Source organism: Arachis hypogaea, chromosome 4, assembly GCF_003086295.3.
Source record: "Arachis hypogaea cultivar Tifrunner chromosome 4, arahy.Tifrunner.gnm2.J5K5, whole genome shotgun sequence".
Classification (NCBI taxonomy): Eukaryota; Viridiplantae; Streptophyta; class Magnoliopsida; order Fabales; family Fabaceae; genus Arachis; species Arachis hypogaea.
In genome coordinates this window covers 122,978,666-123,050,754 of record NC_092039.1, presented here as the reverse complement: position 1 = coordinate 123,050,754, position 72,089 = coordinate 122,978,666, and the positions used below count along the sequence as shown (strand labels likewise).

Below are 72,089 nucleotides of genomic sequence, written 5' to 3'. Positions count from 1 at the left end.
GCCAGACTGAACGGTATCTCCTTGAAACTTGGTTTCGAAGTGAATCCTTTTTTGGAGGATCTCCAAACTGAGTTATGGAAAGAACTGGAAGCAATTTTTATTCAAGAGGAGATACTTTGGAAACAATGTTCAAGATGTAAGTGGATAAACTATGGGGATTGCAATACCTCCTACTTCCACAATTTGGCAATTGCTACAAGACGGAGAAACAGAGTGACAATGCTTAAGAACCAACATGGTGAGTAGGTAGATGACACATTTCAGCTTCAGCAATTGGGCATGAACCACTTTCTTTCACTTTATGCTGATGATCAGCCATATGAGAAGTTAGTAGCTTCCGGTCTGTTCCCTACTTTGACGTCCGAAGAGGTTGGGCGCCTGGATCGTATGGTTCCAGTGGAAGAAGTCTCTGCGGCTATCTTTTCTATGGGAGCTTGGAAAGCCCCGAGACCAGACGGTCTTCCCCCTATGTTTTACCAGAGCAACTGGAGCCTTGTGAAGACCTCAGTTGAAGATTGGGTGAAAAAGGTGTTTGTGGATCTTGCAGAAATAAAGAAGGTTAATAATACCTATATTTCTCTGATTTTGAAAAGGGAGGTTCCTGAGAATTTTAGCCACTTTCGACCTATTGGATTGTGTAACGTCTCTTATAAGATAGTTACTAAAATTATATCCAGCAGGTTGAAAGAAGTCATGTCCAAACTCATAAGCCCTGCTCAGTGCAGTTTTGTCCCCGGGAGGCAAAGTGCTGATAATATTTTGGTGGCATAGGAGGCTATACACTCTATGAGATATAAGAAAGGGACTTCTGGTTATATGACAATCAAGATAGATCTTGAAAAAGCTTATGACAGGTTGAATTGGAGATTTATCCAGGATACTCTCCAGGAGGCAGGTTTGTCGCGGAATTTGACCGATTTGATAGTGAGTTGCTATTCGTCTGCAAACATGAATCTATTGTGGAATGGGACTCCTTGGGATCCTTTCGTTCCTTCTAGGGGTATCCGACAAGGTGACCCCATGTCACCCTACTTATTTGTGTTGTGTATCGAACGACTATCACAAATTATCACAATGGCAGTTAAGCATAATATCTGGGAGCCAATCACTCTGAATAGGGGAGGTCCGAAGCTGTCACATTTATGTTTTGCTGATGATATCATTCTATTTGGGAAAGCATCAATGGAGCAGGTGGAGTTAACTCGCGGTATTCTTGAGCTGTTTTGTCAGTGTTCTAGTCAAAAAGTTAGTTATGATAAGTCTTGCGTCTACTTCTCTATGTGAATTTCAATCGTAAGAGGGCACTGAGCGAAGCCTTAGGTATGCGACTAACTTCAAACTTGGGCAAATACTTGGGTGTTCCTCTCCTCCATGGCCGTACTAAAACTGAGGACTTTCAGTTTATTATTGATAGGATGATGAGTCGGTTGAGTACGTGGAAGGCTCGTAATCTCTCTCTGGCAGGCAGAGTTACCTTGACCCAATCGGCTCTAGCTTCAATTCCAACCTATATTATGCAAACCATGAGAATTCCCTTGAGGGTTTGTGATAAGATTGACAGTATATGCAGGAGCTTCGTTTGGGGAGGTAATAACTCTGGTAAGAAAATCCATTTACTTAGCTGGAAAAAGCTATGCTCTCCGAAGAAATCTAGAGGCCTGGGGTTTAGATCCGCCAGAGTGATGAACGATGCAAATCTGATGAAACTGGCCTGGAAGTTAATTCATAATAGGGATTCTCTCTGGGTACAGGTCCTCCGCAGTAAATATAGGTGTGGTGATAATACCATCCCTTTGATGAAGCCTCTTTAACGTATGTCTAACGCTTGGAAATATATCTCTCACATTTGGAAACAATTTGAGAGGAACCTTATCTGGAGGATTGGTTCAGGTCAGACCGTGGATTTTTGGAAGCATCATTGGATCCCAAGTGTTCATTGCTTGATGGACTTTGCCCAAACAGAGGTAACATCGAACATGAGAGATGAAAAAGTCTGTGACTATGTGGTGAATAATAATTGGAATTATGACCGTATCGGTTACAATTTGGGGATGATTGGCTCTCCGTCTTTGCCTCTATTAAGCCACCAGAAGCGGAGTTAGGTGAGGATTCGATTGCTTGGATGCTAACACCGAATGGTGTGTTCTCCATAAAGTCAGCTTGTTCTGCCCTTGCCTCCCCTGCTAGTTTTGAGAATGCGAGCCTTTTTACTCGGATATGGAAGTTGGAAGCCCCTCAAAGGCTTCGCAGTTTCTACAGGTTGGTAGCCAATAATGCACTTCTTACGAATGAGGAGCGTGTTCGGAGAAATATAGCTCAGTCTGCTTTGTGCGGTATTTGTGGCAGCAACTCAGAATCCTTGCTCCATGTCTTGCCGGACTGTCCAGTCGCATATAGAACATGAAAGAGCATTGATGACAGGTTGGATGCAGAGAATTTCTTCACCAAACCTCTTATCCTTTGGTTGATGGAGAACTTATCTTTCCAATCTCCTTTCAAAGGGGTTCCGTGGCCCCTCCTCTTTACTAGTACTCTAAACTTCCTGTGGTTTCGAAGGAACACTTTTGTCTTTGACAATGATAGAGTCCCAGATGAAAGCAAGATTCATGAAATAGCCTGGTATATGGCACAGGACTATCACAGGGCACATTCTGAGTCTATGCGATCTAGGAGAAAAGTGGGGACTTTTTCAGAGAAGCTCATTAAGTGGCAGACACCTCCTCCTCCTTTTATCAAGCTGAATTTGGATGGCTCAGTTAGTAAGGATGGCAGAGCAGCTTGTGGTGGTATCCTTAGAGACAGCAATGGTCAATCCTTAGCTTGCTATAGTGCGAATTTAGGTGCATGCACTGTGACTGCAGCTGAGCTTTGGGACATACTCTTCGGCCTTGAACTAATCATTAACTTGGGACATTCCCATGTTGAAATTGAGGTTGATTCAGCGGTAGCAATGCAGCTATGTTCTCAGGATTTGGGTAACCTACATTTGGTAGGAACTCTTGTATCAGCAATAAAGATCAGGTGCAACAGACTCAACAGCTGGACTCTTCACCATGAATTCAGGAAAGCAAACTCTTGTGCCGATAAATTGGCATCTTTTGGTCATAGTTTAAGCTATGGTTGTCATTTCTTTTTTTCATTGCCATCTTGTATTTCCTTGCATTTCTTTACTGATGCTGTAGGAACGGTTCACTCCAGAATAGTTTTTGGTTAGTTTTTTTCTTTTTAGGCGTTTAACCCCGTTGTTAATAAAAAAAATTAATAATCAAACTCTAAATATTATTTAAGTCATAAAAATTTGAATATCATATATCTTAAATTTATTTATTTCAAAAATAAAAATCGACAAAAAAAGACGCTAACATAAATAACGATATCTCCATATTATCTTTCATGAATCCATTGGAGTTTGGCGAGACTTTCGTGCACGAGCATGGACCACAGTGTTGGCATTAAAAGACTTAGCAATTATCCAATTCCGATTATGTCTTCTTTCAAGACCTTCTAACTTTATTCTCATAATTAAGATGAGACTATTCCGATTATGAAGACTATGCTTCTACTTGTTATTAATAATAAGACCTTTAAATAAGCCAGGGGCAAACTTATATTGTTAAAAAGTCAACAAATTTATGACTTTAAATTTCAAAATAAAAACTGAACATTCTACAAACAGTTAAACACTATCAAATCAATGCATGCTATAGTTTAATTTAATAATATATATCATTGCGTCGTTATAGTGTGTTATTAGACATCACACATGTTACAATAGTTATGGTAAAATTAAAGTTAACCATTAGATAGATAATACAATATTAATTCCACTTATACAGGATTATTAAAGGCATAACAATAACAAAAATGTCAACAACAACAACAACAAGCCAACGACAATAATACACAAAAAGTATTTTTTATAAGCAAGTCAGTTTGAACAAAATAGTCTTTCTATCTACTTATTAAATATGTGATCACCAATAATAATGGGTTCATCTAACAATGCAACTTTACTATGATGAAGAAGTACTCGGGAAGGATAATACTAAATAACTAATAATTTTTTTGAATAACATGAACAATTATTAATTAAATTAAAATATATTATATTTTTAAATTATTTATCTAAATCTTAATATTAGATCTAGTAAAATGAACATTCAATATATCCATTGTTTATATTGTTAATATTTTTATTATCTATCTATATTTTTCCACTCGAAAATAATAAGTACATCTTCGGTAGTTAAATTAAGAACTATTAGATTTTAACTAACTAGCTATATATTCTTTATATGATGAAGAAGTAGTGGGAAATAATAAGTACATCTTGAGTAGTCAAATTAAGAACTACTAGATTTTAACTAACTATCTTTTATTGTAATTTCAATAGAGTGGTTTTGAAGTCTTAAATTCAAGATATTTATAGAAAGTGAATTGTTTTTAAATTTTATTTTACATTAGAAATAATTGATGAAATAAAGTCAGTCTTCAAATAAAGAGGCAGTTTTATTTTAATGAAAAAACAATTGAATTTTGTCACTGTCTATAAAATTTAAATTAAATTTAAACCAAATATTAAAGTGATAAATCTGACATTTAATCTTAAAATGCTGATGTAACATTTTGTGAAACCAAAATTAGAATTATACGGAAACTAAATATTGGGAATGTTTTTCTTAGGACACGTTTAGTATGTATAGAATAAGAGCCGATATATAGTATATACAGATTATTTTTTCACGGTATTTATTAATTTGGTCATTGGCCTATAAATTCTTATACACATAATGTGAGATTTAAATTCGCAGAATATTTGTTTAAATAAGAGAGTAAAGGGTAATGGATATAATTTAATTTATAAAAATGTTATTTATACATTAAAATTAATCAATAAATTAGCTACTAATATATTTATATATAAATATATGTGTGATTTAATTTATTTTCAATATATATTTATATTTCAATATGTATTTTATATTGATGACTAATTTTAGTGTACACTTAACATTACTCTCTAATCTAATAGTAGAACTATATAATAGATACTAAAAACCAATAGTATAAATAGAGTATTGATGTAATAAGTATAATTGGGTTGGGCCTAATTATTAGAGAATTGGATAATAGATTTACTAAACGTAGTTTAAATATTAAATATATATATTGTAATACTAAGGGAGTGAATATGTGAATTGTGAAATTTTTAGAATATCTCTCATTCTTCTTAAATTTAATTATCTTTTATCTGAAATTTCTTTGTTTCTCTTCTTTTCAATATTATTATATGAGTTGATCATTAATTGATTGTATTAAGTGTTAATAGGATAATTAAGTATGATAGTATAGGATTTAATAAACTTTTAATAATATACATTGGTTTGATATAGCACTGTATAAGATATCAAACTATAAATTCTCTAATATTATATTTTATTTACCATTAATTTAAAATATAAATAAATATTAAACAAAAATAAAAAATGCAATAAAAGTATTCATTATATAAATGTAATTAAACTTATGCAACAGTGTGCCAAAAGAGGCCTTAAAATGGATCTAAGTGTTTATTATTTTTTTTTTTACAAATTGAAAATTCTATTTAACACACATGATATATATAGAATAGAATTAATTGGTTTGATATATAATTGCGTATAACGTGGAACTTGGGGAGGCTTTTTTTCTAAAAAAAAATAGAGAATGGTTGAGGGAGAAACAATAGGAACTAGGAAACTTTCCCCATTTGGCTCATCAGCTTCTGTCTATGGTCAAATTGGTCATAAAAAAACGCCAAGACATTCCATATATGTATATGGAATTTAACGTATAAAAAATAATATACACCATAATATGATCAATGAGAAATATGGGATAAGCCAAAGCATAACTCAACCTATTTAAGTGTCGGTTTTTTTTTTTAATACACCTTAACACACACCATTCTCTTCCCATGAATTTCATATAACTACTTTTTAGTCATAGCTAGAATTTAAATCCTGATACACTCTCTAGTAACGTATACACAAATGTCACTTGACTAATCCTTACAGTACATTTAAGTGTCGGTTGATATGTTCTATTATATTGCCAAATATATGGATCATTTTCATATAGCCCAAGCACACAAAAAAAAAAAAACAATAATATGTGTTATCTATCTATTATATATAAAGCCCGTCCCAAGAAAAAAAAATTATAATTTGGTAAAAATTCAGATACAATCATTTTTATATAAAGTTAATAATTAAGAATTGTTAAATAAAAATTTAATCAAATTATTTAAATTATTTAACGACTTTCAATTATAAATTTCACGTAAAATAATTGACTTCACTTGAATTTTTACCGTATAATTTACTACCTACAATGTGATATACATGTTTGATGTAGTTACGTATTTGAGTTTGCAAGCTGTCAAATATGGCAACATATATATGTATTCACATGCCGCACTAAATGCAGAATGAGTTGGACTCAGAAGCTTATGCTTCGCCACCACATGATTCTGTCTTTCGGGGAGGTAGTTCTAGACTTCTAGTTGTCAACTATATATATATATATATATATATATATATATATATATATATATACAAGTTCTTAATAAGTTTTCTTACACGTAATGATTTCTTGTGTGCTTTTGCATTGTTAGCTCTTTTTTTTCTTTTTATTACTTTAATAATAATAATGCTTAACTCTCAAGGTACAAAACTTACAATGTAGTTATTATGATTTAACGTGGAGAAACAATAACGTCTTTGGACCAAATCCGATACTTGGCAGTGGATCTAGAATTTTCTTCCTTTTTTTTTATTATTGAAAGTGAACTTAAATCTACATGTTAAGCATATTAGTATAAGCAATGTTTGGGAGTTAATTTTTTCTATAAACACTAACTAATTATTTAAACATTATTTTATTTATCTTAAATTTTAGATAAAAATCATAAATTTTCAATTTAAAATTTAAATTATAAATTATAAATCTTTTGAGAGATAAACTTTTAGAACTAAAAAGAAAAATTGTCTAGGGTTAACTTTTCTATTAATATATATAGCACAAAATCATCACGACTTGATGAGAATATATGCAGGTGAGTGATTATCAAAAGTTTGTGTACTGAGTACTAACGAATCACTCCCTAAAAATAGGGGTATATGGACTTTTTTTTTCTTTCGTCCGTTTTTTTTCCTCTTACTCATTCTTTCTTCTTTTATATTTTTTTTCATTTTTCTCTCTTTCTTTTTTTTTATTATCGTAGTCATCATTATTATCATTAGCATCGATTTCTTCTTCTTGTACATTTTTTTATTTTTATTTATTTGTTTGTTTGTTTGTTTATTTATTATTTGTGTGTTGTTAAAAAATTTTATAAACGAGAAGAATAAAAAAATACAATAAAAATGATGAAAAAGAGAAAAAAAAGAATGACATCATAATTTTTTATATAAAATATAAAAATAAAATATAAATGATACTAAAATTTGTTATATAAAATACAGATATTTTACAACGATAAATATATAATTTAAATCGATCTCTATATCACATTGTAAAACAAATTGTTATTTACGACTTATAAATATATAATTCAACTTCAAAACAAATTTGTTTAAATAAAATTTTTAATTTTTGAAGTAAAACATAAAAAATACAAAAAAAAATTGTATCAGCAATAACAAATTAAAATATGAAAAAGAATATGTTGGGAGAAAGAAAAAGTAGAATATGAAGAAAAAAATAAAAGAATATATGATTGGAAAAAGTTTAGTGTCAGGGTTGATAAATTTTAAAGATAAAGTATTAAATTGATCTCTTATGTTTGGGTGTAATCCTGTTTTAGTCTTTAGGATTTAAAGTGTCATATTTGAATCTAAAAAAATTTTATTTAACTTCAATATAGTCCAACCATGAAGTCAAAGTTAAATAATTAATAGAATATCCTACATAACAGCAGTACAAAAACAAGGTCGATAATCTAGAGAACAAGTACAAGCTCTAGGAACAAAATCAATCGCAGATGCATCAATACATTTCTTTATTATTTTTCTTATAATTTAAATAAAATATTTTCTATAGAATTAAGAATAATGATAAATAAATGTATTAATGCATCTATAGCTGATTTTGTGCTTTTGGAGTTTGTACTTATTCTCTAAATTATCAACCTTGTTCTTGTACTTCTGTATGTCACATAGGGTATTTCGTTAATTATTTAACTTTGACCATACAGTTGAACTACATTAAAACTAAATGAAACTTTTTTGGATTCAAATAGGACACTTTAAACCTTAAAGACAAAAATAGGATTACACCCAAACATATGGACCAATTTAATACTTTACCCTAAATTTTAGTGTTATTTTTAAGAAATTTTGACATATTTTTATTTTTGATAATTTCTAATTCGTTAAGAAATTTTTTTGTCATTGTTAAAAAATTTCGGTGTTAAAATTCAGAATTTTTTGTGTCAAGTTAAAAAAGTTTTGATAATATTTTTTTGATAAATTTTGCACAATTCAAAACTTTTCTATTCCTTTTCATCATCGTCATCATCTTTTTTTTCTTTTTCTACTTCATCTTTTCTTTTTTGTTTTACTTTCTCATAATTTTTCTTGTTTTCATTCTATTAAAAAGAATAGAAACAAAAAAAAATTCAAACAAAAAAAACTACAAATTTACAATAATACTAAAAAGAGGAGGAGGAGAAAAAAATAAAAAAAAACTCATCAACAACAATAGTAATAGAAGAACAACGAGAAAGAAGAAACATACGAAGAAAAAGGAATACAAAAAAGAAGTGTGATTCATTACGTACCTTATTATGTGAGTGATAGATTTTTGTTGGGTTTAAATCAAATTGATTAGACTTAGTTGATAAAAATACTTAGATATGTAATAAATTTCATTAAAATAATATGAAAAATATTAAAACAAATTTTTTATTAATATTTTAAATTATTACTTTAATTTTATATTATTAAAATTTAAAATTTAAAATTTATTAAATATTAATAAAAATAATAAATTTTATTTATCATATAACATTGCTCAAATAATATACACAAATCTAGGATTGCACACAATAAATAAATACCAATATTGATTTTGATAAGTACTTAGAAAAAAATAAAAATATTGAGATATAAGCAAAACAAAAAATTATTTTTCATTTCTATTTATATTATTTTCAAAACAAACTTTTTTAATAATTACTAGACAATAATGCTATAAAAAGGTTTAAAATATTAATAAAAATACTTTATACATACTAAAAATCAGATATTAATTTAAGTATTATATATTTATATACTTTTTAACTAAATAAATAATTACTAGAATAATTAAATTTATCATATTAAAATAATTAAATTTATAATAGTCAAATAATAAAATTTATTTATAATAATATAACTTAACTTTTTAAGTGTATATATATATACTTAGCATGATGATTGTAATATTAATCCATCATCATGCGATCTTCATAAAATAATATTGCTAAACATGCAAACAATCACGCCAATGCAACCTCAAAGACAGAAATACCAGACTAATGAGAATGCGGAGATACCAAAACCTACCAATATTTTCCTGTCTTTCTATTTCTTCATTTGCTGAGGCGGGGTATATATAGTCTAATATATTTTATTATGGAAAAAAAACACCTAATTTATCATCTCCCCAAATAGCCATATCTCCAATGTTGAAAAGTTGAACAAAATTATTGAAAAATGGTAAAGGGATTTTATTTAGTGGGCCCTAATTATAGGTACATGAAATACAATCATAATATTATATATATATAATCACGGATTTTTTTCAAAAATAAAAAAAGAATTCATATTTCTTCAAATATTATTTTTGAACTTAAATTCTTCAAATATAATTTTTTTTTAGAGCAAGTTCTGGCAAACTCTATAAAAATTATAGAATTTGCCTTTTTAATTTTTCTGAATCCCACATTTTTAAGCATTTTTAATCCATTTTTATTGTGTACTTTTATATACTGTTTGTAGATCTATATACTATTTGGAGATGACGATAATGAATTAAAATAGATTAAAAACGCGGAATTCAAAAAATTAAAGAAAATTTGCCGGAAGTAAAGCGAACTCTATAATTTTATAGAGTTCGTCGTGCGACAAAATTGCTCTAAACAAAAAAAACTATATTTAGAGAATTAAAGTTTAAAAATAGTGTTTGAAAAAATATAAAATTATTTTTTTATTTCTGAAAAAAATCCCATAAAATCACTGGTCAAATCAATTATTCAAATAAAATATATATTAAAATATAAAATATATATTAAAATAAATTAATAATACATATATATTTATATACAAATACTTAATCACTTATTTAATAGCTAATTTTTAATATGTACGCAACACTTTTTTATAACACTTCTTGATATTGTATTTTATAGGAATGTATAATATAGAAACATCATCCTTGTCTCTTAGTAGTTATTGTTAGTAGCATGATGAGATGCATTTAGTGTTTCTTTTTTTTCTCATTACTCTGCACAACATTATAACTAGATGCATATATGCCACAAAAGTTGACTTATTTCACATTGCAAACCTATAATGTCTCCAAAATGACGTTTGTCAATTAGAAAAAAAAAAAAGAAATTGTCATATATATTGTCTAGAAGTGAGGGATGTTTGAAATTAAATAAAATGATTGCTAGATTTAATGCTGAAAGCAATAATGGTCCCCCATATAAAGTAAGAAATTGGAGACTCAAACTCATGAGAAGCTTATTAATCTTCCAATCTCTTTACAGTATATGCTACTTGCATTGCCAGAACAGATGTACAAAACTAACTGAAAAAATAAACAAGAAATTAAAATAAATAATAAAAAAGAAGCTGAAATAGAAAATTCATAGCCTCACACGCATGAGCATTTATGGGACAAATTGATAAGTTCTTACAACTGCAAATGTAATATAACATGGTGGAACAGAGAAATTGGAGGTTAGAAATGCAAGTAGCAAAAGCACTCTATATCTATATTTTCCAAGTGTATCTTGTGATGATGCTGTATTTTCTTTTATTTCTTTAATTTGTTTCTATCCTCTCTCTCTCTCTCTCTCTCTCTCTCTCTCTCTCTCTCTCTCTCTCTCTCTCTCTCTCTCTCTCTCTCTCTCTCTCTCTCTCTCTCTCTCTCTCTCTCAAAGAAGTCACTCAAATAAAGACTTTTAAAATATCTTTTTTTAAAAATATTTTATACTAATTAAAATTTAGTATATATAATCGATTAAATCGTATTATTTTTGTCAAAATTGGGCCAAATAAATTAATTTGATAAAAAAATAGTGAATCAAATCTTAAATCAGTCTAAATTTATTTTTTATAGAAAATGACTATAATACTCTTATTATAGAAAATACCTAAAATATTTCTATTATATATATATATATATTTTGAAAACTCTAAATCCTAGGATTCTCAAAATTAATATATATATAACAGAAGTATTTTAGTTTTTTTATAATAAGAGTATTATAATTATTTTTTTATAAAAAATAGTATTAATTTAGACCAGTTCAAGATTTGATTCACCATTTTTTGGTCAAATTAATTTATTTGACCTAATTTTAACAAAAATAATATAATTTAATCAATTATATGTGTTAAATTTAATTACTAAAAAATTATCTTTAAAAAAATATTTTAGACATCTTTATCTAAGTAACTCCCCCATATATAATGTCAATGATATTTATATATGTAACCATTGAAAATACTAATATATAGTATAATAATAATTTCAATTATATTACGTATATATCAAAATTAATCATCAAAATGAGTTATTAATATAAAATATATATTAAAAATAAGTTAAATAATATATAATTTATACATAAATATAGTATGATTTATTTTTGTAGTAATATACATTGGTTGTACTGTGTATATGGTCAGATTTTGTAACTGGCTAGATTAATGTGAGAGAACAATGTGTTGATGGTATATATGATTGGACCAAAAAAATCAACGACGATTTAGCTGACTTTACATTTTTATTTATTTATTTTTGGATTATGCTTTCCTATTTTTGGTGTTATTTTTAGATAGAATGGAAGCAACGGAAACTGCGTGGACAAGTGTTGGTTCGGTGACCATTAATCTTTTTCTGAAAAAATGATGATGGACGGTGAAGAATAAATTCATGGCACAGGCGAAATAAATTGCAAGAATAAAGTGAGTGGCTGGAGTGTGAAGGAGAAAAGAAGCACATATAAAACTTATTAAACAATGAACTATTCTCAACTAAATTCTCCTCTTAATTTTTAAATGAAGAATATATTAAATGCTTGTTTATTTTTTATTTTTGAATTGTGGAAATATTATATTTATTTGATTTTCTTTTAAAACAGAGAACTTTGAACATGTATATATGGAGATTACAATTGCATTCAATTTTTAAATTAATCTATATAATTTAAATATTTACATTAAACTTTTTATAGGATATAAAAGGTTTAATTAAATATTTATAATTTAAACATTTTTAATCAAGTTCATATGTTGTATTATTAGGCTCCTGTAGTTTCAAAATTTTGTTATCGTGTCATTACATTATGGTTGAAGAATTTTCCAACTCAAAGGTATTGATCGAAAATTTTGCATATTATATATAAAGATTTAACTATAACTGTTTTGTCCATAAGGAATGAGATGTTCACGAATTAGATTGGATCAGGTTTAAAGATAAATTAAAACAGAATTAATTAAATTGTCATCACATTAATTTGGATCAAATAAGGTATTTTTTGAGAATAGATCTGAATCAATTTAAATCGATTAATTTTAAATTAGATTGGTTTAATGGTAGGTAACCGAATTAAATCTTAAATTTAAAAAAAAATTGAGAAAAAAGGAAAAAAAAATTTCAACAGCAAAATTTAAAAACAGATTTGATCAATTTTAGCAATATTAAAACAAATTATATTTATACTCAAATTATTTTTTTAGATTCACAGGATATCAACCCTAAACCAATAGAAATATAAAAATTAATCGACAGATTCACAGACAGATACACAAAAATTTACTAATAATAAAAGAAAATATTAACTCTAAACTAACAGATTGTTAAAATTTAACAATTAGATTTACAAAAAATAAAAGACAATAAATTAAAAATGAAAAAAATTGCTGAAGTACTCAAGTATCGAAGCAGAAGAAGAGCCAGTAATAAAGACGACGCTGATAAAGATGACGATGCTGCTAGAGAATACGATACTGACGGAGACGACGATGCTGCTGACAGATACAACACTGACGGAGAGAAAGCTATCGCCAATTTGTTAGAGTAAATAATGATGAAAAAACTTTGCTAGAGTTCTTTTTTTAGGAGAAAAATACGATAGATGTGGGTGAAAACTTAGGCGGCTGCAATAGATTTTAGGGTTAGGCTAATAATCAGTAAAACTTATATATTTTTTTAAAAAAATTTATATATATTTTAATTTAATTAATAAAGAATTAATTTGGTCTACAGATTGGTTCGATTTCACAATTTCAGAATTATTATCCGAACTAATTAATAGAGAGTGTCGTCAGTTTGATTTGGGTTCAAATGAGTAATTGGATATCTATCCGTGAACATTCTTATACAAAGACCTATTTTTTTTAAATAAAAAAGATTAATTATAAACTTTAAACTAATAATCAAATTTAAAAATAATTGAAACTATAAAGATTTGATCCAGAATAACTAAATCAAATCTAAGTATGAGTCTGATATGAAAATGAAACAAAAAAAAAAGAAAGATAGTTTATTTGGAGCTATAATGTATGGACACTGAGACACAAAGACGAGACAAGATATGACACGAGATATGCGGATACGTGAATTTAAAATTCTTATAAAACACAAGAACACGACATATACATAAAATATAATTTTTTTTGAATAAATCGTAACGATATTTTGATATTTTATTAATATTAAAATATAAATTAAATTTTTTATTATTTTTAATATATATTTTTTAATTATATAAAATATTTAAAATAATTTTTGTTTTAAAAATTAAGATATATACTAATTCTAAACTCATTTTAAGAATACATGTTAAGAATAAAATTAGACACGTTAATACATAATGTTATTTATATGTGTATAAATGTGTCTAAAATTTTTTTTATTTTTGATTATAGTACATCAATTTAAACACAAAAAATACATATATTAAACAAATATCAATAAATATCACATTTAAAATATATTCGATATACAGAGACGCACGATAAATAAAAAAAAGTATCCCTTCTCGATAGGTTTGGAGGAAAAGAGAAAGTCATATTAGACTTTACTATAGTTTGGATAATATAATATATAATCTTAATCTTGGTTCATATTCAAACCAGTGTTTTTAAGTATTGGTTATGATGTGCTGGTTCAAAACTCTTTATTGTAGAGTTCTCTTTATCTACTTGTAGGTATTATCTACTTATAATGGCAAATTTTCATTATATTCTCACCCATCAAAATACGTTAAAAAAATATCTATATATTTTATAAGGCATATTTCGTCTTCTTCTTATATGATGTGAGACTTCATATTTACACTTTGCTGTTAAATATAATTCATGTTTATGGGTTCATCAAGCATTACTCAGTGAATTATATAATGATAATAATTAATAGGTTTCATGTTAAAAAGTCTAAACTTTCAACTAGCAATATTATTATAGTTACATTAAAAATTAAATGTTCAGGTTTTTCTGTTTTTGGTAGTATGTTTTTTGGTCAGTTTAACAATAAATATTTTATGAAAAAATCATTTTATGATATAGTATATCATATTTTTTATAATAAAAAATCTAAAGTTGAATTATTGTCATTTTCTAAATGATAAATAAAATAACATAAGATAAAATAAAAGGAGAAAAAAGATCTATTTAAATATTTACTCAAGAGTATTTTTTTAGATTTAGATAAATTTTTGCATAGTTTTTATACTATTTTTTTTCTTTTAAAAAATAATAAAAATTAAATTCTAAACTTTTTTTTATCATAGAAACTCTCATATTTTATCATAAAATCACTTTTTTCAAATATTTAAGCTAATAAAAAGAGACATATACATTATTATATTTTTAATATTTCTCTTCACGCAATGATCCTTTTTTATTTGCATGAATTTTTATATAAATTTTGTTTCTCTTTTCCTTTTATTTTTTATGCTGAAATTCTTTTTTATTTGTGAGTCTACAATGATTAAATTATAAATATTTAGGTCATAAAAATTTTGATACTGAGTTATAATATTATTTTTCATAGAATTTAAATTTATTAATTTTTAAAAGAAATAATTTCATAATAATTGTTAATACAACTTTTTAAATTTTTATTTTAATAAATACATTAAAAACTTAAATTTATATATTTTTATAAAAAAAATTCAATTAATAATAACCCTAACATACGTGGCTAAACCGACAATTATATTTTCGTCTAGAGATATCAATAATGAGCATTTTCACGAGGCTTTAATTTTCTTACTCTTAATATATACTAAGGGTAATAATGGAGGAAAAAAAAGAAAGAACACTGCTCAATTCTCAACACAGTACACAAGAATCCCTCCTTTTACTAGCTAGTAATCAATTGGTCACATAAACAATCAATCTGCAATGTTATTGAATTTCTTTCCCCCCTCTTAAATGATGAGTTAAATAAGCCTCTGTACACAGTAATAATGCATTCAGAAGTCAACTCCAAATTCTTTGCATTCACTAAACATTTATATATTTTATTTTATTTACTAATATGGCCGTTTGTAACAGTGTTAATGTTTAAGATTTTAAAGAAATAAAGTGTTCAATTTTTATGTAGTACTTAAATTGAAAACCTTTCTAATTTTTTAATCAATTTTTCCCAATTTTAGAACCTAAAATACATTATCATATATAGGCTCATTATCAGCAATGCTAGCTCTAAATAATAAAGAGTGAGTTTGTTTAATAATACCTTCCAAATTAATTAGGATTTGATTATTTTTGTTATGGCGTACTTTGTATAGTTAAAAGTGTAAGAGAGGGTTCGAATGACAATCATCATTTTATAAAAGATGGTTAGTATAAAAATGAGGATTTAAAAGTTAAAATGGAGGGTCGAAGTATGTTTTAATTAACGAGGGAATCATCATTAAGCAAAAGAGTTAATAGGATGAGGCTTTTTTTTTTTTAATAATTAGATCTATTAACTATTAGGTCATTTCTTAATTTTTGAATTATTATCTTAAATGGTTGACGATTTAGACAAATGCTTTTCATCATTATTGTGTAAGTAGACCTATAAAAAAAAATTATTGTTTAATTAGATTTGTTACATGTCATTGAAAAGGGACTAAACGTAATTAAAGTAGTTGACGATTTAGAGAAATTCTTTTAATGATTTATTAAAAAAATTTAATTAGAGATTATTTAACTTTAATTTTTTAATCAATGATAGGAGTTATGGCATGGTTAGAATTAAGCACGTTTAGAATGAGTATTGTGCCTTATGTGCTTGCTGATTGATTCTGTTAGAAGGCATGCGTTTGCTGTCAATTCTGTTAGGCAATTAGTGCTGTTAGTCCTCACTTTTCCTTTTTTAGTTAGTTAGTTAGCTATAGATGCTAGAAGATGTTGGAAGCTTCCTTGCTCAACTCACTCCTAGTTTCATTGCTTATAAATAATCCTCCTCCTCACTTTACAAGGTAGCTTTTGTAATTTCACTCATTCATTCAATGAAATTTCTTCTCCCTCTTGCCTTTTCTGTTCTTTCTTTCTTTCTTTCAACTTCTGTTTTGACTCTTCTTCAAGATCACCCTCTATGATCTGATACCTTTCATGATATCAGAGCTCATAATGCCATAGCTTCCGCAAGGTCCAAATCACAAGAACAAGGAAATTAGAGTCACACACAATGGCTCAGGGATTCACAGCAACGCCAATTTTAATGAAGTTGGATGAGAAAAATTTCTTACAGTAGAAAGATCAAGCATTCTCAACAATTGAAGGAAATGATATGTTGAGTCACATCACAAGAAAGGAAATTCCTCAACAGTATATAGTTACAGATGATGAAGATGCAATGTTGAATCCACAATATCAACAGTGAAAAAGGCAGGATGCATTACTCAAATCCTGGCTCTTAGCCTCAATGAGCAAGTCATTTACTACAAGAATGGTTGGTTGCACCTATACACATTAGGTATGGAAGAGGTTGGAGGATCATTTCGCTTCTCAAATCAAGGCAAAAGTAATGCAACTGAAGCATAAACTCAGCACACTTCAGATCGGAGCATCAGTGACAGACTATGTGCTTTCGATTAAAGGTACAATTGATGCACTAGTTTCTGTTGGAGAGTCAATCAATGATAGTGATCATGTAAATGCAATCCTACATGGCCTAACTGAGGAATATTCCTCAGTATACACCTCTGTGCTAGCAAGAGCTCAAAGCATAACAGTGGCTGAGCTAGAGGCATTATTACTTACACATGAGAGCATGCTTTCTAGATTCAGAAAGCCAGAGGTATTTGTCCAAGCCAATGTTGCTCAATTTGGAAGAGGAAACTTCAGAGGCAGCTTTCGAGGAAGAGGAGGAAGGATGTCTAGAGGAGGCAGAGGTGCCTTCAATGGAGGAAGATCTTCTCAAAAATTCTGGACACAGGAACAATCAAATAATGAACAGTTTCAAGTTGGTAGAGGCCAGTTCAATAGAGGAGGAAGAATGCAAAACACAAAAGACAGACCTCAGTGCCAAATTTGCAACAAATTAGGCCATACAACAAGAACTTGCTGGCATAGGTACAGTGAAGATCCTTATGAAGGAGATTATGAAAATGAAGGATACAACAATCAAGTCTCTCAACAAATTTCTCAACCTAATGCCAACTTTTGCAATTTCTTGGCAACACCTGCCACAGTTAAAGATCCAAGCTGGTATCCTGATTCAGGCGCTACTCATCACATGACTCATAATGAGCAGAATCTACTAGAGAAGGAGGAGTATTGTGGAAATGAACAAGTCATTGTTGGTAATGTAACAGGTTTGCAAATCTCCTTTGTTGGAAATTCATGCATTAAATCTGATTTGAGCTCTGGGATACTATACCTTAAGAAATTGCTGTGTGTGCCTGAGATTACAAAGAACTTATTAAGTGTATATCAATTATGCTGTGACAACTAAGTCTTTTTTGAATTCCATGATGATATGTGTTGCATAAAAATAAAAGATACTCAACAGATAATACTTCAAGGCATTGTTCACCAAGGTCTTTATAAATTTCCAGCTCCTCAAAGCTCACCAGAAGCCTTCACTGCATCAATAAGAAACAAAGATGATCTGCTGACTTGGCATGCTAGTCTAGGACATCCCAACTATAATGTTGTTTCAAAAGTACTAAAATCTTGTCAAATTTCCCTTCCTGTAACCAAAATAGATTGTTCAGCCTATTGTATTGGCAAATCTCATCATCTACCTTTCTCTTTGTCACAAACTGTATACAAACATCCTCTAAAACTTGTACATTCTGATATTTGGGGACCAGCCCCTATTGCAGATAATAATGGACATTGGTATTTTGTCAACTTCATTGATGCCTTCTCTAAATTCACATGGCTTTACCTAATTAAATCTAGAGCTCAACTAAAATCAGTATTTAATCATTTCCAACAAACTGCTGAATTACAATTAAACAAGAAATTGAAGATGTTGCAATGTGACAATGCTGCTGAGTATGTGAGTTTATCTAAGCTGTTGTAGGCCACAGGAGTTATTTGCAGGTTTTCATGCCCCCATATACATCAGCAAAATGGAGCTGCTGAAAGAAACCTCGTCATGTGGTTGAGATGGGGATTACCTTACTTGCAGGCGCATCCATGCCTACAAAATTTTGGGGTGAGGCTTTTACTACTGCTGCAAAGCTGACAAATATGCTACCAACACCAGTCCTAAATGGATTATCTCCTATGAAAAAATTGTTTGGCAAGAAACCTTCCTATGAGCAGTTTAGAGTTTTTGGCTGCTTGTGTTTTTCTCATCATAGAGCTTACAACAAGCATAAGTTGGACTTCAGGTCTTTCCCCTGCACCTTCATTGGGTATGGAACCTCCTATAAAGGGTATAAATGCCTCACTCAATATGGAAGAGTCATTATCACTCCTCATGTGGTATTCTTTGAAGATCAGTTCCCCTTTCAGCAAGCAACAAATCACACTCATATTAATAATGCCTCATCTACTGTAACAGTCATTCCAACCATTCCAAGACTGAATACTTCAAGACCTGAATCAGCCCTATTGGAAGATGTCTTAAATCAGCACTCTGCTAGTCATACCTCCTCTACCTCCTCTCAGATTAACTCCACAGTACCTCAGCAGCCAATAGACATCCCTGCTACCAATCCTCTAGTTAGGACTGAGTTACCAATAGCAAGCTCCTCCAATCTAACTCCAATTCCTATTAATGACATTGAGATTGTATTACCAATGTCTATGAATCCAGATCCTATCCACCCTTCTACAGCAGCTAATTCTCACCCAATGATCATCAGGGGCCAAGCTGGCATAATCAAGCCAAAGGTTTTTCTTGCAAATGTTGAGCCAAGAACTGTAACACAAGCCCTCAAATTTTCAGAGTGGAAGGCAGCTATAAATGCAGAATATGCTGCATTGATCAAGAATAAAACATGGAAATTAATGAGGCTTCCACCAAACAGAAAAGCAATTGGCAGCAGGTGGATTTTCAGAATAAAATACAATGCAGATGGCTCTTTGGAAAAGCATAAAGCAAGGCTGGTTGCTCAAGGGTATGCCCAAAGGCCTGGTTCTGATTTTACTGAAACTTATAGTCCTGTGGTGAAACCTGTTTCCATCAGACTCATACTCTCTATTGCTATATCAAAGTCCTGAACAATCAGACAGCTAGATGTAAACAATGCTTTTCTTCATGGTGATTTAACAGAAGAAGTATACATGAAACAGCCTCCTGGTTATGAGCAGGGAGATCCCTCATTGGTGTGTAAGCTCACCAAAGCTCTCTATGGGTTAAAGCAAGCCCCAAGAGAGTGGTATTACAAGTTGGCTGGTGGTTTAAGGGAGATTGGTTTTGAAGCCACAAAATCTGATATCTCAGTCTTCATTCAGAATCATAGAGGGCTCAAGACCTATGTGCTTGTGTATGTTGATGATATCATAGTAACTGGGGAGTCAACAGAGCTTGTGAAGGAGGTTATAGCAAAACTGAATGATAAATTTGCCCTGAAGGACATGGGAGACCTGCACTATTTTCTTGGAATCCAGGTAAACAAAACCTGTGATAAAGGGCTAATACTCACTCAACAGAAGTACATTCATGAGCTCCTAAAGAAAGCTGGCATGGTGGGCTGTGCACCTTGTCACACTCCCTTGCCTTCCACAGTAAAGATCACAGCACTTGGAGGTTCCAGCTTCTGTGATCCACAGCTATACAGATCAATCATTGGTAGCTTGCAATACTTAACAATAACCAGGCCTGAAATATGCTATAGTGTCAACAAATTGTCACAGTTTGTCCAAGCTCCTTTAGAGTCGCATTGGAAGCTGGTCAAACGAGTTCTAAGGTATCTTAGTGGCACATCCAGCTATGGTTTACATCTAAAGCGAGAGACTTCCTTGGGAATAACTACTTATAGTGATTCGGACTGGGCTGGAGACCCGGATGATAGAAAATCTACTAGTGGCTATTGCATTTTTCTTGGGACAAACCTAATCTCCTGGACTTCAAAGAAGCAGACAGTGGTAGCTAGATCCAGCACTGAAGCTGAGTACAGGAGTATGGCAGAGGCAGTGGCAGAACTGACTTGGATAAAGACTATGATGAGGGAGCTATTGCATCCTCTACCAGAAGCACCAATGCTATACTGTGATAACTTGAGTGCTGTCCTACTTGCTGCTAATCCCATTTTGCACTCTAAGTCCAAACATTTTGAAATAGATTTACATTTTGTCCGTGACTTTGTTAATAGCAAGGCAATACAGGTCAGTCACATTCCAGGCTCAGTTCAAGTAGCGGACATCCTTACAAAGGCAATACCCTCTGAGAACTTACTTCACTTTCGAGGTAGGCTGAGTGTTCACAATCAACAGCAGATGACAGCAACTGAAGATAGTGGTGATGCTTGAAGTTATAGTGTCAAGCAGTCAACAAAGTGTTTACAATCAACAAAGGTGGACAACTAGAGATGATGATATAGGAGTTATGGCATGGTTAGAATTAAGCACGTTTAGAATGAGTATTGTGCCTTATGTGCTTGCTGATTGATTCTGTTAGAAGGCATGTGTTTGCTGTCAATTCTGTTAGGCAATTAGTGCTGTTAGTCCTCACTCTTCCCTTTTTAGTTAGTTAGTTAGCTATAGATGCTAGAAGATGCTTGAAGCTTCCTTACTCAACTCACCGCTAGTTTCATTGCTTATAAATAATCCTTGCCTTCTCTGCTCTTTCTTTCTTTCAACTTTTGTTTTGACTCTTCTTCAAGATCACCCTTTATGATCTGATACCTTTCAATCAACATCAATCAATTTTTTAAAAAAAATTATTCTAAATTTCAACTTCAAAATTTTAAATTTAAAACTCCTAAATCTTAATTCTAAACTCTAAATCTTTCAAAAATTTAGTTTAAAAATAATTTTACAATAGAAAATTATTTCATATTATTAAGTAATTAAAAATTAACTCTTTCATACTTAGTTTATTAAATAATCAGCTAAATGATAAAAAAATAATAATAATCAGCTAATACTTTTTCTTCATTAAAATGATCGTGAAAGTAAATTAAGCCAACAATATAATATATATTGACTACTAACTACTATTTCCATAACAAGGTGGTAAAAAATATATCTGGGTGCCTTTGGAGACGGCAGCATCCATCGTTTAAATGATGAAGTATTGTCACATATCATACCATTTTTAGCTTAGCAACCCATGTAAAATTCAAATCAAACCATCAAAATTTGCTTATCTAAACGGTTACTTCCTGAGGAAAATAACTGATCTATAAAAGTGTATTTAATTTTTAAAATTTTGTGAAAAAACAAAGTTTTATTTTTTTTCATAAAATATAAAAAATAAAAAAATTGAAAATAAAAACGCACCCTAAAGTTCTCGTTTTTATATGGTAAAATTTTGATTTAAGAGTTTGGTTAATAAATGATCAAGAATATCCCAAGAGAGAGTTTCAATGATTCTTTTTTGTATTGTTAATGTTATTAATAGATGTATAAAAATCATCAAAATAAAGTTAATCTTTTTGGTGTCCTTAGTTAATCCCCAATTTTAAATATGTATTTTTAATTTATTAGCTTGATTAATTACTAAGAATTTTAGTTAAATTGAACACTTGTAATTAACACAGAAACTAAATCCCAGATGGAGTAATAAAATTGAAGACATGTGAAATTAAACTTGAATTTCCAGGAAGAACAGAATAATGAAACAATGAAAGAATAAAAAAGAAACTAAGATCTCATCACATCAACTTTACACATATATAGAAGAAACAAACTTTCCCAGTGATATGATGCACCTAACATTAATAATATATATAACATATAGTATATGATAAATACTATAATGTTACTAGTGAGATAGATATACACTTGTAGCTAGCATCAAACTTTTGATGATTTGATGAAATTACATCTTCTCCTAGCTTTAATTTCACTAGAACTGATGATGATATATATAATTAATTAATAATTATATGTCACAAAAAGTTGAACCATACATTCTTCTATATCTTCTTGATTGTTCTAGAAGAACTTGGCATCGGTAGTAATAACTTTCTGATCTTGGCAAGCAACCTCTTCAAGAAGCCACTTCTCAAGCAAAGAGAATGGCATGACATCTTCAATAATCTCAGGCTTGCTTTCATTTTCTTGAAAAACATTGTTCTCATCATTAGGAGACAAAGATTGATGAGAAAACTGGTCATGATCATGATCTGAAGTAGTGGTGGTAGTTGTAGTGGTTGTAGTAGTAGCGTTTGATGAGTAATCCAAAGACTCCAAACCAAACAAGGATTCAAAGGTTTCAGACAACTCAACACTGTTATCATTGCTACTGCTTCCTCCTCCTGATCCCTTTGAAGCTGTGTCACCACCATTAACAACAAAGAAATTGTTGTTTTGAGTAGTCAAAGATGAAGAGTTTGTTCTTGAACACTTGTTATTTGTTGCTGGATTCTTCATCCAACCCTTCAACAAACGTGCTATGTTCTCAGCACTTGAAGCATAGCACAAAGATGATGATTGTGCAATCGCTTTTGTTGAAGTTGAAGAAGAAAAATTATTATTATTGTTATTATTATTATTCTCCGGTGAAAGGGCTTCACTGAGGGCTCTTTTCGCCATGTGGATATCGGTTTGGAGCCTTCGCTCCCACTGGCCTCGAACCGGAATCGAACCGGAATAATTCGCTCCGGGTCCAATTTCGGTTCCAGTTCCGGTTTCGCCGAAGTTGCAAACTCCAGAACTCGGAGCTTGCAACTTCTTGAGCTTCTTCTTCAGATGCGTGTTCCAATAATTCTTTATATCATTATCCGTCCTTTGTGGTAGGTATGAAGCAATTGCAGCCCATCTGCATCCATAAATTCAATTAATTAATTAGCCATGTGAAAATATATCCAAAAAATAATAATAAATATTAATAACTAATTAATTAATTACCTGTTTCCTAAGAGATCTTGAAGATGGATAATCATCTTTTCTTCTTGTTCAGTGAAGTTACCCCTTTTGATTCCAGGCCTCAAGTAATTAGTCCATCTAAGTCTACAACTCTTGCTACATCTTGATAACCCTGGAAAAATTTAATTAAAGTGGAAACTAATTAATTAAAGCCCACTAATAAGAGCCAACAAAAATGAAGCTTTTTGAGATCATAGTGCTAGATATGTATATATGAACATAATTAATATTAAAAAAATAATAAATACCTGTGTTGGTAGGAACAGCCCTCCAATTGCCAGGACCATGTTCTTGGATATAAGAGACCAAAATGATATCTTCTTCAGGAGTCCACGGACCTTTCTTCACACCTTCTTTATCACAACATGGTGGTCTTCCCATGTCTCCTTGTTTTCTTTTCCCTTCTTTCTTCTTCAATTCTTAGCTTATGTGAGTGCACCCCCTCCTCAATATAACAACAACCAATTATTCTAATTATAATTATGTATGTAGATATCTCGGTCGTTTTCCTCTCCCTATCACTTGCTACTTTGTGATGATCTATCTATCTATCTATGTGCTACTTCTCTATGGTATATAATATATAATATATAACCTCTTTTTCTTGGTGTAAGCTAAGGCAAGTGTCCAAGGCTAAGGAGTGCTTGGTGTACATATATAGCAAAAACACAAAGGGGGTTAAAATGTTGGGGGTATGACTTTGGAGGTGGTGTAACCGATATCCCTTACATTATTTTATTATATATTTAATTTATTTTTAAAAAAAAATTAATATACTTTTAATATAAAGTAACTTTAAATGTATAAACAAATACGTAAAATTAATTATTTTTTGTACTAATTATATGAATAATTATTTAAAAAACGGATGTGATTTAACGATTATAAATATTTTAAAATAGAAAATGTTAATAAAAATTAGAATGCTTCTAGAAGAAGAATTAATATTAATATATGATAAAAAATTGAGTGTTGAGGTGTGTGAGGATGTTGACTTAAAGAAGTAAAGAAGAGAGGAAGGTGCTCCAAGGTCAAAAGTTGACAGCAAGGGCATTAAGTGAAGGGCAGCAAATTATTCAGCTGTGTGTGTGTGATAGTAATAGTAATAAGTAAATAATAAGAATAATAATAGTGGTAAGAGTAATAGTAATGAAAAGCGCGTTGCATTGAATGTGGGTTGCACTGGGAAAGCCATATGTATCTCAGCCTTTAAATGTCTCTAATCCCCGGCATGCCATTAATTGCTTCAATGAGGATAAAGCTGACTTTTGCAAAGCCTAATCACCTCTTCCATTATAGGGAATAGATCATCACGTAGGATCTGCTTATAACCAACCTTATTACCCATTAACTTTTAGGGTTTTGCAAATTACAACATGTTTTTGGCTAGATTTAATGGGTATGTATTTGTAGGAGCATTTATTTATTTATATAAGAATTTGTTTAGCCACTTGTTATGAGTTGTTAAGAATATTAAGGAGTTTATGTTTAATTTGATTTCTAAAATTTGAAGTTAGATTTAAATTTATGTCTAAAATTTCAATTCACTCAAATTGAAGTTTTAATTTTATAATAATAGTTTGTGTTAGTTTTTAAATTTGTTTTCGTTAATGATCTATTGATATGGCACATTAATTTATTATGTTGGATAAAATATAATGGTATTATTTTATATTAGCATTTAATCTTTAACAAAAATAACATCTTTTATATTTTTTTTACTAGTAATGGTCATAAAATGAGAATATATTGTTAAAGATTGAACACTAATATAAAATAATATCATTTTATTTTATTCAACGTGATAATATAAATTAATATGTCAAATTATAATTAAAATGCTTCACATGTTATTTTTTTATTACAATTGAAATCAAATTTTTTCCTCCAACATTAATGAATCTTTCCTTATTCTTACTAATTTTACAACCAAAATATATCACATGTCACTCTCTTATTATAATTGAAATCGAATATTTCCCTCCAAATTAAAGAATCATTCCCTCCTCCTTACTAATTTTACAACTAAAATGTGCCACATGTCACTCCCTCGTTGTAATTGAAATCAAATCATTCTCTCCAAAATTAAAAAGTTCTCCCCTCCTCACTCTTCTTTCTTTATCTCTCTCATTCCTTCAATCACTTTATCTCTTTTATATATCATTATTAATGACTAATTACAAATTTGACAATCAAAATGTACAACATGATATTCTTTAATTGCATTAAAATTGAAACATTGAAATTAAAATTGAAATATACCTATATTATATATCATATACTACTATCTAATTTAATAACCAAATATGTCACATGACACTCTCTTATTAAAATTGAGAGAAAATATTTTCCTCTAAAATTAATAAACTCCCTTCCTAAATTCTCTCATCTACCTCTCTCTATTTTTCTATTTCTCTCTATCATTTTCACTCTATATTAATTTATATTTTATATTAATAATTTGACAAATCAAAATATGTCATTTGATATTTTTTATTCCAATTAAAATAAATTTTTTCTTCTAAAATTAACAAATTCTCATTATCATTCTTCATCTTTATCTTTCTCTCTCTTTTCTCTCATTCTCTATTTTTTCTATATTTCTGTTCTACAAAAAATAAAATTAATAAAATAATATAATTAAAATAAAAAATATTATTATTATTACATATTTTTTTAGTTTTTCATTTAGTTTTAAATTTTTACCATTTATCTTTTTATCTATATTTTTATTTCTCTTCTTTCAAATGTTTATTACATATAATTTAGAGAGAATACTAATGTTATAATTAAAAGTTAGAATCAATATTTAATAGTTTAAAAAAATTAATTTTGAGTTAATTTTATAACTATCAATATCATTTTTTATGCTAATATCTAATTATATTTTTATATATATAGAGAAATAAATATCATTTTTAAATAGTAAATATAAAAATTAATTATTTTTATTTGTGCAATAGACTTAACACCTAATTAAATATAAAAGTATACACGTTAAATTATTTTAAATTTTAGATAAAGAATTTTAAATTAATTATTGACAAAAATTTAGACTTTTTCATATAAAAATAATAACTAAGAATCTTATTATTTAATTTTTTATCTATAGAGATATTAGTCTTCTTAGTCGAAAATTTTTGTCAACCTACAATTTTTTTTATAAAAATAGTTTGATTCTATAAATTTTTTGTATCTGACGTAATCTATATTATTAGGACAAAGTAGACCATAATTCTAAAAAATTTATATTTTTATAATGCTATTACAGATAAAAATACTAATTTAAAAGTCAAATTTAAGTCATTTAAAATTTTAAGAATCAATTTAAATCTAGCTCTAAATTTCAAGAGATTAAATTGAATATTCTTTTAACATTAAGAATAGACATGTTTTTATGTTTTATCCTAGGAAAAGTATATGGAACCAATTAATAATCAGTCAAGAATAGAACAACATAATTAATTATAATTAGTTTTATTAATTTATAATTTAATTTGTTTTTTAAGTTATTGTTGACCACGTTCAAAACATGAGGGAAGATACGCTAGTGATAGGAGAGAATCACGGAACAGATGTTTTAATCATTCATTAGTTGGTTCCATATAATTAATTATGTTTTATTAATGCGTAACACATGAAACATAGAAATCATATCCAAAACCATCCAATTTATAAGAAAAAAAACATCCGTGTGCCTATCAGTAGCAACATTCAGTTAAAGTCACCGGTGTCTCTGGTTTACCAGTTGACTGATTCTTGGCTTATATAGAATTGTTCCTAACATTGCTGTTTATCCTAATGACACATGTATACATTGGTTAAAATTAAAGTATAAATGGAAAATAATTTGTTATTTTTGATGTATTTAATATATAAAACTAAAAAAATTACGTAAATTTGTTAATTATAATATTTTTTTAAAAATTTCTTTAAAACATTTATTAACAAAACTCTTAAATATATACAAATTTTATTCTTTTTAACAAAAAATTTTTGGGTTTGCTTCCAAATCAAACAACATATATATATATATATATATATATATATATATATATATATATATATATATATATATATATATATATTAGAAAAACACCCACAAAATATTAAAAAAATCTCCGGTTTTTCTAAATTCCAGTTCAGACCTTATGAAACTATGTAAATTCTCATTGGCTAAATTTATTTTTCTATATATAGAGCACTTGTTAATTAAGCTATAACAAGAAAGAATTGAACTTTTAAATTTTCTACTATATTAAAATGTTTAAAGTATTTTGTAGAACTAAATAAGCGTCATAAGCAAATCCAAATTTGTATGATTGATAAAATTTTGGTATGAACATCATATTACAGTGTTTTTTTCTTATTAATTAATAGAAAAGTTTATAAATGATGTCACACGTAAATGTCCACCTCCCCTGTTCATTGTTTGCTCATCGGTGATCTCAATAAACCACCACCTTTTTTCTTTTAACTTATCACTAAATTCATTAAGCATTCGTACACTTAGTATCAATGCTTATTAATATTTAGGACAGCGACCATAAAGACTTTTTTGCTTCTCTTTGATAAGCATATATATAATGAAAGTGAGAAACTATAATCTTAAAATTAAAGCTACCTAAATAATTCTTTATTTTTCTTTTTACTGAATGCAAGCATCATACACTACTAATCAAGGCATAACCACCCAATATTTAGGGACTGCAGTGAGATTCTATGACCCAAAATTCCTTCGTAGAGATCAAATTTTTGTAGATATTTGTAGATATTATTAATTGAAAAAAGATAATTTTTTTTTAAAAATAAAATAATAAACATAACATAATACAATTCAACATATAATTTAATTTAAAAGATAAATATGCATAATTTATTTATTAAAAAAACTAAAATATAACATAAAAATTTATTTATATTAATTTAAGGTTAAACCATTTTAAAAATCTAAGATTATTCATTTATCATCTGTTACATTTCTATCATAATATTGTCTAAATCTCATATTATCAAAAATAATTATTTTTGTCTCTAAAATATATTTATGTCTCCCAAATTTTATAATGGATAAACAATTCTGCTAATAAATTTGTTCCAGAGACATAGATAGATTATTCTGTTTCTATATTTTTATTTTTATATCTCCATATTTTCATCCCAGGATAAAAATATAAACAGAATCTTTAATTTTTAACAAACAAAATAGAAAGTTTTTTTATCGCTGTCTCTAATTTTCTGTCTCCATCTATATATATTTTGCCCTGAACAAAATCCAAATGTAGTCTAATAGTTAGAATGGACTCTCATTATTATTAAAAAAATTATAAAAAAAATATAAAAAGTTTTCATTTTTAACATATTTTTTAATATTTATTAAAAAAATTTAAAAACTTTTATTTATGATAAGTTTAATATGTACATTTAAAATACTTATTAATTAAATCTTTTCAGCCGAACAAAACAAAAGACTGCATACAAATTGGATAAAGGTTAACAATATATAATAAATTAAATTAAATAATGAGATAATAATTCTATCGAAAAATAGTACATAAGACAAAAGGGGCTGCTATATCAAAGTATATATAGTCAACATAATAAGTCATGGTGGACGCAAATTCTTATAAATAGTTGACAATAAATAAGTCTCACATATATGAGTTAGCTTTACTAATTTAATTTATTAGTTCGTTTAAATAATTATCAAAAAATTAAATTTTATTTTTATATATAATAATTTATTAATCATTTAACCCGTGACAATTTTTTAAATTGAATTTTAATGTGCGACAGATTTATTTTTAATCTACGAGACTAAAAAAGATCTACCATGAATGAAAATTGTCTAAAAAGGAAAATTATCTAAAAAGGAAAATTGTCTAGTCGCACATCAAACAAAAAAGTAATGATAAGCTTAGCTTATATTAGTGTGGTACAACTTAAGGTACAAAATTATTTTATCCAATAAGCTAAGCTAGTTTTTTTAACGGAATGTAATACACTCTTCATATACTTGACTCCCGTGAAAGGTATATTCTTTTAATTTATATTGTGAAAATCTTTCGTGCTTGGTTTTCAAATTGCAAAGCCTACTAAAAATACATTTATTATCATTGATATTATTGATAGACGGTACTCTCCTTTTTCAATTGAGACAACATCTTGATTACTAAATTTTTTAGTTATTACTTATTAGCCTTAAAATCGTTGTTGTAACTAATAATAAATGATTGAAAACGAACTAGAGTATACCGACACCAAAAACATTTAAAATTTGAAATTATACATAAAAAAAGGACTTAAGAATAATTATATTTCATTTTAATTTCTAAAATTTTAAAATTATATATTAACTCATTCCGTGCATTATATACGTAGTTAGTACGTGGTATTAATCAATGACATGACGTGTCATATAGCCATAATTGATAAGTGGTGACTTAGGATGTCACACTGATTAATTGTTAATCGGCTAGAAATTAAAAATTATTTTTGAAATATTTTAAAGATTAAACTAATACTTATAGATTATAAAAAAAATTAATTTTGATAAAACTGTTAATATAAAATAATTTTATACATATATTTAATTATGTAACGATTTATTAATAAAAATAATTATTTTTTTATTAACGACGTAAATAATTATTTAAGATATAATAAATATGATTGAATAAATATATAAAATATTTTATACTAATTATTAATATATCAAAATTAAATTCATAAAAAAATATTTTGTAATAATTTTTTTTTAGTTATTGTTTATTGATGGTTTGAATTGTCTTACAATTTTAGCCGTCACTACAAATTTTGCGACAGTTACCAAACTGTAGCCAATTTGAGTATTACTAGTACATTCAGCAGCACTTTTAAAAATTAAAATGAAGACAATAATGTGCTAATATTTTTCTTTTGTAAATTTTTTTGTCTTTGTAATAATATGTGAAATATTAGAAGATAATACTTTTATCAATATTAGCCAATACTTTAATTTAATATATTATTTTTATATTATTAAAATTTAAAATTTAATGTTTATAATTTAAATTTTAGTTTTTAATATTTAGTGTTGATTAAAAATATTAAATTTCATCTATAGGCATCATTACAAGAGAAACGAAACTTTGCGGCAGTTTTTATGTCGATTTGTGGTGATTTTAAACTGGCGCATCTATTATTTTGTTGATTTATGATTGATTAAGTTAATATGATTCTTTAATAAAACTATTTAAATACTGAATTGAATTACCTTTCAATTTAGCTTCTTATTCATTTTTACAAAAGATAACATCATTTTTTGTCCCAAAAAAAATATTTTGACTTTTAATATATTATTATTTTGAGACAATACGAAATATTCGTTAAAAAAATCGTTAAATAATGACAAAAATTAACTTGAGTCACTATTCTACCAAATTCATCAACTTTAAAAAAGATAAAAGAATAAGAAAAAAAGCATAGGTATAACGGGATACTATTCCTCATGATCATATAAATTTTATGCCATTTAAAACATAAAAAGAGTCAAGATCATGTTGGTGCATGGCAATTCAAGAAACTGAATGCATATGCCACTTAAAACTGATGAATTCATATATATATGAATTTAATAATGCATGGATGTGTATGTGGACTCTAAACAATTAAGTATAGATCAGGCAATTCGGTGATGGAAACCAAAGCTACCGCAAACTAATTAACACTGCTCCTTTAAATTTTTTGGAAAAGAAAAACAAAAAATCATCGTAATAAACTTCATCATAAATGACATTTGAAGTGGCATGCACCCAAACAAAGGCCCACACATACCCTTTGAATTGGTCACACACTTACAAGCTAGAGCCTCTATTCATTTAATTTTATTTATACAAATCTAAGGGTACACTCAAAGTCAAGGTACGTCTATATATGTGTCTAACTCTATGAAATTTTTTTTTTTTGGTGACTGTGTCTAACTCTAGAATAATCCTCTATTTTAATTGATCAAATATAAAATATTTTGAATAAAATTGAGTTGTTACTAATCTGTTTAATAATGTGTCAGAGATTCGACTTTTGTATTATACATGTAGTAATTTATTGACTAATGACAAATTTTTAAATGGATCGACGACAGATTAATCCTTAACTTGAAATTAATTCTTGACCTGCCAAACAAAAAAATACTGTGAAAAAAAATTAAAACATTTTGCAATAATGCTTAAATATTATTTTGTCACTGGTGTTTTATGAAAATTCAAAAGGAGATAGAACATCATGCTACTAGTATCATCTTAATTAGGGTTTACCATATTTGTCTGTTTGTTCAATTTGTTGAGTTTTAGTGAATACATATAAAAACGATGAAGAACCTAATTAATTAAGTAGCAGTCACTGAATTTGTTCCTTTCTTGATCTCTATCACAAATTTTGATTGATATGGTGCTTCATTGTTTCCTTCATTGATTCTAGTTGCATTGTCAGCTAGACAGCTATACATATTTGAAATTTTTTATATTATAAGATATATAAAACCATTAATGTGTTTTTATTTATTATTTTAAATTTTTAAGATAAATAATTTTAACTTTTATTCTTTTAAGACATTATCAGAACCTGTAGTATCAAAAGATAAAAAAATTTAATATTTATTATCCTAAAAAAAATTTAACACAAGATAAAATAAAAAATTAATAAAAAATTATACTTCTTAATTACCTGAGAAGACATGTTAAATAATAAATAGATACAGCTCATTATTTGTGCTTGTAAGAATGTCTGATATATAAAAAGATTTTGAATTTACGTAAATTTTGTATTTTTTATTTTTATGCTGAAATTCTTTTTTTTAAGAGGTCAACAATGATTGAACACTTGAATTGGACATTTTTTCCTTGAGAAATAGAAACAGTTGAAGAAAATAAATTATGCAAAAAGGTTAATATTACAAATTTATTCTTAAAAGGACAAATAATAAATCCATATAATAAAAACATAAAACCTTAACCACCTTTTTTCTCACTTAGCTCATGTAATGAGAATATTATAGTAGTATATGTACACATACAAGAGCATGTGTGTATCTAAAAACATATATTAGATATCACATACTATTATTAAAAGAAAATATTTTAAATAAAATATCATTTAAAAGATAACATAGTTAATATATTCCATTAAAAATTTATGTGATTATTTAATTTTATACCAATATATATAAGGAAACATATATAATAAAGAAATTTCATTTTTTAATTTTTTAAAAATACCATCTTATGTAAAATCATTTCTTTTACTCATGATCATAATTGTAATCTCACAACTACTTTTAGTTATAAAAAGAAAAAAAAAAGATGCTTATATATCTGTTATATCTAAATAACTTAACTACTTTTAGTTCTAATAAAATATATAGTACGTATTTCTGTAAACATATTCAAATAAGAAATATTTTTCTACTTCTAGTATTCTACTTTCAAAAAATCATTTTTCTCAATCACACACAAACAAACAAGCTCTTAAACTTTGGAAAAAAATTGTTTTATGATAGAAAAATAATACATTAGAGGATCGATTCATTTATTAGCAAAACCTTAATTTAATTTTAGTTTTTTATATATATTTATATTAAAGATGTAATAATTTATGTATTTTCTTTTATCAATTTTAACTTTTAAGAGAAATGATTCTAAGATATAATACCAGAATTTCTATGATCGAAAAATTTAGAATTTAATTGTTGTTGTCTCTAACAAGAGGAAAAAAAAACTACACAAAAAAAAACACAAAATAAAATAAAAGAGACTTGTTAAGCATTATATTTGAAGAATATTAATAGTAATTATCATTAATTAGTATGAAAAAATCAAAGATGCTAAAGACAAGCACATTGTCTCATGGAAATGTCAAAATGACACAACATGCATTGAGAGTTGCCATGCTATTAAAGATGGTGTCTAGTCCCAACAACGTATGGCGGCAATAATTATACTTAGGAATAATCAAGTTTATGATCCTCATCAACAAGTCAATGGAATAACACTTAGGTAAGAGAAATTTGTTTGCCAAATTCAACCGAGGATGGAGTCCATATTACTACTTAATAGTTAATATACTGCTCTATATATAAGGATCGGGGAAAAAAAAAAGAAAAAGAAAAAGCATAAGCATGCATCTATCTCAAAATTTGGCTAGAAAATGACATGACTAAAGTGATTGTCTGCTGTTTGCTTTTAACTGAATGATACGTAATTAATGAATGAATTAATCTCTATATATACTCTTGAGGAACTAAGAAAATAAAAGTGATAGCTTATTTGTAACAAGTTTAATAGATTATGAAATAAAGAAATTTTTTTCTATATATGTAACATTGATATTTCTAGTTTTTTTCCTGAAAAAAAAAAAGGGAAAGGGGAAGCCCATCTATATGCAATCTAATAAACTCCAGCTAATTTATATGACTCATTTCAAATACGCTAAGTATGAATAAGAAAAGACTAGGCACGACCATAGCTTTTTGTAAACAAATTATTAATTTTTAACAAATTTGTTAGAAATATATTTATATATATCTGTCTCTTTTCATTCGTTTAAATTTTTAAATAAAGTAATTTTATAATATAATATTATTAGAGTTTTTATAACTAAAAGTTTTAGAATTTTATTTTTGTTGAATTTCAAAAAAAAAATTAACATAAATTAAATTAAAAAAGAAACTATGAAAATTTCAAGTAAACTAAAAAAATTCTTGCATAAAAAAATATGTTAGAGATATAGTTATTTATGTATCTTTTTCCATCAATTTAAATTTTTAGATAAAATAATTTCATTATTTTTTAATTTATATCTAATTATTTTTTATTTAAAATAATTTATTATGTTTACAACATTTCTCTATATAAAAGTATTTTAATAGATATTTTCATAAAAACTTTTTCACATGAAAATAATATTATAAATCAATAAATAATTTAGTTAAATATATTCAATTAAATATGTCAAATTATTTAATAATTTACAATATTATTTTTATATGAAGATATTTTGTTGAAAATGTATCCATTAATTTTAAAAAAAAAAATACTTTAGCCTTGCAAATTGAAAAGTTCATCCATTCCATTCATTAAGAAGTAAATAAGAAACTTAGCCAGGAGAATCTATACTTGTATAGTAATGGTCCTGCTAATACCCTATTTACTGACTCATATATAGGTCACATATCATTTATTATTACATACATGTAACATGTTGTATATACAATGATATGAACATATATAGTGCTCTTTTCATCTTATGGTTGAATTCATATGATTTAAGAAAATAATACACCATTAATTTGACTATTAGTAAACCAGTATCTATCATTATTCATGTATATGGACCCTTTGCTTCTTATATTATTTATTAGTATGTTTGAAAATGAGGAAACCACACTCACTCCCATTTCCCAGAAGAGTCAATTCTGGAGACTTCAATCTTTATCATCACTTCATCCATTTCATACCAAATTTAATTTTTTATCCGATCTAAATCGTATACTATACACATCATCACCATCATGATCACGACAACATGCATGTATATATGCACCAAAGTCGTTGATTAATTCTCATCTAAAATACATTATATTAATTAGCATATTATTTTATTAATTATATTATGACAACTTGACAGTATATAGTTACAACTAACTCTCATTCATCATGGAAATTAGAGGCTATATAAACACATATATTTTTGGATCAATTAATTACTAACCAATACGTGTAAGTTCATGGTGCTATTGTTTGACAATCAGGTTCAAATGGCTTTAAATATATATGCCAGAGAACCTGTGGAATATACCTACCTTTAATAAACCTAGAGAACCAATATATATATATAATATGCTCATGAGTTTCACAATGTATAAGATAATCAGTATACAAATTAATTTAACCATGAGTGATATAAAGTTGCGGTTAAAACTTATAAGTTATAACCCAATTATTTTCTGCCAATAATAATAATTCAGCTTTTTTTTGGGACAAGAAATAATAGTTCCATTTTAATTGGGCTAGTTACAACTAGCCCATATGAGTCTAACATCAATTTTGCCTATTATCTAATTCATCTTTCATTGGTCCATTTCACATTCCAGCCCATGCAAATCTACACAAACTTTTTAGTTTGTTCTCTGATCCGTAATTCTATCCATACAAATTATGTTGAATCCTTGAGCCCCCAAAAATAGTTCCTATTGGATTGAATCTTTTGTACATGTTCATGTATATTTCTATTAGTGATAAGTATATATTGAAGGTCTATACCAAAAAGAAAACAAAAAAGTAAATATTGAAAGTAACCAATTTGGGTTGGTTGTATGCAATTCACTAGTGTTTAAACAAATGTCGAAAGTTTGACTCTTGTACATGCAGTAATATATTAGTCAATGATAAGCACTTAAATGGAGTTTAGATTCACAACGGATTAGTTATTGATCTATTCAATTTTGAAATACCATGAGCAACAACAAAAAAATGTAATATCTGATTGAGAGATATCATAAACAAAAAATGCAATGAATATCAACTTTTAAATGGAGCTTAGATTCGCGACCAATTAATTCTTTGACCTAATAACGCATTGAAGTGAAAAAAAATTATATTAGTGATTTTTAACTATATATAATACATATTAATTATTGTATATAGATATTATCATATTTATTAATTTTCTTTCACATTGAACTGCCAAGCAAATTGCAAGAAAATGTTCAATCAACATTACTCCTTATAATTATGCACCATGGTTATTTTTTAGTTTTCTGCGATATGATTTACCGAAAATGTTATTTTCTCTGTTTGTATTGCCAATGTATAGAAATTAACCACCTCTTAAAATTTTATGTATATTAATCAAAATATTGCAAGCATATAAATCCCCAAATAGTCACCAAAAAAAAAAAGAAATTCCCAAATAAATCACTTTCACTTGAAGCCTGAACAGATAAAAAAAAATGGAATATCATTGTCACTTAGAAAGAACAGCATTGACTCATATGGCTTAAAATGTCAACAAAGTAGGCGTCCTGTCTCATTAGCCTGTTGGCTTAAATTAATTTCTTGTACAAAGATTTTTGTACGCATTCTGTGTTGCATAAATAAGTTAAAATAAATAATTATGACAATGACAATGAAATATGCATGGAACATGAAATAAGATAATATGAAAGATGGAATTCTCAAGTCCAACGGTGAAAGCTGACCAATATGAAAGGAAAAAAAATATAATCCCATAAGAAAGCTTCAAAATTTGCTTATAAAGATTTCTTCAAGGCCAAGTTGTAATATCAGCTTTGAATCAAATGACACGTTCTTTTCTGCTATTTATTTTTAGACCCTATAGTCACAAAATGCGGTTCCAATTAGTGACCATGTCACACTCTTAATTTATGTTGTTAGGTTAAATTTGTCTAGATGCATTAACTAATTATTAGATGTTTGATTTAGCTTATAACTTCTGTTTGCAGACACACACACACACAAACTCATAGTTGAAGAAGACTAGTGATCTTATTTGGACTGCAACAAATTAAAAATAAAAAATTTGTAACGTGACCTCTTTTTTTTTTCCCTGTTCTTTTTCTAAGGGTATGTGACAAATCCCCTATAGATAAAGGTGAAAATAGACTGCAAAAATAAGTATTAATCTATATATAATAATACTTAGAAATATATAAACCATTAACAAGAATAATACATTTTTTAAAAATAATCATTACATTTATCAAAACGAACTTCATCATCATTTACTAAAAGTCTATGACCAAGTCTATTTAGCTAATAAGTTTTCAGAAAAATTAAATTTGACCTATTTAATAAAACGAGTTAAACCCAATTGACCCTAAAACAAGTCGAGCCACCGTTGGTAACTCGGTCCAATTCCACCACTACTTATACATTTATCAATAAAAAAAAGGTAACTATTATAATTTATAAATTAGGAGTTGAAATTCTATCACTTCATGCATCCCAAAAACCTCAAAATCCACTAGCTAAATCCTTGTCAAACAGGGATGATGATGCTCGACAATGTTATGGTATTCATTATCTCAATCTCAATGACATGTAACTATCACTTCGGCTCTTGTAAATTAGTACAAGAAACAACCAGAAAGATTAATAAAATTAACCAAGTTTTATCCATAATAATATATGAAATTAGCTACAAAAAGCATAAACTGCGTCAAGTCAACTTGCATTGTTCATTACATTAATCATAATCTAATCCTTTTGCATTGTTCATTACATTAAATCATAATCTAATCCTTTGCTGATAAGAAACGAAATGGTAAACGCAAATATAAAGCACAAATTCAAACAAAATTGGTCCCTTATATTGTACCCGATATTCAAAGGTCTTGCACACTCAAACCTGCACAAAGCGAATACAATGAGTCAATTACAAAACAGAAAGAACAGGGAAAAATCAAAGCAAGACTAAAAAATGGCAGAAGCATGGAGAAATTCTTGGATACCCAAGAACACCATGTGGATTGTGCTCATTCTATCATTCGCCGTGAGCACATCCAGATCAAGATTAACCAGAATCTAAACCATTGTTTTCCCTAGACACAACAGAATCTTATACTTCAATAAATTGGTTTCCCATTATAACGAGTTATACCTCTGAACTTCCAACCTATGACATCAACTATCTATACAATTCATACAATGTACATAAATTTTTTCCACTAGTTTCGTGGAAGACAAGCATGACAACTAATAATCGCATATATCAGCAATAAGATTTCTTAAAACAAACCTGGAGGAAGTGATTGCTTCAACTTATCGGCCTTCTCAAGGTCAAAAACACAGAGGGTATACAGGTACTTGGAGCAACGAACCTTGAACTTGACCACATCTCTGCTCCGCTTGATTTTCACAGAACGCGCATCCTTCCTACGGGCTGTGAGGAGGAAGTCCTTAATCTCATGAATTTGCTTCGGCTACATAAAACCAATCATGAGAGGAAAAAAAAAAAAAGCTTGAGTACCAAACTACCAAAGGTAAAAATTTAGAGCAAGTTCTTAAATCCATTTCATCCATTTTCAAATCAAGTGATGACATTTGGATATTCCCCTTATTTTTGTTGGTAACATATTCTCTTGACCCGAGTTTATATCTTTAATGTCTAAATCCCTCGTTTCAAGAATAAAAACATTCAATCAATTATTCTCAATTGCCAAAATACAACACAAAATGACCAAAAAAAAATATGAAAAGAAAAACTTTAAGAGCTCACAAAAACATAAAACTCCAAAACCTAAACAAAACATACTGAGAAAAGTGACACTAAAGAATTACACACACTTCAGAATTCAAATGAGTTATATATCAAAAAATTGAGTTATAATGACTTCAAAGTCAAATTATTTATATTTGGTACTTTCTTACAAGTTATTTTGACAGAACCAATTCTACAACGGCTCAATCCCGTTTGAGAAAGAAGCAAACTTGAAACTAAAACAAGTTTGCAAAATGAGCACAAGTCACAAATTACACTCAACTAAACTATTACACACTATTCGACAAATTTGGCTAACAACAATAGCTAATCAGCTACCACCGAGTAAAATCCGAAGCTCATAAAACCAATAAGAACACACTAAGTCCGAACCCTTCCTCCAAAAAAAGATCAATCGTATATACATAAACTAAGAGGATCGATAATTTGCAGAAAAATCAAATTGAAATACCATTTTTCTAACTTCGCAACTATTGGCACGGGCGACAGCTCCTCCTACAGCCCCGATCAGTGACAACAACGATTTTTAGGTTTAGGGTTCATAAAAGTAAGCCCTAGACGTTGAATATCCTTCAAATATTATTAAATGACGTTATTATCCTTTCTTAAGCCGGCCCATTACAACTTATGGTTTTAGGGCCCAATTTGCTTATACAATTAAAAGAAGCCCGTAATCAGAAACAACAACAACAAAAAAATCAAACACAACTTATGAGTTATGAATTGAATTATGATTCCCCAAATTAATTAATTTATTTATATATAATTACCTATATATGACTAAAAAGGCAAATAACTTGTTAATTTATTCCCGTGTTCCTGTAAATGGTTCAATTATGACACCAAATATACATTTTAAAGTAGGAAATATCCACTTTGATAACTCATTCAATTTCATTTTAACATAACTATTAGAAATTCATTTTTATACACTATTTTGTAAAAAAAAATTACACAAATAATAATTGTATATTGTTATATTAAAAAAAATATTTTTTATTATTTAAAAAATTATCTATATCTATAAATTTAATTAAAAAACTATGTAAATTTTTTTATATAAAATTCAATTTTGACAATTATATTGTTATTTTTTACATATTGTCGATTTATTAATAATAATAATAATAATAATAATAATAATAATAAATAATAGAATAATGCTACATAATTAACAAATATTATCATACAAAAAATATATAATTTGTACTTATATTTATCAGAGTTTGTATATATAAATTAATTTAATTTGTATTTATATTTTTTAGAATTTATATATATAAATTAATAAAATTTATTTTATTAAAAATAATTTAATATTTATATGATAAAATAATAGTTAAAAATATTAAAAATTATTGTCTTTAAGATTGCATTTATTTCTGAGGACAAGACACAAAGAACAGAAATACAAAATTTTGTCTTTTTGTATTCTGGTTGATAACAAATTAAAACAAATTATAAAAGTTTAATTTATTTTTATTTTTTTAGTCCAAAAAATTTAAAATAAATATAATAATAATAAAATATAATTATTAAAAATTAATAAAAATAATAAAAAATAAATTATATTTTTTATTAATATCTTTATTTTTTTATCAACACAAAATACACTAATTTAAAATATAATATGTTTATTTATATTTTATTTATCAAACACTATTTTATATTTTTGTGTATTTATATCAATATTCCATATCTATAAATAAAGGCAGCCTAACAGCTTCTGATAATAATAAGAAAGGTTTTATAACTAAATGGTATCTTATTTGATTGAAGAGCCTGATCTATGACGGATGTCGGTTATTTGGTCCGTTCCCAAAGTCACAGCCCACACGCTTGGTTGAATTCTTCATCCTACTAAATACTAATCAATTTCCACATTGACTCCAACGTACCACGTTCCAACCCTCAAAACATATCAAATCATCAAGTTTCGATATTATACAAAAATAATAATAATAAATTAATAATCATACAAATATCATTTTTCATTACATAATGCAAAATTTGGTTAGCAATCTAAGTGCATTTGATAGCGTAAACTTTCAATTTAACCCAAAATTTCTGTTTATTTTTTTCTAAAATTTTAACATTATCTCTTTTATTCACTCACACATCAACCCTTCACATGAATCAATAGAATCGTACACAACAACAATAACAATGGACTACTCACCCGAAGAAAAAGGTTGAGAAAATATATAATTCCTCAATTCATAACGGTTAAAAAAAAAATTCTTTATTCTAAGCAACCCCTAAAGATTAGAACAAAACATAAGTCGCTCACACGTTGTTTTCTCCCTAGTTCTTCTGCATTAACATTTTCAATTTTGATTTAATTGTTTCATTCATTCATATTTGCTGAATCTCACTCATTAGGTAACACTTCAACCTCTCTGCTGAATCGGATTTCACCATGTGAAAACAGTGAAGAGAGTTTGTACGTACATCTTTTTCTAATTCAGGTGCAAAGTCCCTTTATTTTTATTTTATTTTTCATTTCCGAAATCTAAGAGATTGCATGACCCTGCTCTGTTTTTTTGTTTCCTCCCTCCTCTGTTTTTCTTTTGTTGCTTCTTCATGTGATCGTGACCGTCAATGAAATTTTCGTGATATACCCAATCGTTATTCTATGATCATGAGTTATAGCAAGGGTTTTTTGAATCCAAAGGTGGTTCTTTTAACGGAGTATTTATGTGTTCTGTTTTCTAAGCTTATGCAATCTCTATTCTGGGTTTTCACCAAAATCTTCATGAGGTATATTGAATTTTCAATGTTCACTGTTCACTGTTGATAAGTTAGTCTCTGTTTCTTATATTTGATTTACTTATTTTGTATGGTTGCCTTTTGTTTTTGTTTTTGTTTTTGTTTTTCCTTTATAGGTATTATAGTTCTAAGGGAATGAGTTCTGCTTGTTGTTCTGAATTTCCCTTTGAAATTGATCAAACCAATCCAGAAACTGAAGCTGAGGAGGATAGTTATTATGGATCGTGCGAAGAAGATACAGAGGTGAAGTATGAGAATTTTGATTCTGCTTGTGATTCTCTATCACATGAAAGTAATCAAATTGATTCTGAAGGCTGCGAGGGCAAAACAGAAGTTGAAGCAGGGCCAATGAATGAATGTTGCTCTGAAACTTTTGTTGATGAAGGTGTAAATTTTGGACTTCAAGAAGAAGAAAAAGAAGAGGAACCATCAAAGTTGGTTTTTAAATTTGAATATCAAAGTTGGGATTGCAACTTGGTTGAAGAAGAATCCAAGGAAAGTTGTGATTTTGTGGAGAGGGATGATACTATTTCCTCATGGACCAACAAGTATCAGATCTTCACCGGCGCAAGTTTCAGCCAGTTCTTGGATGAACCACAAGTTGAAAATTTCACTGTGAAAGAGTTTTATGTCCATTCAAATGGTGATGATTCTCCATTTGAAAATCAAGTTATCATTGATTCCAAAGAAGGCTTTAATGCAGAAATTCTTGAGAATTCCACTCAAAAGGTGTCACAAAATAAGGTCAAGGATTCGGAACCAGTTGCTGAAGATTTACCACATGAAGATGATGATTTCATATGCTCAAGTATTGATTCAGATTCTATGAATTCTATGGGAGAAGAAGGCTTCTTGTCGGAAGCAGACTTCGGAACCAATATTGATTATTACACATTGGGGAACCATCATGTTGGTGAGGAAAATGCAGACCTAATAACAGATGAAGAAGAAGATTTGGATTTTTTGGATGATAAAGATTTGGAGAATTTAGATATTGGTTATGAGCCTGATGATTTTGCCGAAGAAGACGAAGATATAATGAATGAGCTTAGAAAGATTGAAGAAGATTGTGCAAAGGAAAAGCCTTCAGGTAAAAATTTTGAAGTATCATTGAAGAACAATTCAGATAGTTTAGCTGCTTTTGATGGTGAGGATTCAAGCCGGTTCGACACACTTTGGGAGCATCAAGATTTGATAGAGCAGCTAAAGATGGAGCTGAAGAAAGTTAGAGCAACTGGTTTACCTACAATCCTTGAGGATTCTGAGTCTCCAAGGATCATGGAAGATTTGAAGCCATGGAATATTGATGAGAAGTTCCACCATTGTTCCAACACCAATGATCTTCCAAAATTCTATAAGAGTTACAGAGAGAGGATGAGGAAATTTGATATCTTGAATTACCAAAAGATGTATGCTATAGGTCAGTAAAATTTCTTACCCTTTTCTCCTTTATTTTTCTTATTTTATTTTCCTTTTCCTAGCTTAACTCTAAAACTTTGATTTTTAGGGGGTGATTAAAGTTTTTTATTAGATAGTATTATGATAGTGTAAAAAGGTTTGTGCCTTTTTCATAAACAAATTTCATCTATCTTACATGATCATGAAGACCTAACTCATCTATATCATTAAAAGTAGAGAGTGTTTTTGCCTTTTTGGACCCACTAAATCTGGTTGGTTGAGCACTAGGAAAGCATGAATTTATAGAAATACCCTAGTAGCTTTTTGGTTGAATTTATCAGTAAATAGTTTTGTCAAATGTTGATGCAATTCTTTTTATTTTTGTTTATTTTAACAAGGAAGATAGAGGTTGAATTTTGGGGGTTGCCATTAAGGAAGGGATCAAATTTTCCTCCCACATGCATGAGTTTTCTGTTGATTACATAAATGCTTGTCTTCTTCCATAGTAGAATTCCCAACAACCATAGCTTCTACTAGTCTTCTTCATTTTCCCATAAGACTAGTAGTAGTAGTAGTAGGTTTCCTCAAAAAATGATTTTATTTATAAAAAAAATTAAAGTTCTAGAGAATTATATATGGTGTAATTTTAGGTGTTTTTAGAACAAACAATTTTACATTAAATAAATAAGCAAATATGTGTATCTACTTAAGTAGACCTATCCACCTTCTCCTTTCTACTCATTTAAATGATCATATCAAAAAAATTGGTGTACATTAAATTTGTACTTCCCATTTTCTACGGGCATGAAATTTGGACATTTGCTTATTGTGGCCAACCTAGCTTTTTGCCTAATTTCAAAAAGAAACCTTTTCCCTACAATGAGCTATCAATGATTGTAATGCTTCAACCACTGTTCACATGACTCTTCTTTTTTTTTCCTCTATGAATCAAATCTTGACATGCAAGATAAGTTAGAAAGCTACTCCCATAAATTTGCTTTCATTTATCATTTTTTTTAGTATATGATTGTGGAAACATATTTAAAAAATTGTGTGGAAATATACATTACACAGAAGATGTATTAAAAATTGACATGTGGAGAAAATATTTTTATAAATTTCTCTTGTGGGAAATTATAGGTTTTTTATCATCGAAAGATCCGCTCCAAACACTTTCACGGCACAAGAAATCCTCTTCTTTTGTCATAAAAGACATTCTTCGTCGGCCACAGAGCGGCCGGCGAAAGAACAAGGAGTCAGGGGACGCGACGAACAAGTTCATGAGGGAACTATACAGTGACTTGGAAATGGTTTATGTGGGGCAATTATGCCTTTCTTGGGAGTTTCTTCAATGGGAATATGAGAAGGCATTGGAGCTGTGGGAAAGTGACCAATACGGTTTGAAAAGATTCAATGAGGTTGCTGGGGAATTTCAACAGTTCCAGGTTTTGATTCAGAGATTTATAGAGAATGAACCTTTCCAAGGTCCACGAGTTGAAAACTACACCAAGAATCGCTGTGTCATGAGGAATCTTCTTCAAGTTCCACTCATTAGAGGTAATTAATACACCACTAACTACTTTTTAGATAATTTTAACATTAAATTATCAAGTTTCTCTCGCTAAAAATATGAGGAGAAAAACTTTCAATATTTTTCTTTTTTAATTATTGGAGATACCATTGAATTTTTCTCAAATTTTAAGTTACTTTGGATGTGAATTTGATCATAGAGAACTACTAATTTGACTTTCAACCATTCTACGTGTATACTAAAATCAGTTACTAAAATTAGTCACTAATATAAAATACATATTAGAATACAAATACATATTAAAAATAAATTAAACTACACATGTATTTATACACAAATACATTAGTGACTGATCTTAGTGACAAATTTTAGTATACAAATAATATTTTTTTTACAATTAGAAAGAGAACAACTAACCCTCGATTATAAAGATAAAAAGTTTGAATTACCCTTATCTTTTCCTATTTTAAGTAAGGAGAATTTAGACTTTTAAGTTGTAGTTGTTAGTTATTTACTTTTTTTTTTAGTTGTCAAATTAGTATTTCTATTGATTATATCATCATATCTCATCTTAACAAAAGTGAAAAATTGGTAAAGGGAGATATCTATGACTCTTGTAATTTCCACATCAAGATGATTATCTTCTCATATTCTAAGACATTGGTTAGGAAATTAAATAAACCAAAATTTGTAGTATCATCAAACCAAAGTTTTAAAGCTTTTGATATACTATAATTAATGCATTTGCATCTACTAAACACTGCTAAAATGCTAATGCATTACAACTGGTTGAGTGTTACTGTTTGCATCATTGACCTACAATAATATAATAAATGAACATTTTCTATTGTCACTTTAATTGTCCCACTTTCTGAAATGTCCCTTTAAGCTTTTCTTTGATGATAAGGGGACCATAATATATACATAAATATAAATGAGACAAACAAATCCCTTATGGATATAGAACCTTATTTAATTGGTTATGCATGCAGAAGACAACAGTTCCAAAGATAAAAAGAAACAAAGACAAAAAGGAGGAGATGTAGCAGCAGATGATGAGTCTATAATAATAACAAGTGACATGTTAGTGGAGATTTTGGAAGAATCAATCAGAACAATTTGGCGTTTTATAAGAGCTGATAAGGATGCATCTAGCTTCACACTTAAATCTGCAAGAGAAACTCATCAACTCATGCAACTACAGGATCTCTCAGATTCACAGCTTTTACTAGAAATTCTAACAGATCTTCAAAAGGTAAAAAATAATAACAACTACAATAAAACTTTTGATAATTAAAGCCACATATATAGTTTTTAATTATGTGGACATGTAAATTAGTTTTTCTCTTCACCGAATGACTTTAATTTCGTCATTTAATTATAATAATAATGTTTAATTTGCAGCATCATACCAAAATTGCAAAAATATATATACTTGTATTTTATTACAACTTATGATTGAATGATAATGAGAAGGATATCATCAATATTTATTTAGGTGAAACTCAAGTATAGTTATTTTTCATATAAAATTGATAGTTAAAAATTATTAGATTATTTAATATTTATTATTAAATTATTATTAATCTTTTCAACTATTAATTTCGTATGAATATAATTATATTTTAGTGTTTAAAATTTACTTATCATCTGTTTTACTTAGTCAATGTTAAATAATACATGTGATAAATGCTCGAAATGTATTATATAAACTTTTCTAATACTAAAAAATGAGAGTTCGTTCCAAGTTATTTGGGTCAAATAATCTACTTAAAAGTTTAGTTTTTTTTTTTTAAAAAAATATGATTTGCTTTTAATAAATAAGGTTGTAATTTCAAGCCTAGTATATATATAGGTTTGGTCTTGAGTTGTTCTTTTTTTAGTGAAATGATGTTGTTTTGGATTGACAGAAGGAAAAGAGATTGAGAGAGTTATTGAGGAGTGAAAGCTGCATATTGAAGAAACTTAAGAAGCATGATTACGATGAAGATGGGACAGATCAAGTGCTTTATTTTTTCTCTCAAGTGGATATGAAATTAGTTTGGAGAGTGTTGAACATGTCAAGAATAACGACTGATCAACTAGCATGGTGTCGTAGTAAATTGAACAAGATCACTTTTGTAAATAGAAGGATACATGTTGAACCAACTTTCTTGCTTTTTCCTAGTTGATCTTCATCATTCATATTACTACTTCTCCATTTTTTGTTAGAATATATATGGTATTATTATGTCATAGAAACTTTGATCTCTTCTATTTTTCTATTCCATGGTTTAAAGGGTAAATTTGAGTAAACCAAAAGGATAGTAATTAGTAGGAGCTTATGTAACCTAAATTGGATGTGGTAGTACCGTTCCATTTCAAGTTTAAAGATGCATTGTAGCTTCAAGTACAAAAAATAAACATGTTCTTGAGCAAGATCAACCATAAAATGTTACTATAGTTACAAAATTAAGATGTCCTAAGAACTTTATTTAATCTAATAGATTTAAAGTTATGAGATTACAACTTAATATAAGATGAAACCTCAATTTGGTTTTTAGCAGTTTAGGAATTTAGGATTCGATTAGAACTCTAATTATAATGAAAAAATTAAGAATAAAGTGACAAGATTTACACTTTAGACATATTATTTTCTAAAAAAAAGTACTAATAAAGACTTATAAGATAACAGATGTAAATATATAATTTTTAAATTAGCTCTTATAATTAGGATAAATAGTTTTAATTTGAATTAACTTGTCCACGTTTATTATTCTAAAAGAGTTTATTCGTATTTTTTTTCTTTAAGAACTAATCTGTCCAAAATATAAATATTTAGGATTTATTTGTCATTTTTTCAAATTAAATTTTGGATTTTTAATATCCCATTGAATTACAAGTTTAAACATTTTCTCTTTAAAAACCTTAACAAGTACCCTAACAATGTTTGTTATCCAAAATACTTAAATAACAATATGATTTTAATTTGATTTACTATATTTAGTTTATATTTGATAATGATTTTGGTTTTAGACAGTGGTTTATTTTATCAAAAATAATTTATTTGGTTCAGACCCAATTGATTATATTTAACCTAAACTTTTTTTTGGTAGTAAACAAATTTAGTAGTCACATGCTACTCATTTTATTGAATTGAATTGTTTTTAAAAAATGGATATAGTTTTTGGTTTTTCGGCTGGGGGGTTTACATAGCAGTATTACTTTTTTTGTTTAATGTGAATATTTGGGCCTACATTAATAAAATAAAGCCCACGGCCCAAAACCGTATAATAAAAGGTTATCTAGGGTTTTGGCAGCCATCATCTTCATTCTTCATCGTTCGTGTGTGTGTGAAGAACAGAGTCATCGGTGACAATGGTTCAGAGGCTCACTTATCGTAAGCGCCATAGCTATGCCACCAAATCCAACCAGCACCGTGTTGTCAAAACCCCCGGTACTTTATTTCTTCTCCTCTTTCAAAACCCCACCCCAAAAAAATTGGTTTTTTTTTTTTCAAAATTTTCTGATCTGTGTTTTTCTGTTTTGTTTTTAATGATGTTTGTTTAGGTGGGAAGCTGGTGTACCAGAGTACGAAGAAGAGAGCAAGTGGACCAAAATGCCCTGTCACCGGAAAGAGGATCCAAGGGGTATGTATGTTTGTTAATCTATCTATGAATTTGTTCTGAATCTTAATATGCTTGAAAATGATGTAGACAGCGAGATCCGATGATGTTTGTTGATGAAATTTGATGATTTTTTATAGTGATTTTTATGTTATTAGGCGGTGGATTGTTTTGTTGGAAGCTTAAATTGTGTATGCCTTGTGTTTGTTGAAAGTCCCCAATGGATGAAGCTAGCTAATAGGGACTGATATGTTCAGGAGCATTTCATGAACGCTTCATTAACCATTTCAGATTATTATTATTTGTTTGATACATCTGAGTTCCCCATCCGAAGCTGTCATCAAATTGATTCATTAAAATAAAAACAAAAAAATCCATTGAATACATTTTCGATGCACCATTTTTTCTAGAGATCAGTGCTTTACTTCTTGCTTGTTATACTGTTAACATAAGTTTGCTTCAAATATTGTCATCTCTTTCATTTTCTTTTGTCTTAAGGCATAACCCTAACTTGGTTGTCGTGGGATGTGCCAACTTGTTTGTGTGTCTTTAATGGGCTAATGGCCCTGTCTGTCTTTCTCTCTCTTTCTGGTTGATGAAGTAGTAGACTTGCATTCTGTGTAGCACTGCACCTGCTCCTGTTATTATTTTCTAACGCAGACTTAATATGTAGATTCCACATCTGAGACCTGCTGAATACAAGAGATCTAGGTTGCCTAGAAACCGCCGCACAGTGAACCGTGCCTATGGAGGTGTCTTGTCTGGAGGAGCAGTTAGAGAAAGGTTTGTCCTCGAAAAAGATTCAATAGATTTTACTTCTTTGCGTTGTTTTGTTTTATTAATTAGAGTAAATAATATTCATGGCAATTTAATCTTGGTGTAGGATTATCCGTGCTTTCCTTGTTGAGGAACAAAAAATTGTGAAGAAGGTGTTGAAGATCCAAAAGGCAAAAGAAAAGCAAGCATCAAGGAGTTAAGCTGAGTGGACCATGGATAAAATATTAAAACCTCTTGAATTTCTGTTAAAATTTTGACGTTGGATTGTGTTACTGTTAACTATGAATGTGGAACTTTATTTGAAGTTTATTTTATGGATTCTTGTGCGTTTTGTTAGTTAATTTTTCAGTTTCATACATTATCAGGCTAATGCTTTTCAAGTGCATATCTTTTTAAGGATCCCTACATATAGAACAATTACGTATTTGATATTTTCTTTGAGATTGAGGTATTATCCTAATCATCCATTAGATTGTAGTCAAAACGATCTGAATTGAAAGAATCCCGCCAGGGAGTACAATGTGTACAAGAAAAATATTACTAATTTTTTCAAACACAATATACTCATATTATCTAGAATAATCATCTGGGTATTAGGGGTCCTTATATTTCCTCAAATTGAAAAGGTACACGATAACATTAACAAGGGGAGTGGATATTGAAAAGGTACACGATAACATTAACAAGGGGAGTGGATATTATGTGGACACTTTGTTACAGCATATGAGGGAGTAGCAGTAATTTTGCAGATGTATTGCACAATATGATGCTAATTATTTTTGGCAAGTTGGAGCTAATTGGCGTGGCCATGACTGGGTTTTGAGCTAATTATTTTTGGTTTTCTAATTTCTAAAAAATGTGGCTAAGTTTTTATAACTGACACCACTAATATCTTCTCTCACATCTGATCTTAACTTATTATAAAGCCATTTTATATCCCATTCTTATAAGATACATTTCTACACTTGTACGAGTTGCACCCACATCTCATATCTTCTCTCACATCTGATCTTAACTTATTATAAAGCTATTTTATATACCATTCTTATAAGATACATCTCTACACTTGTACGAGTTGCACCCACATCTCATATGAGTGTCCATGTCCATTTATATGTCCATGTCCATTTCTGTACACAATAATATAGTAATTATAAATATTAAAAATATTAATAAAAATAAGAACAATAACAAAAAAATAATATACAAATTAATATTTTTATTCTGATGAATAAAAATATAAATGAAAAAAAATGTTAAATATCTTTATTTATTTATTTTTTAACGTCTTTCATAAATATTATAATAAATTGCGTACTCATAAAGATTTTATTTACATAATTAATATGACATATGTAATGTTTAAAAGGAATTTTTTATTTTTATAGTTCATTAAAACTATAAAAATTTAAGTTATATAAATAATTACTAATAACAACATAATAAAGGGTAACATTCAAAAAATAATAAAAATATTATTTTTTTGTCTTAAATATTATTTTTCTGTCTTATTAGTAACATACATCACATATTTATTTATTTATTTAGGTTAAATATCAAAACAATGCACTGCATCTTTTTGTTTTTTTATCCATTTAATAATATACAATCCCTCCACTTTATGAGAACACCATGACAAAAAAAAAAGTTAGAGAAGTTTAGCCATATTTCCAAAAAATTAAAAAACCAGATTACCCAAACAAATCTAAAAACACATTAGCCCATTTCCTTTTTAATGCTTATCTTTAATTTGTTTTTATTCACAACAAAATTTGTTTTTTGCATAAAAAATGGCGATCCAAGTCCAAAACTCAGTCATGGCCACATACACAAAAAAAAATACAACTTATTCATTAGTCCCAACTTACCAAAAATAATTAACATCTCATTATACTTATTAATTTTCTTATATAGTATCTGCAAAATTACTGCTACTTCCTCATATGCTGTCTCATCAACTAAATCTGTAAACATGAATAATTCAAACGTGTTCATTCAACAAGGTGTCCACATAATATCCATATATGTGGATGTTTAATGCCATCCACACTATAAAACTCCCCCATTAACAATTGATGTTTATTTAAAGGAGAATATATACAAGAGTACCAACAAATGATATCATTATACGTTGGTGTAACTTAGAATAAATTGATATTATTATTATCTTGGGTTTTTCTTTTAGTAATTCATTGGTGTCATTTGTTCTAACTACATGTTTATTGTCTTAAGTACCAATCTAATAGTGGCATAGTTGATTCTCTTTCCTTAAACATTTAAGGACCTTGAAGGTTTTTTGTTATATATATATAGTATTTAGGAATTAGAGTGATGTTTAGACAAGGAGAAAATGTTGAAATCCCAATCAGTAAAAGGGCTTTCAAGTTTCAAGGATACCTTGGTAGAAGTTAACAACTTAACATAAGGTTTAAATTTTAATCATCCATTATAGCAACAATGTTAGTAAAAACAATCATGTACTACGCAAGTGGAAGAACTTTTATCTGATTTTCATGTCAACACTAATAGTGTTAATTACATTGTATTTGCGGACCAACTTAAGAATTTGTCGTTAAAAAGAGTCGTAAGTTTCTAACTTACTATTTATGAAAAATTAAACGTTTTCATGTCAAGAATGGGATTCGAACCCATGCCCTTTCGGACCAGTACCTGAAACTGGCGCCTTAGACCAACTCGGCCATCTTGACCTTTGTTTTTAAAAATTCACAAAAGTTTACTTAATTGCAAAGAAAATAAACATGCTAATAATCTGAAATAACTCATGATACCTTCTTTATTTTATTAGTTTAGATTTCTTATGCAGCTGTGCATGTAGTAGAATGTTTCACACACACACACCAATGAAATGCAATTTGCACATTAATATACATTGTGCATACGATATTTTAACCGTAAAAATATAATAATGCGTAATTGCTACTTGCTGGACAATATTGAGCACAGTCATTTATTTTCAGTGTCTCAGAATATTTTGGATGTAATTTGCTCATTATGCTAAATTTGACGGCTATTCAGGTAACGTTATGTTATCAAATAAAATTCCGTTTACCTAAAAACGGTTAAGTTCTAGATAAGATCGTATTATATATTTATAGTGTGTCATTATTACCCTTAATAACGAATATAGATTATTAGTATTACGTTACCTTTATTATTATTATTATTATTATTATTATTATTATTATTATTATTATTATTATTAGGATAATTTACCTTAATAAAATAATTAAAGACAAAAATTACACAAATATTTTTAATAGAGTTTGGTTATACGTCTATCTTAATTAAATTTGTGTAAATCGAAGCAAGCAGATTTAATTTATGCACAAAAATTCGCAGTCATGTAAATCGAATTAAATTAATTCGATTTAGTAGCGTAATAGAGAGAAATATAGGTAAATCAAATTACCGAAACTCGATTTATAGAAAATAATTTTTATTGTAAATCGAATGCACCTAATTTAATTTAACCTTTGGGTTGTCTATTTAAGGTTTGAATTGCCTTCATACGATTTACATTCACTCATTCTCTCTTTTACCCATGCAAGAGAGGGTTCAGATGGTAGAAAACGACAAACTTAAAAAATGAGGGTCATGGAGGACGATCTGGATCGTATCTACTGACTAGATGGAATTGTCGTCTATGTTGCTAGCAACATCAATGAAGAGGTAAGTACACAAATCTTTTTTTCTTCATATTAGATTAATAATGTTAGCAATTCTTTGTAACTTAGTGTTAAGTTAAGAAATTAACTAACATAATTGATGATGACAAACACTAATTTTATTGAACCAACTACCCAATTAGTTTTGTTGATTTTGGTTGAGTGATGCAGGCCAAAACCAATACACAACAGCAATCCAATTGGATGAAATTAGAACAAAGATGGTGGGCTACAAATAAATAGAAGCCCAAAGGAAAAACAAAGCAAGGAATCAACTGAGTCAAAGAAATCAAACGGATTGCTTGATGGATATCCGATCCAAGCCCGATAGCAAGCAATTCCCTCTCATTTGCTTTCACCAAAAGCAACGTCCACTTTTTCGTCTTGGTCAGAAATCAGAGAGAGAATACTTAGTCCCTAAGTTGTTCACCAAAGAAGCAAGAAAGAGAAGGTTAAGCAGAAATGCTAAAGTCTAATCACCCACATCAAACTGCATCAAGAAGTCAGAAGCTAAAAGGTGATTTTATTTTCTTCTACATACATCTTATTTTCTTCTCTTCATCTTCAACTTTCTGCCAATCCGAAATGGGTTACATGAGAAAGATTATCTCTGCTACTCACTGTTGTGCATCTACGGTCATATATGTGTCTTGGGGACCAAGTTGTTTTTTCAATGGCCAAGATCTGGGTTTACCATTGAATATATCTATTTCTGCTTATATGTGGCTTTCGGTCAACAAGAGAATGTCAGAATCAAAGTTCCTATTTTGAGGATTAATGGAAAAAAGTGAGATAGTGGGTGAGTGAAGCACACAACTCAAGAAGATGACATAGGAGAGAGCAATTCTGCAACATGCAAGGAGATACAAAAGAAGTTGGTTCACCATTCTAAAGCTAAGGAGAGATAACCAGTTTTCTTGAGGTGTATGTTCTGAGAATAGCTCTATGAAAAAGTTCATCCACTTGGACAGTGCTTCCTAGTCAAAGGAGCATTCCGCCAGAATGAAAAACTGAATCAGATGCTAGCAAATCTGGTTTATCACATAGCAAAGAGGCTGTTGAAGAGTCAATCTCCTTCATATTTTACATATTGTAACTTTCTTTTTAATGTTTAACTTTCTGTAATTTCTCGAGTGAAAAGGCATAATGAGAGAGCTCAAGTAAAAGCCAATGAGTAAAAAAAGTTGAGTGATACACTTGAGAGAAAAGCCTAGCATTATTTCAGATTTCTTTAGGTTAAGTCTGTGTCTTGTATCATGTACATGTGAGGTACCTCTTTCTTAGTTGGGTGAGCACTAAGAGTGAATAGTTAGGTATTAGCATAACTAAGACAAGTTAGGTTAGAACTTGAGAGTGAAAAGATTGTGTCAATCATGTGGGATTGATGTATGTAATACTTTAACTATAGTGAAAATTCTACCACTGTTGTGGTAGAGACTGGATGTGGGTTGCATTGCACAAGGCAGCTGAACCAAGATACATGATGGTGTCAGCTTCTCTCTTCTCTGCTCTGTTCTGTTTTCTGATATTCATGAGACAAAAATAAATTGTCTCATAAATTTTTCGCTGCTGAATTCAAACAGAATCAGAATTGAAAGTTTGTTTTAAAGGGTTATTTCAGTAACATAAAAGAAAGACATAGACTCAACCCCCATTCTCTAAACCTTCTACAACCTTCACTTAGAGTCTTAGATATTATTAGATTATAAATGTTAGTTAGAGTAGTGATTTAAAATTGTTGATTAGAATTTGTTTTAATTAGAAATGTTAGTGATAGTAGTGATTTAAAATTGTTGATCATAGCTAAATTTAGATGGGTAATAATTGTAGTTAAATGTAGAACTATTGGAATTTGATTTTTAACGATAAGACTAGAGTAGCATATATGGTAGAGACATCAATTAGATTTTACATATATGACATGATTAGGCTTTAACTTTTTAGGATAAGATTGTCATCATTTTTGATAAGTAGTAGTTAATAAATTATATGATTATGAATTAGGTATTATATAATTTTTTTCAATGGGTTACTAATAATATTAAATTTTTTTAATTGAGTTATTTGTTGATTGTTTAAAGTTTATTATGAATTCTTAATAGATATTTTTTTAATATTTTGTACCGACCTGGTGTATTAGCAGCATGGAGGCAGTATGGTATAACTCTGGATGATTGGATCATACTATACCTAGAGAGTGTCGAATTATACCACCTTGCTAGGTTCAACGACTACTGGGTTAAGTTGGATGAATTATTCATTAGCGCTTTTGTTGACAGATAGTGTTCTGAGACGCATACGTTTCATATATCGTTCGAAGAGTGCACCATCACATTACAGGATGTGGCGTACCAGCTAAGCCTTTTGATCAATGATGACTACATAAGTAAGTGCTAACAAACTTCGAGAGGTTTATTGAGGACAATATATCTGATTGGACTTAGTTCGAGGAGGTACTCAATATACTACCTCTTGTGAACTGTATTGACAAGTTCACTGTGAAGTGCATGTGATTTCAGGAAACAATCAGTGGGGGTGGCAGAGGAGATGGTGGTAGGGATAGAGTGGGAATGGTTGTGGGGGTAGGGTGGAGATGGTGGTAGAGGTGACAGGGGATTCGGTGGTATCGTTGGGGGCTTTAGTGGTAGTAGTTGTAGAGATAGTGGTGGTGATGGTGGTGGTGGGAGATCGGGTGTAGATGTCTACTTTATGGTAGGATCTAGTAGTTATATATATAGCGGAAGAGGAAAACAATCAAATACATATTAGCCAGAGTCAGTTGTATTCGGATTTTGCTAATCTTACAACTATAAAGGAGTAGTTTGAAGGTTCACAGTTAGGGATGGTGATGGGTATTTATGGGGACAGGGACCTTCTCCCCGTTGTCCATCCCCATTTAGGAAATTGCCTTCGTTCTTGGCCCATCTCCGTCACGGATCTCCATTTATTTCTCTCCGCGGGGGGTTGTAGATACTCGTGGGTATCCATGGATATTGACCTTTAAAAAATAAAAAAATTTCAACCATGATAAAATTTCATACAATTAAGCTAAAATGTATCAAATCAAACCTAATTCAACCACATTCAACATTACTAAACCCAATTCAACATTATTCAACTAAATTTCCAACATACAAACTAAAATAAAACAAAATAGTAAAAAAGTTTCCAACATAACAACATAATAAATCTTGGTCAACGATAATAACTCGGTGATAGTACTCCCTTCTTGTAATGATACAACTTTGAATAATTAGTTGATGCAAATTTAGATATTATGCACATCATTAATTTATTTCTAAATAAAATTGAAAAAAAAAGAATTAAACATATACTTACATCATATATATAAAGGGTATTTAAATAATTCACTCTAGTGAGAATTTTGCAGGTCCCCATAGGGCGGGTACTTCAATCCCGGCCCCATTCCCATTCCCATCCCCGTGGAGATTTAATGAGTCTCTATTTTTTTCCTCGTCGTTGGTAATTCTCACAGATACCCACGGGTTCGAGTATTTTTTGCCATCCCTATTCAGAGTTCGTTGATGAGTTATGGATGATGCTACGAGAGGAGGACGGGGAGCGTCCTAGATTACATGCTACCGAGGTTCAACCACATCTTACAATTGACTTGAATGAGCCTCCAACTAGTCCTTACTATGATCTTTTTGCATTGGATGGGATGCTGCCCTCAACATTTGGTATAGAACTCCCTTCATATTTTAGTTCTGTTCGATTCTCAGAGCACATAGCTTCAAAGACAGAGATAGATGATGATGGAGATGAAGATGAGGTACCTCTGATCCAGAGAACTGAGAGAATCAAGTGCGTAGGTGTTGCTTCACAAGGTCCTACCTCTTTTGATTATGTATTTTATACTATGTCTTTTATGACTTTTAGTATGTTGTAATATATTCTAGTATATTATTTAGTATGTTCCAATATGTTTAGTATGTTTTAGACTGTGTTTAGAAGGAAGATTGAGACTGAGAGACTGAAACTGAATTAAGTTTTTATACTGTGTTTGATATAAAATGTACTGAATTGAGTTATATCTCAGTATTATGTTTAATTTAAAATAAATATAGAGATTGAGGGGTAGATCTAAAATTTGAAAATTTAAATGCAAATATTTTTGATAAAAAATATTATTAAAATCTCAGTCTCCGTCCCAAAATTTCAGTCCCTTGTGTTTTCACTTTCTGGAGGTACTAGAGGGATTAAAATTTTAATTTCAGTCTCTGATCACCAAACATAATACTGAGTCTCAATCCCCTAAATTCAGTCTCAATCCCCTAACCAAACACTACCGTATGTATTACACCATTTTAGTTTATTGTTCAACTTCTTAGCTAACGTCGATGTCCATGAACATGGCTTCGTTGTGTTCTTAACTTATTATTGACAATTATTATGATACTTATTCTAGTTATATGTTAAATTCATCAATTCGAAATACATGATTATCATTAAAGTAGTAGTTATAGACGAAATACATGATTGTTATCATCAACATTAAAGGAAAATACATCATATTCTCGTAATAAAACTAAAAGAAAATACAATGAAAGAAATTATATGAAATAAAAGAAAAACTAAACACTTAATGACATAATACAATAAACAAAGTGATAATGAAAACAGAATAAAGTTATGCATTGTTGCCAGACGTAGAACTCAAAGTAAGTACTCGTGTGTAATTTTTCTGAGTGTGTCCATGTTAATTTGCAGAGTCTATATCGCTTTGGTCTGTTAAGAACCACCTCATTCATAATAGTTCCGTCCTTGGTGAAAGCAGGGATGACTATGAGACCATCATATGGGAGCCAAAGACCATATGGAATCGGATGATTGAATCCCATTTTATAGATTTTGAACATGATGCTAAGGCGATACACCTTATGGACATAGGTCTCCCAATTCAGACGAGAATATACACAATAAGCCTAGACAGAAGCAAACGTTCTAGGTGTATCTATTGGACCTACCACTTGCTAAATCAAATTACCATATTTCATAATATGTTAACGAGTAAATCGAATTGTCTGGATTCAATTCATTATGTACTTTATTCCTTTGTAAATCGAATTGGTCTGCTTAATTTATCATAGAAAGAAGTTTAGATTTTAAAAATGACACTCTTTCTCCTACTTTACTAAATCAAATTAGTTTAATTTGATTTATATGGATGCGAATTTTCGCACATAAATCAAATATGCTTGATCTAATTATGAATATATGCGTAAATCAAATTTGTCTAATTTAATTTACATAACTTTAATTAGAACAAACATACAACTAAACTCTATTTAGAATATCTGTATAATGTTGGTCTGCAATAATTTTTATTAAGGTAAATTGCTCTTATTATTATTAGGATTAAGTACGATTTTAGTCTATAAGATATAGGCCAAAAATTTTTTCGTCCCTAAGATTTAACTTAGCTTTAAAATCGTCCTTTGGACCAAAATATCCTTCTCCTTCTTCACAAAAATACCCAGTTTCTATTCTTCTTTTTCTTCTTCTCGAGTAGCATCTCTTCTTCCTTTTCTTTTTCTTCATCACAGCACCAGCAACAATAACAATAAAATCAAAAGTAAAACTAATGTAATAAACATAAAAAATAGAATCAGAAATACAAAGCTCAAAGAATTGATTTTGTTTTCTTAAATATACAAAATTCAGAGAAATATGATATTGTGCATTGCAGCTTGTTTTCTCTACTGATAAAGCACTAGAAGATAAAAAAAATCAGAACACAAACAATCAGAAGAACAAAACACAAAGAGATTAAAGAAATAGAAGAACAATGAAATAAAAAACGCAACAACAATGATATTAAAGAAACAAAATCAAAAGTACAAGAACAATGAAATAAGAATTAGAATCAGAAGCACAAGAACAATAAAATCAGAATCAGAAGCAAAAGAAATTAGAAGCAGAAGCAGAACGAATCAGAAACAGAATCGAAACCCTGAGAAGGACCAATGATGAGGAACAACAGTGAGGACGTGAAGCGGCGACGAGAACCAGAAAGACCAGCGGCAGCGGCAGAGCGCGACGACGACGAGGCACCCTCTTCCTCTCACTGGCCGTGCGTTTTCTCTCTCTTTTCACGAGCTCTTCGACGGTGGCAAGGCTCGCGTCTCATCTCTTCCTTGCGAGCTCTCTTTCCCTCTGATTCTTATTCCCGATGGCGACGGTGGCTCTAAATCTCGCCGGCGCCGTCCTCTCTTCTCCCTCTTCATTTTTTTCTTTTTTTTCTTCTCCTCCTCCTTCTTCCTCCTTCTCTCTCGCGATTCCCTTTTTCCTCCCGTTCTTTCTTTTTTCTTTTTTGATTTATAATTTTAATATAAAAGATAATATTAAAATTAAGTTAAATCTTAAAAATAATTTTATATGCAAACAAAATTAAAGATAAAAAAAAATTTCGGCTTATGCCTCAAAAATTAAAATCGTATTACCGTTTATTATTATTTAGATTTTGATGTATTAGTATACTACTACAGCTATTTTAAAGCATGATAATAACGTTTAGAAATTGCTGAATAAAATGTCAAAAATAACCTTACACAAAACACAAATCAAGTTAGTTGCCAACATCTTTTGCAGCTAAAGGAAGGGTAATACCGACCTTTCATATGATAATGTGGTTTCCAGTTTCGCAGAGTGTATTGTGTCAGTCCCAAAATATCTTTATCTAAAACCTTAATCTGATGTTCGACAAGAATGTGGGTCCCACATTTGCAACACAACACTAGACAGCACCAAAGTGTTGCCTTTGCACCCTTCCCTTCATATAAATACTCTTTTATACCAACACCACCATCAAGCTTTCACCTTTTTCATTCACAAACAACCCTTCAGCCGAATTCCCCTAACCCTTCTTTTCCTTCCCCTTTGAGAGCAAAAAAAATTGCAAATTTGCTTTTAAGCGGTTTTGATACCAGAAACCATGGTGGCAGATAAGGCAAAAAAACCCAAAGTGGGTCAAGGGGATGATTCTTCTGAACACATTGATGGAGAGCTTGTTCTTAACATTGAGAAATTGCAGGAATTGCAGGATGAGCTGGAAAAGGTTATACCTTTGACCACCCCATTTTTTGTTTTGTTCATGATTGCCCTTTTTGTTCCTGTTGGCTGTGTTTTGAATCTCTAGTATATTGTGTAATTGTGAACCGTACTCTTGGTTTTGGTGTCAGTTTTGATGGTGCGTTGGGGAATGAGGTTTGTTTTTGTTGGCAAGCAAATTAATTTATTTTGCTTGATGAGGTTTTATCTTCATGGTTTTGCTTTGTCATGGAATCAAGGGTGAAAGATTGCAGCTTTGATTTGTTTGGTTTACATTCCTAGAGCTGAGAGCTTTTGTTGTTAGGTTACAACTTATTATCTATGATGGAAAATTGATAGGGTATCATCAAGGGTTTGAGATGTCGAGCCTGATAGCTTTTGTAACTCTTGTTTTTTGTGGATTTTTTTATTATTATTAATATTATTTGTGTTGCTTTTCATATGCGTAGCTTGTTCTGTAGAGGTTCTTATATTTGTGAGTGTTGCTTCCGTGTGTATGCTGATTTGTATTGTTTTTGTTGGATGATATTTTTGGTTTGTAATGTGAGTCTTTAGTAATGTTGGAATTTTATAGTTATATCATTTTAAGATTGGTTTCATGTTTTGATGAAAAATGATCCAGAATCATGTGTATCTATTTGAACCTATGAATACAAGCCTTTCTAAAAGTCAGTGATTCTGAATCCATGTAGTGCTGTTACATTGAACATTAATCAAAATAAGCCCCTAAACAGTAATGATGTATTTGAGTGATTTGATTTTAAAGTGTCAGAGTATGGTTGTAGTTATACTTTATTTTTTAAAGTGATTTGATGCAGTTCCATCTAATTTGGAAGCTGCTTCAAAGTTATCATGAGTAGTAGTACATATAAGACATGTTTTTTTTTTGCTTTCTGTTTTCCAATGCTGCTTCATTAATCATAATAGTATTTCATACTCATCAGGTTAATGAGGAGGCGAGTGATAAAGTTTTGGAAGTTGAACAGAAATATAATGAAATACGCAAGCCTGTTTATGATAAGAGGAATGAAATCATCAAATCCATTCCTGACTTCTGGTTAACTGCGGTTAGTGAATATCCATGCTCGATTCATTCTTACTATAGTTTCATTTATTTTTTTTAACATAGTTGCAATAAGTTATTATTTGATTATTATGATAAATAACTCGTTTTACGTTTCACTGTGCAGTTCTTGAGTCATCCTGCACTCTGTGATCTTCTGACTGAGGAAGACCAGAAGGTTTGGCAAATGCCGTGAACCTTATTTAACATTTTAAATAGAAAGCCAGTTCCTCGAAAATTATCTTGTTTCCACTAAATTGACTTTTTTCTTTAAAAGTTGTTACAGGTTAGAGTGTATCACACTGAGATTCTTGAACAATTTCTAATACATTGACCTTTTGTATGACATAGATCTTCAAGTATTTACATTCACTTGATGTTGAAGATTTCAAAGATATGAAGTTGGGCTACTCGATCACCTTTGTAAGATTCTTCTCTCATTTTTACCTAGTTTTTATCTATTTTGTTTTTAATGATAGGATCAGTTTTGCTATTTCCTCTCAGTTTTGTTTATTTTCTGGCTTGATTCTAATAATGTAAAATTTCTAACCTTTTCAGAATTTTAAAGAGAATCCTTATTTCGAAGATACTAAGTTGACTAAAACTTTCACATTCTTTGAGGAGGGAACCACAAAGATTACTGGAACTGCCATCAAGTGGAAGGAGGGCATGGTAGCATGCTTATAACTGCATTCTTTTGACTTCCTTTCGCTTTTTCTTTTTCTGCAGTGCTGGTTATAACATTTTTTTATGGTTTGAAGGGTGCTGCTAATGGAGTTAATCACGAGACAAAAGGAAACAAACGCACACTTGCTGAGGAGAGGTAGTTCTCTAACTAAAATGTGGCATTTTGTGAGTGGAAAGTTGTGAACATGATTGGTTAGACATTAATGCAACTTGCAAGTTTTGGAAAACTATATTCGTGAAATGCTTGTGATCGTTATTAAACTTTGTTTCACATGTGATAAGGTTTAAAGTTATGTATCATGTATATCACTGTGGCTTGACACTTCATATGAGTAAGGTTAAGGGCTTATAGCACCAAGTCCCAGGGTTTATAACAAATGATTTCCATCCGTTAATACTAATATTAATAACGAATTGTATCCTTGTATTGTGTAATCAACCATTTTAAACAAAAAACAGTACTTGAAGCGTAACTCTTAGTTATTATGAATAATATCCTAAACTCTTTCATTTGTTAATTTGTATCTGATTCTCCCCCTCCCATCCTGCTCTTTTGTTTATGTAGCTTTTTCAGTTGGTTCGGCGAAACTGAGCAGAAGGACCTAGCCGAGTTTACCGATGAGGTAAATTTAAGGAGATGTGGTGTTATAATTTGTGTATAGAAACTGTGATCTGTAGCTGCCCTTGTATTTATTATTTATTATTAAAGACATAAGTGAGAATTGATGGATAATTAAATCATAGGAATAAAAAGAACAGCTATCTGTTCAAATATATGGAAATTGCATGAAAGTTAGGCAGAAGTTACATAAAATTCCTTTTACTGCTTTATTATCATTCACTTTCTGTGCATGTTGTGTTTCAGGTTGCTGAAATAATTAAAGAAGACTTATGGCCTAACCCTCTAAAGTACTTCAATAATGTAATTTTCTATATCATGCTTACTTGTCCTCTTTTTTCCAAAGAAATACGTAGTGAAATATCCAGATAGAAGTTTGTAGTATCTGTACTCATTCGTGGAGTGAATTTATTTTTGCAGGATGCCGACGAAGAGGATTCAGATTGTGAAGAAGACGCTGATGAGGTAGGCTTATGTGGATCCCCCCTCTCTCTCTCTCTCTCTCTCTCTCTCTCTCTCTCTCTCTCTCTCTCAATAATAATAATAATAATAATAATAATAATAATAATAATAATAATAATAATAACTTGAAAATAGGTAGACTTAGGAGTTTCATTATAGACTTGGTATCAGCTTTTATGATGCATTATCTCATAGAACCTTGTACACGTTTCGAAGCTATTGTTTGGAGGTGCAAGCATTTATATGATTTTTATGTTATTGGCATTGTGTTGCTGCACCTAAGGCTCTAGTTGTCTTTCTTCTTCAGTGATCCTTCCCTATTTTCTTCTTCGACTGGCAAAGGCTATGTGCGACTTTTTTCGGGAATGAAAAAGGGAAATTCCTTGGTAAATGACCTAGTAGGAGTGAACCTTCTTAAGAAAACATGAATGCACTTTCTTTCATTCTAAGAAAACATACACGTGGGCACGTGGCCTTTACTTCTGTCGTCTATGACCATATAACCGGCCACTTCTGAATTTCAGTTAGTGCTACGCGATATAAAATCTAGGCGATATATGTATGATTATGCAATCATAGAAAACCTAGTTTATTTAATTTGATGATGAAGTCATGCGCCGTGAACCACTCACCATTATGCGTAATTACATATTTGATTTAGCATCCTCTCCAAGCAATGAAGCAAATAGAGGTAGTTTTTGAGACTAATCATCTTGGATATTATGCTTGCTCAGGAAAACGGAGATGACGACGATGGCGATGATGAAGAAGATGATAACAAGGAAGATAGCTAAGCCTTTTCTCGGTTGGCAGAAAACAAAATGGTTCCGTGTTCTCCGGTTAGTATCGATGAGCCTGGTTGGTTGGGAAGAGTTATATTTGTAGAAGGGTAGCTACTTTGTAGCTTGACACTGATAGAGGTTTTAGTTTTAGGTTTTTTCCTTTGGGGTGTTGAATCCTTAGGTTTGTTACTTAGCTTTTTGGACATTTCCATGCTTCTATTGTAGGTTCTCAATCTTATCCTTACCATATGATTATAACCTATGAAACTCTTATTAGATGACTTTGTTCTTTATAAAATGTGATTATACCTTAATTTTCATTTGCATTATTTTGTTACTGATGTTGTTTGTATGATGATGATGATGATGACAAATATGAATGACATTTTGTTCCTTGAAATAATGCATCTCTAAATGGCATGTTCATTACCATGAAATGACTAATTAGGTGATCAATTTCAATTAGTTAAGTTGAACCATGTATGGTGAATGATAACTATTAAATATATAATGTCAAATAGCTCTTTCTTTGGTATATTGTCACGCATGTTGAAGAACCTAAGTTCTACAAAAGATTGTGTATAATCTAGCAATCCATAAACTCGTGCTGAAAAGTGGAAACTATTTAGAACAGTAGTATTAAGTTTGAACTAATTTCAATGGAGTAGTCACCAACTCTTGTTTTTTAACTATTTACTTTTTATAAATTTTCATTAGATCTTATTATTAGAAATTTGATTAATTAATCCGGTTCGACTTGTAAAAGTTCCAAATGGGGTTTAGGGTTTTCATCTTTTGAATACAAAACAATTGCTTATTTACCCCTCTTAACAAACTTCGATGGTTATTATGGGTTGGTTTCTATTTTCCCTTGAAAAACAAGTATTACTTTCAGTATACACCAGCTATGTCATCATTTAAATAAAATGTCATCATTTAAATAAAAAACTTAATGGTAAACTTAGGGATGGCAAAACTTTTCGAGACGCTGGATTCCCGTGGGAACTGCCTTGAATGGAGATCCAACTGTGAGGAATTTTTTCTGCGGGACGGGGGACGAAATTCTCCCGAGACAGGCGCTAGGACCCGAGTAGGGATTCCTGCCCCCATCCTGCTAATTCCCAAAATTCATAAATTTACTTAATTGTCCTTAATTTGTTTCTCATATATGTTTTTTAGTCATTTCATATGCCATATATATATATATAGAGACTTAAAATTCCTAATTCTCATTTACATAACCCTTCTTTAATTCATAGATTTCTAGCGTTGTCCATATTCCATCCAACCTCTCTGCAGCCACCCCCTTGTCACTCTCCTGTCTTACCGCATTGTCACCCCTCACCGTTCCATCACCTTCATTGTGTTGTTCTCTATATTTGTGGTGTTCCTTTCTACAACTATGTCGTCATGTCTATTCTTTTCTCTGCTGCTGCATTCTCCACCTTGTCTTCTGCTTTGTGTTCTGGCTCGCCATGGCATTCCCCACTGCGTCATTTTGAAAGTCACCATCTTGTCGTTTAGACTTTTTGTATAAAATCTTGCTATTTTGTATAGGATTGATACTTTCAGTTCTATTCTTATGAAAATTAATAATTAGTTAGAACTATCAAAGAGATGGAGAATGTGGTCCCCCGCAAGAAATGGGGTCCTATGAAAAATGGAGATGAGGAGTAATATTCTTTCACGGTGGGGAATGGGGACGGAGACGGAGACGGGAATGGAGAGCAGGGAGGCATCCTCTGCTCCTGCTCTACTCTGTTGACATTCCTAGGTAAACTATCGTCAACATATTTTAAAATGTGACGAAAATACATTTTTTTTATAAATAGAAAATGAGTTTTGTTTGACAAATAATTTATGCATTTGATTTAAATTTTTGTAAAAAATTTGGATAAATATTTAGAAAGGACATGTAAAAGTCCGGAATAAAATTTGATTATTACAATGGACATGTAAAAAATCAGAATGAAGTTACTAAATTTTAAAGAGTTAGAATGGACATGTAAAAAACTAAAACGAAGTAACTAAATTTTAAGAGTGAAAGTCTATTTTTCTAATTATATTTGTTAAAAAGGGTATTAAAAATCAATCTTTAAAACCCTTTTGAAAAATATATATACAATATTTGGATGTTTTTATCATGTTTCCGAATCTTTTAAAAATTTATTTATCATTTACATCTTTTAAAATTATTATTCTCGATCATATAATTTTTTGAATATCCTTTTAGTAGCTTCAAAAAAAAAAAGGTTCTTGGAACGGTAATGCTTCTTCATCTGATTAACAGGCCAAAATACACTATTACATGGGTGAATGTAATAAGCACAATTTCACAGCATACAAGAAACGATTTTTGGGCTCGTGATGAACTCCACTTATTTTCTATGAAATAATGGATAACGGAAATTGGGCTTCTATTGTGGATAATATGTGGCCCAAAAATAAAGTTCACCCCTCTGTAAAACAAAGAAGCTAATGCTTGAGCCCAAAACAAAAAAAAAGCTAATAGATGATGCACAATCTGAACATAACAAAACTAACCAATTTGGGTTGGTCGAGTACTCAGTTTACTCGTCTGTTTAAGCAAGTGCCAGGAGTTTGAATTCTACTTTGTGCATGCAGTAACTTATTGGCCAGCGACCTTTAAATGGAGCTCAAATCCGTGACAAATTAATACATTTCTTTCTTTATTAACACGTAACTCAACAATTAAAATTAAGGAAATGATAATTAGAAGCTGCTTTATTTTCTAATGTATTAAGCATTTACATCAACAGCATCAATTTGTTTCTAAGGAAATTTAATACTACTCAATTGATATCACCTTTTATGATCATAATAAGCTACACACACACACTCTATTCATCATTAATTTGTCTCAAATCATGCTTGTTTCGTGCATTTATATCGGTGGCGGAGGAAGAGTGAGAAATTAAAAAGTATGAACGTATAAATTATGATAATTACTTTTTTTTAGACATGTTTGGACTTTGGATTATATTACTTTTATGAAATATACACAACACCCCCCCCCCCCCTTCTCCCACGGAAAAAGGTCTTGAAACTTATGATGGCAAACAGTGTGACACATTCATTAGATTACTTTGCAAATTTTTAAAAGCTTGGACTTGAAATAAATAATGTTAGGCAAGTTTCCTTCAAATTAAAGTAACTAAATTACGGAACTAATGCGCGCATGCATTAGTATGAGAATGAAGTTGTGGCAACGCTTATGGAAGTGCCTTAGAAAACTAATTAACCCCTTTTTTGTTCTCTTTTTGGGCTATTATGATTATTGTTCATCATGCATGCGCTCCAACAGTATTGGAACTTCCAACTTCTTAGCAGATTTTGAATTTTTTTTAATTATTTCTAGAAGGTCATCATTACCCTACTTAGCCGCTTTTTAGCGGTGAACAGAAAAATGTCGGTAAATATAATTTAATACCATATTATATATTATAACCAAGGTTCTGAAAACCGGACCGGACCGGCCAGTTCGACCGGTTTAACCGCGAACCGGTGATGCAAACGGTCCGGTCCCCTTCTTAAAACCGTGCCAGAAAAAATCGCTAAAAAACTGGCAAATCGGCTAAAAACCGGCCGGTTGGACCGAACCGGTGACCGGCCAGTTCTGCTAAACGACGCCATTTTATTGTAAAAATTAAAAAATAAAAAACTCACCCGACCCGACCCGCTCGTGGAGCACGGAGCACCCCATCCCCCCTTCCCCCCTCGACCCCCATTCACGCATTCATTCATGATTCATCTCACAGTGAGTGAATCAGTGAACCCTAGCCGCCGTGAACCCTAGCCGCCCAGTCGCCCTCCTTCGTCGCCGCGGTCTCGGGTCGTCAGCCACCGCCGTCGCCTGGTCTTCAGCCCTAGTAACCCTCCATCGTCGCCTGGTTCCCTGGCCAGTAGCCCTCCATCTCCATCGTCTTCATCTTCTGAACACCAGCAGGCAGTAGCTCGCATCGTCTTCATCGTCGCGCGGTCCTCAACAGTCAACACCAGTAGCCCTCCATCGACGCCAGGTGAGTGACTCGTCCTCTGCTCGTCTTCTTTGTTCTTTGCCTCTGCTCATCTTCTCTAGTATAAGAAGCATGAAATTGATACTCTGAACTTCCTCTGTGAACTACTGAACTTAGATTTCTGTTTAATTTTCTGTGAACTTCCTATGTGAACTTCGAGTATCTGTGAACTTCCTCTGCTCATCTTCTTCCTTCTTCGTTCCTCTGCTCAATAGCATGAGAAATAAATAATCTGTTTTGTAAATAAGCTGTAATTTGTTGCTCAATTTCTGTTCGTTCCTCTGCTCAAATTTGTTACTCTGTTTTGTAAATAAGCTGTAATTTGTTGCTCAATTTCTGTTTGTTTCTTTGCTAATAAGCTGAAATTTGTTAATGTTCATTATGTAGGCAGAATTGTGTAGACAAAATTGGTAATGTTCATTGTGTAGGCAGAATTGTGTGGCTGTTCATAGTGTAGATAGAATTGTGTGGCTGTTCATTGTGTAGGCAGAATTGTATAGGCAAAAATTTGTTGCTCAATTTCTGCTCAAATTTCTGTTAATGTTCATTGTGTAGGCAGAATTGTTAGGATTCATTGCTGTGGCTGTTTTTAATTTCATATATGTTTTATTCATTTGCAAGGTTATTTTTGGTTGGTTTTTTATTTAATTTGATAATGGTGTTTATGATTGGGGTTATCTGGTTTTCATTCTTTTTGAATTTGAAAATTCCTCCTACTTTAAACTGCTTATGCTGCTTTTCACTGTTTCTGGTGTGTAACTTGTATACTTCTGCATGATTCTCTTTTGATTCCACACAAAGTTGATGAAAAAACTGATTTTGTTATCTGGGGTAATCTTATTCTGTTTCTATCTATGTTTTCCTGCTAATGGAACATTCTAGTCGAGTTGTTTAGTGATCAGAATGTTATTCCTTCTTAGCTTCATGGAATGAAAGAGAAACTACATTGCATCAGAGTCAGAGGAATCAAAAACCATTAATTAATTTATATATTATTCATTTTAGTTTTATGATTCTATCAACTTGGTTGTGTACTTATTCTTCTTATTCAGCATAGGAATTTAGCTGTGTACTTATTCTTCTACATTGGCATGTTCATCTTCACTTTGCAATAACAAAAAGCTTCTCATTTGATGATCTATTAACTACCTCATTTTCTCGTACCATTCCTTTTGTTATGGCTTTAGCTGAAAAAATTGGAGAGGCTGGATGACGAGACATTGATACCTCAGAAGACATCTTGAGGTTTTGATGATTGATAACTCTTTATGTTGACATTTAATATTTGATATTTCTTTATACTATTTAACTTGAGTTTGTATATTAATAAGATTATATGAATTTGATTGATGACATTAAATGTAGTTTTTTAAATTTGAAAACTATTTTAATATTTATATTATACTATAATATTATTTTAGGATGTTTATTTATAATTTATTTATTATTTTATTTTAAAACGGTTTTTCCGGTTGAACCACTGGTTAGACCGGTTGGACCAGTAAACCAGTGAACCAGTAGCTAGAGCGGTTTGATGACCGGTCCGGTTTTCCGAACCTTGATTATAACTTTAGAGTTTGTTTAGGTGAGTTTTTAGAAAAAGATTTTTTTTGAGTTATTTTTTGTTTTAAAGATTTTATGAAAAAGTAAAAGTAATTTTATGTTTGGTATTTCATGCAAAAAGATCTTTTTATCTATCGATTATGTTTGGGTATAACAATATAAAAGTACTTTTTTGTTTATTTATTACATGAAAATATTTTTTTAGTATTTTTATTTTTATTATACTAAAAAAAAATTTTTATCAACATAATAATACCCAAACAAATACTTAGTATAAAACAGTTTTATACGTATATTTAATTATATAATTTTATATTAATAAAAATAAATATTTTTATATTCATTACGATAATAATCTTCAAAATGAATCGGTATAATTGAATAATTATATAAAATAGTTTAATTATTAATATACCAAAATCAAATTATTATAATATTTGGCACTTGGAACAAAGATGAAAGAGAATTTCGACCATGACTACGAAAAAGTTGTTATCTTCTTAAAAGGAATATATTATTGTTTTTATTTTTGTATATTTTAAATATAAATAAATAATTCAAAATAAAAAAATACTTAATGTTAATGATTTATCCACAAGTTTTTTTTTTTTTGGGTCGGTCAATTTATCCACACAAGTCTTATGGTATCATTATTGCAAGGTCTGTTCTTGTTTCTGCACTAGAACGTGCACTGGTAATAAATAAGCATAGTAGCATCTAATGTTGGTGCGTGTGATTTTACCACGTTAAAAACGAAGACATGATTTTAATATTGGCTGTCTGAATATAATAGAAAAATAATGAGATCAATGATTCATTTTTCTTGTTATTTTTGTTACTTAAATTATTTTTTTATTAATAATAAATATAAATTTATTTATTATATTTTTTTAATAAAAACATATAAAAATACATAATATATAAGATATAATAACTCAACAAATAAAAACACAGGAGTATCTTGAAAAATCCAAAGGGAATACTAATTCCAAATTTCCAACCTTCATTGTTTATGAAGAAAGAACTCACTCAGCAAGGGAAGTGAAAAAAAAAAAAGAACCTTCAAAAAAATGGTAGTTCACAAACAGAATGAAGCTTTGGAATGGCATTTATATATAAAAAATAATCTAGGTAATATTTTTTTAATTTTTAAATCTTCATTTGATTTTTAAAATTTTTATTTATACAATATTAAATTATTTTTTAAATTAATAAAAATAAAATTCTAAATTTTGTAGTCATAAGATTTTTGATATTAGGTTAAAAAATTATTTATTTTAACAATTTAAACAATGAGGTAATTAAGACAAATGAATAATTATGTTATTTTATTTTTTTTATTTCTATGGTAATTTTTAGCCGAACACATTAAGAATTAATATTTGTCATGAATTGAAATTCCATTCAAAAGTTGCTGCATATACAATAAAATTCAATTTTTAATATTTATTTAATGGAATGAATTGACCAACATGTATGAATTTATGATATTTTTAATTTGACATGTGTAGTCTTTGATATAATATATAAACTCTTACCATTTTAAATTTTTTATTATTATTAAACAGCTAAGATTTATCGAACCTCTCATAAAAATTATAATAATTCTCTAATTGTGCTCCATATATATACGGGAAGAAAATTCAATGCATAAATCCATTAATTTATGGACAAACTGAAAAAAAAAATTGAATAATTAAACAATACAATTTTTTAGATTTTAAATATGTAACTTTGAAGGTTTAATTATATTTATTTATTTATTTTTGTTATTTCCTAACAGAACTAAAAGCACAACAGGCAATATATATGAGAGATGATTTATCATCTTAATATATTTTTAAAACACACACATCCTCTTGATTGTATAATAATCTCCATCACCTATAAAAACCTGTTTTTCTAATAAATAGCAAAGCAACTAGTACCCTTAACCTATCATCTCTACTAATAATAGCCTATGGATCAATTAATTATTGTATAATAATTAATAAACTTGATAGAAACATCTTCCAAATAAAATAGACATGTTTATATTGCAATTTTTTTTTTGTTATTTCCCTGTGGTACAGGTCTAAATATAAGCTCCTGATATTATCAATAGGATAAGGTGTTAGGAGATAAAATATTGAATTGTTTATTACCTAGTTAGTATTAAGTAATTGAGTAGTACAATTTAGTACACAAACATGTTTGTTGAAGAATTAGTGAACATATAATAGAAAATATACAATTGCCGGTTGTTGGCTTTTTTTTTTTTAATGCGAAGAATCTAATATATAAGAAAGCAGAAGAGGCAATGAAGTTGAAAAGAGACGAAGAAATTAAGCTAAACTCAAAAGGTAAGAGATATTTTATACTTATAAATTATTTTTAAAAGTTTTTTTTTAGATTTGTTATACAAATGTTTATGTCCAAAAATAATCGATGAGAAGTGAACATTCATAAATAAACGATAGATCTAATAATATTAGCTTGTGTTAAAGATATAACTATTTATGCTACTTTATTTTTTCTGTCAACGTAAATTAAAAAATAATAATTTTATAATATAATATTAAAATTTTGTGTCCGAAAAATATAAAATTTAATTCTTGAGGAATCTTAAAAGAGAAAAAATATGATAAAACAAATAAAAATAAAAAAATTATACAAAAAATTAAATAAATCTAAAATAAATTGTTTAAAATTTTTTTCATCAAGTTTAAATTTTTTTAAAAAATAGATTTTTATATTATATTAAAATGAAGTTAAATAAATTTAATTTAACTTTAATTAAAAGTTAATTAAAAAATAAAAAAATGTGTTATATTTATAAATTATATCCTTCAAAAAATGTAAGATTTTTATGATAATGTTATATTTATAAATTTTGCATGTGATTAAAGCTTAGGGCATTCTTGGCCATACCTCACGCACTTCTGTCTCTAATCTCTATTAAGGATCAACTTCAACAATTATTTATATATACATAGAAATAGAATAATACAAGTCTAAGCTCTTCAGATTTAGAATA

General features: G+C 29.4%; 7 protein-coding genes, 1 long non-coding RNA gene and 1 other non-coding gene across 23 annotated transcripts in view; 6 read left to right on the top strand and 3 right to left on the bottom strand.

Moving 5' to 3' along the window:
• Positions 1-771, top strand: part of LOC140184258 (uncharacterized) — a 1,565-nt gene extending 794 nt beyond the window's left edge. Inside the window, exon 2 of the mRNA XM_072234581.1 lies at positions 247-771. Within this exon, the coding sequence (XP_072090682.1) occupies positions 247-771 (525 nt within the window). The remainder of the gene's footprint in view (positions 1-246) is intronic.
• A 19,226-nt stretch (positions 772-19,997) lies between these two features.
• On the top strand, positions 19,998-21,185 carry LOC112795375 (uncharacterized mitochondrial protein AtMg00810-like). The gene has a single exon (XM_025837305.1). It carries the CDS (start codon positions 19,998-20,000, stop codon positions 21,183-21,185), a length of 1,188 nt encoding a protein of 395 aa, XP_025693090.1.
• A 1,269-nt stretch (positions 21,186-22,454) lies between these two features.
• Positions 22,455-24,816, bottom strand: LOC112797780 (myb-related protein 306). Its single transcript, XM_025840869.3, has 3 exons — positions 23,996-24,816; positions 23,730-23,859; positions 22,455-23,640 (listed from the first exon to the last, which is right to left on the bottom strand). The coding sequence occupies exons 1-3, from the start codon at positions 24,126-24,128 to the stop codon at positions 22,815-22,817; spliced, it is 1,089 nt and encodes a 362-aa protein (XP_025696654.1). The 5' UTR covers positions 24,129-24,816; the 3' UTR covers positions 22,455-22,814.
• Positions 24,817-37,894: 13,078 nt separating this feature from the next.
• On the bottom strand, positions 37,895-39,620 carry LOC112797779 (large ribosomal subunit protein eL38z/eL38y). The gene is made up of 3 exons (XM_025840868.3): positions 39,475-39,620; positions 38,541-38,724; positions 37,895-38,150 (listed from the first exon to the last, which is right to left on the bottom strand). Exons 1-3 carry the CDS (start codon positions 39,475-39,477, stop codon positions 38,128-38,130), a joined length of 210 nt encoding a protein of 69 aa, XP_025696653.1. The 5' UTR covers positions 39,478-39,620; the 3' UTR covers positions 37,895-38,127.
• A 1,294-nt stretch (positions 39,621-40,914) lies between these two features.
• Positions 40,915-47,172, top strand: LOC112797776 (uncharacterized). Of its 15 annotated transcripts, none has more exons than XM_072236190.1 (7): positions 41,052-41,214; positions 41,406-41,491; positions 41,909-42,035; positions 42,106-43,212; positions 44,331-44,747; positions 45,714-45,976; positions 46,632-47,172. In XM_072236190.1, exons 4-7 carry the CDS (start codon positions 42,141-42,143, stop codon positions 46,890-46,892), a joined length of 2,013 nt encoding a protein of 670 aa, XP_072092291.1. In that variant the 5' UTR covers positions 41,052-41,214; positions 41,406-41,491; positions 41,909-42,035; positions 42,106-42,140; the 3' UTR covers positions 46,893-47,172. The 15 variants fall into 15 exon arrangements, with proteins under 15 accessions (XP_025696647.1, XP_072092287.1, XP_072092289.1 ...); XM_072236184.1 differs by adding an exon at positions 41,676-41,783 and having other exon boundaries at positions 41,064-41,214; positions 41,406-41,466; positions 41,909-43,212; positions 45,717-45,976; XM_072236183.1 differs by adding an exon at positions 41,676-41,783 and having other exon boundaries at positions 41,066-41,214; positions 41,406-41,466; positions 41,909-43,212.
• An 823-nt stretch (positions 47,173-47,995) lies between these two features.
• Positions 47,996-49,444, top strand: LOC112797775 (large ribosomal subunit protein eL34). Its single transcript, XM_025840859.3, has 4 exons — positions 47,996-48,157; positions 48,271-48,350; positions 49,000-49,109; positions 49,210-49,444. The coding sequence occupies exons 1-4, from the start codon at positions 48,079-48,081 to the stop codon at positions 49,301-49,303; spliced, it is 363 nt and encodes a 120-aa protein (XP_025696644.1). The 5' UTR covers positions 47,996-48,078; the 3' UTR covers positions 49,304-49,444.
• A 2,286-nt stretch (positions 49,445-51,730) lies between these two features.
• TRNAL-CAG (transfer RNA leucine (anticodon CAG)) lies at positions 51,731-51,811 on the bottom strand. Its single transcript has one exon. It is a non-coding gene; the product is annotated as a tRNA-Leu (tRNA).
• A 7,708-nt stretch (positions 51,812-59,519) lies between these two features.
• Positions 59,520-63,787, top strand: LOC112797774 (NAP1-related protein 2). Its single transcript, XM_025840858.3, has 10 exons — positions 59,520-59,867; positions 60,805-60,927; positions 61,051-61,101; positions 61,275-61,346; positions 61,482-61,595; positions 61,685-61,746; positions 62,176-62,233; positions 62,476-62,532; positions 62,650-62,694; positions 63,426-63,787. The coding sequence occupies exons 1-10, from the start codon at positions 59,745-59,747 to the stop codon at positions 63,483-63,485; spliced, it is 765 nt and encodes a 254-aa protein (XP_025696643.1). The 5' UTR covers positions 59,520-59,744; the 3' UTR covers positions 63,486-63,787.
• Positions 63,788-67,223: 3,436 nt separating this feature from the next.
• LOC140184362 (uncharacterized) lies at positions 67,224-68,914 on the top strand. The gene is made up of 2 exons (XR_011880819.1): positions 67,224-67,513; positions 68,698-68,914. It is a non-coding gene; the product is annotated as an uncharacterized lncRNA (long non-coding RNA).
• The last annotated feature ends 3,175 nt before the right edge of the window (positions 68,915-72,089 follow it).

What these genes read in the sequence shown, in the direction of transcription:
- LOC112797780 (XM_025840869.3), bottom strand. Translation starts at nt 24,128, where the DNA reads ATGGGAAGACCACCATGTTGTGATAAAGAAGGTGTGAAGAAAGGTCCG. An exon ending in GGCTGTTCCTACCAACACAG is followed by an intron (nt 23,860 to 23,995) that starts GTATTTATTATT and finishes AAATTTTTCCAG; the next exon opens with GGTTATCAAGATGTAGCAAG. An exon ending in CAAGATCTCTTAGGAAACAG is followed by an intron (nt 23,641 to 23,729) that starts GTAATTAATTAA and finishes TTATGGATGCAG; the next exon opens with ATGGGCTGCAATTGCTTCAT.
- LOC112797776 (XM_072236183.1), top strand. Translation starts at nt 41,190, where the DNA reads ATGGACTACTCACCCGAAGAAAAAG. An exon ending in CCAAAAGATGTATGCTATAG is followed by an intron (nt 43,213 to 44,330) that starts GTCAGTAAAATT and finishes GGGAAATTATAG; the next exon opens with GTTTTTTATCATCGAAAGAT. An exon ending in TCAAGTTCCACTCATTAGAG is followed by an intron (nt 44,748 to 45,713) that starts GTAATTAATACA and finishes TTATGCATGCAG; the next exon opens with AAGACAACAGTTCCAAAGAT.
- LOC112797774 (XM_025840858.3), top strand. Translation starts at nt 59,745, where the DNA reads ATGGTGGCAGATAAGGCAAAAAAACCCAAAGTGGGTCAAGGGGATGAT. An exon ending in TCAAGTGGAAGGAGGGCATG is followed by an intron (nt 61,596 to 61,684) that starts GTAGCATGCTTA and finishes TATGGTTTGAAG; the next exon opens with GGTGCTGCTAATGGAGTTAA. An exon ending in CGCACACTTGCTGAGGAGAG is followed by an intron (nt 61,747 to 62,175) that starts GTAGTTCTCTAA and finishes TTGTTTATGTAG; the next exon opens with CTTTTTCAGTTGGTTCGGCG.
- LOC112797779 (XM_025840868.3), bottom strand. An exon ending in GAAGCAATCACTTCCTCCAG is followed by an intron (nt 38,151 to 38,540) that starts GTTTGTTTTAAG and finishes CGCTTTGTGCAG; the next exon opens with GTTTGAGTGTGCAAGACCTT.
- LOC112795375 (XM_025837305.1), top strand. Translation starts at nt 19,998, where the DNA reads ATGAAACAGCCTCCTGGTTATGAGCAGGGAGATCCCTCATTGGTGTGT.
- LOC112797775 (XM_025840859.3), top strand. Translation starts at nt 48,079, where the DNA reads ATGGTTCAGAGGCTCACTTATCGTAAGCGCCATAGCTATGCCACCAAA. An exon ending in CCGTGTTGTCAAAACCCCCG is followed by an intron (nt 48,158 to 48,270) that starts GTACTTTATTTC and finishes ATGTTTGTTTAG; the next exon opens with GTGGGAAGCTGGTGTACCAG. An exon ending in GGAGGAGCAGTTAGAGAAAG is followed by an intron (nt 49,110 to 49,209) that starts GTTTGTCCTCGA and finishes ATCTTGGTGTAG; the next exon opens with GATTATCCGTGCTTTCCTTG.